Genomic DNA, 62,538 nt, shown 5'->3' with positions numbered 1-62,538 from the left:
CCTCTTCCCTTGAGGTCTACGTACGTCTATTGTCTTCCCCTTAGCCTCATGCACCCACCCCCAGAAGTGGCCAGAAATGGCACAAACAGGAACCATACTTTCTGGTGAGCAGGTTTGCCTTTTGCTGCTCTGCTCTGGGTTTCCCCAAGGCCCTGGTGGGGAGCCTTTTTGGAAAATAAAAATCAAAAAGACCTCTACATTTGTACTAAAGAAATGTCACCTTCTGCTTTGCAAAGGGTGTGCCCTTCGCGACCAGAGGCCCAAGTGGCACAGAACTTCCTCAGAACAGGAGTCCCTAGAGAGGCTTGTCATGTGCAGGTCAGATGTTCTGATTCTGCTTGGTCTGTGTTGAGCTGCACTGATGTGGCGGCTGAGGGAGAGGTGAGGCATGAGGAGGAGCATTGCTTGACTTGGTGGTGGCTTTCATCACTCCGAAAATGAGCTGCATCCCAGCCGTCTGCCTGCTATCACTACCTGTCTTCCTCAGGTGCCCATGGAGCAGGTGTGGGTAAGGGGCTGTGTTTAACAAGTAGGAGGCTGAAGTATTGAACCAGTGAGCTGAGCAGGCGGGCAAGGTGGTCACATGGCAGGCAGGCCTAGCTAAGTCCAGTTTGATCCCGGTTCTCTGGAATACCTTGGGGAAGTCCTGGAGGAGGCAACCCACACATGTGGGCAACTTCTTCTCAAGATTAACATGAAAGAAACTCCCTGGAAGGGGTGAGCAGTGCTAGACGGCACCCTGTTTGGTGGCACGGTGCTGCGTCAGAGCCAGTCTGCCTGCAGCCTTCCTGGATGCCAGTGTGTGTGTCCCGGAAGCCCCTCATCCCAGAGACCTTTCATCTTGATAGCAAAACACCCAGCCCCATTCAGGTCAGCCGTCACTGAGCACTGGTGTGTGGTGGGAGCTGGCATCCAGACTTGTGAGAGACATTTTAATGTTACCCCCATTTTTAGATGAAGAACCCAAATGCTAGAGAGCTTGAGCATTACCTAGTCACAGAGCTAAAAAGTGGCCAGATGAGGACTGACATCCAAGCTCTCCTTTCGAAATGCCAATACCACCAGGAAGGCTTGACTAACGAAATGCTGACAACCGTGGGCATTAGAGTCAGCGTTGTTTTCTGAAGATGGCTTCCCATTAGATTGGAGGCACTTTTGCTGCCACACACACCTCTGACCGGGCATTTCTGATTAGCCTGGAGGAGCAGGCAGAGAGTGGGTGAGCCGGGCCCAGGAGGCCCATTGCAGGAACCCAGAATGGCCCCTGTGTGGAGTGGTGGTATCAGTGCCTGGCCCCCCAAGCAGATGGTCTTCTGTCCTGCATGTGCCATCGTTCCTCAGGTTGAGGCCTCCAATGTCTGGTGTGGGTTTTACAGAAAGCTTGGGGATTGCTGTGATGAGTGTCTTCATTTGTGTTGAATAAGGACAGAGCAAAGGAGGCAAGAGTGGATACTGAAGCAACCCAAGACTGGCAGGATGCCTCCCAACCCTCAGGGCTGAGGGCCGGGGCCGGGGATTGGGTTTCCAGAACCCAGTAAGAACAGGCAAGTGCCAGGGTGCCCGCAGAGCAGGGTGGGTCTGTGAGCAGTGTCAGAAAGGCTGGGAGAGCAGGGTACACGGGTCCACCCCATGTTCTCCTGTCCTGCCTCTCCTACACAGACAGGACACTGGCCAGCAGGGCAGCCTGCACGCTGTGGGCCATGTGGGGTCCGAGCGGGGGAATTGCCTTACAGCAAGCGGCCCTAGCCCTCAGCTTGGGTGTGGCAGGTGGAGGAAGTGTCACTGGCTCCCAAGTATCTGTCAACAAGCTGATACTAAAAGTCCTCCTAATGCTTTGCCCCAGAAGGTGCTATCTGAAGTCACTGGCTTCACCTTTAGAAAGCCTTCTAGAAACATCCCTACCTGCCATGCACCCCCACTAACCGGTGCTTACCCATGGCCTGACTGGAGGAATGCCATCAGGGTCCAATGATATCTGGGCCTCTGCTAAGCACTGTGCCCCATGACAAGACCCTCGCCACGAAAAGTAGGGGAGGCCCGTGTCCAGTGCTGCAGTTGGCCACAGTGCTCACAGCTCACCAGGGAGCCACTTCACCAAGTGCTTCACAGCTGCTCCGCAGACTGCCAGGAGAGAAGGGAAGAGCTGTGCAGGCAGTCCTGTCTTCTGAGACTTTCTAATTGAGCTGGGGAGAGGAGGCAGCACTCCTGACTATTCCGCGGGGAATAAATGCATGCTCTGTGGAGAGTGCCCTGCTGAGTGGAGACCTTGGGAGCAGGGCAAAGGGCATCCTGACAGAGGGTAGCATGCAAGTGAAGGTGTAGATGGGAGGGAATGCAGTGGACTTGGAAGCTGCTCTCAGACCACCCGCCCCAGGGAAGGTGAGAGAAGCTAGAGGTGGAGAGTGGAGGGGCAGGATTTACTTACTGAGGTAAGTCCTTATCCTGTAAGCTGGGGGCAGCCATGGTGGGACTTGGATTTGATTTGCGCTCATGCTGGACAGGCTGGAGGCAGGAGAGCAGTTTGGAGGTAGAGGGTCAGGCATCATAGCCTGACTGGATGCCCTGTGGGACTTCTCTAAAGACAAATCTATCCAGTGAGGTGGCCAGCATGGTTAGACAGCCATGGAGGAGTGAGGAGGTGCTGTTCTGCATTCACCAGAAGCAGGAGCAGAGTTGGGGGCAAAAGGTTATTGGCAGGTAGCACCTGCCACAGACCAGAGTGGGCGGGTGGGGAGTGGGAGCGGGGGTGGTGTCCCTGGGCAGAGGGCCAGAGGCCACAGGGCAGCCCCCTCTCCTCTGCTTGAGGAGCCTGGGGGCAGGTGTGGCTGGTGGTTCAGGGGAGGGGCCTGGGGATTGTGACTTTGTTGCCTGGAGTGGCCAGAACCCAGTCAGGGCACTCACCAGACTCACAAGTTGGCACAGCCTGGCTGCTCCCCTGGGCACCGGGTGCTAACCTGCAACCTTGCAGACACTTCTCCACAGTCTCATACAGTAAGACTTCCCGAAATGCTTTACCCCCAACTCCAGTGCTGCTCTGTGTGCTTTCCACTGCTGCTTGGTCACTGGGGTGTCTGACTTGAAGCCCCCTTCTGTCCCCCACCTCTTCCCCCTCCCTGTTCCTGCTTCCCTCCCCCTCCTCCCCTCCTCCCTCCCCTTCTTTCACCCCTCCTTCTCCTTCACCTCTCCTCCATCTTGCTCCCCCCCCCCCTTCTCTCAGATTAGAGCTGAGTGTCTTGGGGAAGCAGGAAAGCAACCCCAGGAATTAGGGAATTTCATCTGCCCCTCCTCAGCAGCCACCAAGAGTGCAACAGAACCCCACCACTCCCAGTACAGATGTGGAACATTTATAAAACAATGTTTAATAAATAGCTAAAGATTGGCCTATTTTTTTATTACCACCACGAGCCAGCAGTCAATCCTAAAGAGCCAGTGATAAAATATGGCTCTCTGCAAAAATGCTTCTGTTGACCTAAGTTCTAAGTTTGAACAATGGTGGTGTCTACAGTGGAGTATTAATAGTATACTTCAAACGTTCCGCTACATCTCCTTTAATTAACAATGTATTCTTTACCGAACAGAATGTGCAGAACTCCCTCCCACTTAGCAGGCAGGACATGGGGGATTTTTTTTTCCCCAGTAAATTCCAGATGATGTGGAATCAGAGCTCCATGGGGCAGTTCCATCTCCAGCCCCTGTGATGTGCAGAGTAAACTGGAACCAGCTTGGTCAGCTACTTCAGTCTGTGGTTCTGTGGCCACTGCATGCTTGCCTGTCTTTACAATGTTTGGAAAGTGGAGGTATTTGAAAGCCACTAGAATTGATCCCAAAGAAGCATAAACATACTGTTTATGGAACTTGATGTAAAATGAGATTTTTATTAGTCTCTCAATCTCATCCTTTTGTTTAACACATTTCGTAACTATTTGTATATCTGTTGCTTAACATGAAAGAAATTTTTCAAAATTCAAATAAAACAAAAGTTTTATATCAGTGATGAATGAAGATAGAGTGACATAAAGAGAAGTTCAGTTTTGACAATACACTTACAAATTTGCAGAAGTTAAGACTGAAAAACAAACTGTAATTCATTAATATGATAAACCAACATACAAGTTTATGTTTTACCTCATTTCCCAAAATATTCATTATTGTAATTTAAAAGTATTAGTACATGAATTTTTCCTTCTTTTCACTGTTACTTTTTTGTTCTTATTTATGTATTGTCATGATAAATAGAAAATGCCGTACAAGAAGGTTTTCACAGCATGTATTTCTTTTCTATCTTCCTATCCTTTGTTTCGTTCCACAGCTGTTACTGGTTGCCACACAAGTGACCTGGTGTCAAATTCAGTAAGTATGCACCTGTGTTTATAAGGTCCTTCATGAAAACAAAACCAGTTTAATGTGCTTCACTGTCTTCTTTCTGTATCAGCACCCTTTTCTTAGGAAATGCTGGAGGCCCTGGGAGCCCATCTGATTTCGCTGTGGCCAGTGTCGGTGGGCCCTGTCCCCTATTCTCATTTGGTTTTCTCACATCTCCTGAGACTTGGCCAACTCATTTTTCCTATAGAGACAGAAGTGAAAGGATAATGAAAATTCTCTTTTCACATGTTCCTCTCATTTTTCTGGTTCTTCAAAGATAATTGAAGGTTTCTTTGTTTATTTTCGAGGACCCTGCTGAGACAGCTGCTTTGTTTTTCCTTTCCTGTGTTCTCCAGAAGTTCCCCTTCTATTGCGAGGTTCAGTATATGACAGTCTACACTTCACAACATGGTGATAGGGGCTGAAGCTTCCCCTTTCTTTTTGTCAAAGAATTCCCAATTTAAAGTGTGTCTTCAAACTACCAACTTCCCCCCGCCCCCCACCCTGTGCCTTCCAGAGAGAATTCTAATCTATGTACACATAATTTATTAAAACTACTTCCTCTATTTAGTGATGGGACCTATTTAAAATTGGTAAATTTTTGATAATTCCCAGCCATGAACCCGCCCTTCTTCTGTGCTGAAATCACTGTGCATTTCTCTGACATGAGCTACAAGTCCCTGCCAGTGAACCTTCGGCTTCAGGCAGGGCCGGAACACAGCTGGGTTTTGCACCCTCTCCTACCATGAACTCGTGTCAAGTCATTGGTCCTGCAGTGTGCTCTGCTCCTCCCTGCTTCACCTGCTGTCAGAGCCTCCCAGTGGCCTTGCTTTGTTCAGGCTGTCACTACACCCCTGAGACGAGCAAGCATGGAAGCAGGGACCCCTGAAGGCCCCTGGCCCCACCCTTATCCTCCAGATCTATAACCCAGAGCCTAGGGCACCAGGCCTGTGCTCTTCACCTCACACCTCTCTCCTCTGTCCTCCCACGTGTATGTTCTTGGAGCCACAGGCCTCCTTCTCTTTTATGTTCAATGAGATGGGCCGAGCCCTCTAATGGAGAACAAGCCTTCCCTACCCACCTACCCCATTTTTAGAACTATGCTCAGGACCCTCCTTGCTCCATACAGTTAGCACTCTGGGAACTGTAGAAATCTGAGCACACTGTGAAATGGGCAGGACCTGGTCTAACCCAAGGGAAGCCTCAGGGTTTTCCCTGTCTGCTTACCTACGTGCTTCTGATTCTTCTTTAAAAATAAATGGTCCAGCTGGTGTTGCTCAGTAATTAGTACTGGGAGGTCACCTTTTCGATTCCAGGCAGGGTGCATGCCTGAGCAGCAGGCTTGATCCCCACTGAGGATCATGCAGGAGGCAGCAAATTGATGTTCTCTCTCATCAATGTTTCTCTCTCCCTCTCCCTTCCTCTCTCTCAAGAATCAATAAAAACATACTTATAAATAAATAAGTCAAATTTTTTAGGACTGGAATGTTAGCCTCTTAAACTTTCTTTTATTAAGACCTTCCCATTAGCATCCTAATCTTGTTTTTTTGTGGTTTTGTTTTGTTTTGTTTTTTGCTTGTTTAGCAAAATCTATATATATAAAACCCTAATTTGCAAATAGACCGACGACGGAACAAACAAACAAGCGGTCTCTATGATGTGCGCTGACCACCAGGAGGCGTGCACAGAGCATGGTGGGCATCGGTAGCAGGTGGCAGAGCACAGAACATGGCAGGTGTTGGCCAAGGTGGGGCACTGGTCACTGTTATTGGGGCAAGTCTCTGGTAGTTACTGAAAATTCTTTGCTCCTGCATGCCGCAGTCCCACCCAGCGCTTGCACCCACTGCTAGTGCCGGAACCGCCACTCGCACCAGCCGGCCCCAATCGCCCCTCAGGGCTTCTCCACCTCCCCATGCTCCTGAGGGGCGATTGGGGCCAGCAGCTGCTTCTCGCACCCGCTTGCACCCACTGCTGGTGCCGGCCCCTTTCCCACCTGCTGCCAGCGCCCAGCGCTGGTCCCTATCGCTCGGTGCTGTTAGTGAGTGTGAGCTGTGGCTGCTGGCCTGATCACCCCTGAGGGCTTCTCCACCTTCCCCTGCTTCTGAGGGGCGAATTGGGGCAGCAGCCACCACTTGCACCCACTGCTGGCAACGGCCCCAATCACTCCACGCTGTCAGCGGGTGCGAGTGGGGCCTGAGCCATCAGCACATGGGAGCAGGGGTAGCGGGAGCAGGGCTGCCCGCAGACGTGGAACTGGGGACCGCGGTGGGAGGGGCCAGGTGGGAGCACAGATGGGTCAAGACCTGCCCCTGTGCCCACCACAACTTCGCGGTCCACAGTTTCTTTCAAGGTGCACAAATTCCTGCACTGGGCCCCTAGTAATAAATAAAAGTAAAAAAACACCTCATGCTGCCATGTTCCTTTCCTTTTTCTGTGTTTAAGTCGGTCAGTCAAAATTATTGGTGCCTCCAGTCTGCTCTCAGAAATGGGCCAGACCCCTGCCTAGCTGAGCCCACATGTCCACTCAAGAGTGTCGGGGGCCGCCTTTGGGTGCAGAGGAAAGGCCTTTTCCAGGGTCCTCTTCTGTGAATTGCTTCTGCAGCCCAACCAGAACCTATCCACCCTTTTCTGGCTTTACCAACCTCCTGTGGCTTGAATTTTTAAACTATTATATATTTCTTATAATGTCGATGGCCTTATTCTTGTCACCTTTCACTCAAATCCATGCACTTACTATCTGATAGCCTTGTTGTATTTCCTGGATTTCCTCATTCACTGCCTTTCTCACAATTTACACTCATTTCTGAGAAGAGTTTGATGCTGATTGTTGGCTGTGAAACTAGCTCTGAACAAAGTTCATGGTACCAGTTAAAATGGTTGCTCAAAGCAACTTTTCTCTCAGATGCAACTTCTGATGCTGAAATTGCTCTCAGGAAAAGATAGGCGCTCACACTGAGCTCCCTGGCGAGATGCCCATGCCTGAGCTGACGGCCCGGCTCCCGGGCACACCCTGGTTCCGAGCTGAGGTGCCCTGTCTTCCTGCCTTGAAAACAGTGGCCAATACATACATGCTTTACTTTATAGCATCTTTCTTTCAGGTTTCTTGGAGAAAAGGCCAGACTGGTTTTTCTGTCCATCAGCTTCTTTCTGAGATTATGAAAAGGTGCTCGCCGCCCCCCCCCCCCCCCAAATAAAAGAAGTCTACAATGGAATTAAGAAACTTACTTTTGCTTGGTCAGTTCTATATGGTTAATCAAGTGTTTTCTACTTATAGAGCACTTTCACGTGTATTTATTCATTTCTTAAACACAGGGACTTACTAGCACCCACGCTTAGCTGCTGGCCAGAGGAACCAGGTCTAGAACTCAGGTCTGGCTCTCGCCCCAGCGCTCTTTGCCCCGCACTGTGCTGGAACCAATGGAAAACGAGCTCTTCATGTGAGCAGGCTGCCAAAATAATTTAGAAACAAAGGTCAGGACAACTTAATCATTTGACATAGTTGGTTCTCAATGAATGAATTTATGAATTAATACAATGGAAATAAATAGTGAAGAGGCCACAGTTAACTACTCTGTGAGAGAAGTCTTCACATGATACATTTATGCAGGGAAAGTGCTTTCCTTGAGGACTTTGATCCTGAAATCATCTTTGAGGCACAGAGACTCGAGTCGGTTGTGTCTGGGACCCACTGGACAAGCCAGTGAGCAGTATCTAGATTCAGAGGGGCAGCAGGTAGAGGCGAGGTCTGTCTGGGAGGGACACCGCTGGAAGAGCTAAGAGAAGCCAAAAGAGAAGTACCCAGGAAGGCGCAGGTGCAGGAAGCAGCAGGAGGAGGCTGAGCTGCAAGTGAGGGAAGGTTGAGGTCGTCCAGGAACCCAGCAAAACCCGAGGAGGGGATCTGATTCAGGTCGGGTCAGACAGTACAGAAACAAGTGCTCAAACAGGAGTGGGATCTGCGGTGGTCAGGTTGAATGCTCGGTTATAGATTCTAAGAAACACAGTTCTGGATCAATGAAAGCTGTTCAGTCTTATCACCAAATTGTCAGATGTAAGTTAATACTTTAACACCATAGAGCTTATCTCCTCTTGCCCAGAGATAAGAATTATTTTGCTCCAAAACTTCAAAACAAAACAAAAAAACACACACAGAGAAAACTCACGTCTCTGAAAAGTAATTGACTTAAAAAAAAAAAAGTTTGATCTAGTATCCTGCTACTTTGTCAAATTTATTTATTAAATCTAGTAGTTTTTGATGGATAAAAAGATGTGGTATATTTTCACAATGGAATACTATGCAGCTGTCAAAAAGGAAGGATTTCTTACCTAACTGGTGTGGCTCAGTGGTGGAGCATTGACCCACACACCAAGAGGTCACCCATTAGATTTCTGCTCAGGGCACATGCCTGGGTTGTGGCTTCAATTCCCAGTAGGGGGCATGCAGGAGGCAGTGGACTGATGTTTCTCTCTTACCAATGTTTCTATCTTTCCCTCTCCCTTCCTCTCTAAAATCAATAAAAACATATATTTTTTTTTAAAAAGGATCTCTAGGGGCTAGGAGCAGTGGGTAAAGGGGGTGGATGGGAGATATCTAATACTGTCAACAATAAAAAATATATTTAAAAAAAGATCTCTTATCCTTTGAGATAGCATGGAGGAACCTATAGATTATTATGCTAAGTGAAATAAGCAAGTTAGAGAAAGACAAGTATCATATGATCTCACTTATATGTGGAACCTAATGAACAAAATACTGAAGAACAAAACAGGTCCAGAGACATGGAAACATGGCACAGACTAAGGAATCTCAGAGCAAAGGGAGGGAAAAGAGATTAGCCAAAGAACTTATATGCATAGCCTGGATACACACAATAGTTCAGTGAAGGCCTGGAGAGTGCAGGGTGAAGGAATCAAGGGGGGGGGAGGGGAGTGAACATCTGCAATACTCTCAACAATAAAGATAAACTTAAAAAAAATTAAAAGTTTGAGTAGGACATGGAGCAGTTGAAGACTAGTCACAGCCATTCTAAAGAGACAGTAGGACATATCTCAGAAGGGTGAAGGTGAAGATATCCATGGCTTTCTTACTGGAATAAACCTGGTCAAGATGTTGAATCAGCACTCTCCTCTGCTTTGTTTTCTGTACGTTTAAACTCAAAGATTAGAAAGCAGAAAATCATAATGTTCTTCAGAAATAAAAGACAGCTCGGTGTTTTGGAAAGTAGCCTAACCAGCACCTGCCGGGTAGCAAGGCTTGTGTTTTGTCCCAGCATGATCACAGAGCTCGACAGAACACATACCAAACTTCTTCTGAAGCTTATATGTATTTGTCTGCTAAAAAGAGGTAGGCAACACCTAAGGTAAATCAAACCACTTTGGATCTTCTCTAGTGAGGTCACCTTGTATTTATTCCCATATTCTCAGATAAGTTTGCATGTAAAACGTCTTTGTTCTCCGGATCCTGCTCAGCACATGTCACTGCAGAATTACGATGTGTGCATCTAACAGGACACGCGTGGGACAGATACTGTCCTGGCGGTCTCTCAGTGCTGTTGTCAGAGATGATCAGTGAACAGCAGACATTCTGCCTGCCGGATAGTTTCCAGGACACTGGTGGTGTAGTCAGGGAGAGCAGCGCCCTTCCTGCCCTCAGCCCATTTGCACATTGGGCCCCATCAGAATTATTTATCATTCCAGTGGGTTTTCCTGGAATGCTGCAGGCATTGTGGGGCCTGCTGCCTCCCTGGCTGCCTCCTGGCTCAGGTACAGAGTGATTTTTCAGTCCCCAGTTTACTAGGCCTTAAAACCTGAACAGAATTTCTCAGAATTTCAATGTTCTCTAATATATCAGATGTAGAGTCGTTAAAAAAAAGAAAGCATCTTTTTCGTGTGTGACCTTAAGGAGAAATTTAAATTATGAAGTCATCTCTTCCATGTCCCCACAGTTCCCAGCTAAAATTGGGGGGCGGGATAAATTTACCATCAACACATCCCTTTGCCTAAACCTTCACCCAAAAGCCCCAAAGTCTAACCAACTTCTCCCTTTTCTTAGCGCCTCCCGAGCTGAAGGTGAAGACTAGTCACAGACATTCTAAGTGCTGCCTCCCTTAAGGTTGTGGATTTGGCCAAGTTAATGTGCATAACTTAACCAGGGAAAGCTCCTTCACCCGACCTGCTAACAGGCCCAAGCAGGTCATGCGCTCCTCGAAGTAAAGAGTGAACACAGTAAGTATCTTTATAGTGAATCACAGCAGCTGAACATTTCCCAAGAAGCTATGCGCTCAGTAAGAGTCCCCAGAAGTTTTCTAAATGGTCACACCGCTTTATTTCATGCACAGCAAAGGAGAGTTTGGGTTTTTTATTTGTTCATGTTTTTACTGTGACAGAGGTTTGAGTGAGCAATGGGGAGTCCTGGGTGGTTTAAAACTCTTTTCTGCCACATATAATGTCACCCTAGGCATGTTTCATCGTGAATGTGAATTACTTTATATACTAACAGAAAGCCCAGAATGTCTTACACAGCAGTCCCCAGCAGATCACTCTGTCTCCTTCCTCGCCATGTCGAACATGAGTGACCATGCGTGCACGATATTTTCCATAGAAAGACATATTGGCAGTGACTGAACAGCCCGTTGAGTTGCATCAGGTGCTAACAGACGTGCAGCTGTCTGGCCAGCAAAATATTGTGGGCTTGCTCTAACGGTCGCCTGGGTGATAGAAGTGGGGATTTGATGTCTCTGTTTTCAGGAGGCTTCCTCCCATAGTTAAAGGAAATCCCTGTGATTGGTTTACCTCCAGTTATGATTCTCTTCTGCAATACATTTTACCCTCCTAGTTTGTTTTTCATGTGTTTTTTTAAAAACAACTTTATTAAGCTAAAACTTACATACCATAAAATTCACTCATCTAAAGTGTATAATTCGGTGATCTTTATGGCACCTACAAGTCGTGAAATCTGTCACCATAATCCGGATTCAGATGTCCTCATGCCCCAGCAAGATCCTCGTGCTCAGGTGCAGTCAGTCCCCACTCCTGCCTCGACACTGGCAGCCACTGATTTGCTCTCTGTCTCTGCAGACGTACCTTTGTGGGACATTTCATCTAAATGGAATCACACAGTATGTAGTCTCTTGTGTCTGGCTCCCTTCACCTAGCATAAAGTTTTTGTGATTCATCCATGGTGCAGCATGTATTGATGTTTCTTTCCTTTTTATTGAATGGCCTGGTTTGTTTTTTATTGGAGTTAGAGGCTGATTGAGAGTGGGTTGGACTGTGGTTCTCCTCTTGGGCCAATCTGTGGGATCACTGGAGCAATTTGGATTGTCACAACTGGGATGGCGAGGGTTATTGGCATCCCACAATGCTCAGGACAGCCCCACAGCACAATTTTATGTGGCCCAAATGTCAATGGTGCTGAAATTGAGAATCCCTGGGTTAGACTTTACTGAATTTCTACTTATCTTCAAAGTATTGTTTAAAACAAACTGTTGCATGATGGAAATCTTCCCTTTGATTGTAATACATGTCATTGGGGTCCTATCTGTCTAATTTTATGTATGTTTAAAATATGAACTCATTTGTGAAACTGATAATTTTCTTAACACTTGGGAAAATTCTAGAGTCTCCTAAAATATTATTCAGGAAGTTGCACTACCCACCAGAGAAAAAGGTGGGAGGGAAAGAGTATGCAATTCTTGTTTTCTAGTTCATATCTCAATACAACCTGGTTTTGAAAATTTAGCAACAGAAAAGCAGCCAACAATGTTGGATGTACAGCTTATGGTTCCAGAAGCCGCAGGAACCATTTGGGAGGCTTATAATAAAAGCATTTAATTAAGTCAATTTAGCAACAAGTTACACCATATTTTTTGTGGCTTGAGGACCAATATTATGCACTCCGGTTATATTTTGCCAGTTCAGCTTCATAATTTTGAACCTATTGTGTAACATTAGTGAATTAAGTTTATATGGGGACAAAGGTTGAAAGAAAACAGATCTAAAAACACAAAACTGAAGAGGTTCCTACTGCCTAGCATTTGCTGCAGCATAAAACCTCTCTTGAGTTGAATAAGAAGAAATCAGCCAGAATGAAAACATTTTGTTTCCTCTGGGACCAGGGACTGGGCTGTTGAGATGCCAGGAGGTGAAAGTCTGTTCCCCTCCCTCCCCATTCTGTGTGCTGTGTGTGGTGATGAACTGGAAGCGAAGTGCTCTATGTGGAGCTGAGTAACTGGGAGATGGACGTGATGTGAGTCACTCTACCAGGCTTGGAAACCTGACAGACAGTGGGGTTTCAGCTGACCCCGCAACTTCTCCTTGATCTGACCCCTCTGTTGTTCCGGGGGCAGCTCGGCCTCAGCTCATCAGGACTCAGGCAATGACGGAGAAAGACTGGAATATGGGGAGCCTGGGGTAAATGTGCTGATGGGACAGCATGGGGCCTTCTGGCAGCTCTCCTACCTTTGAATGTCCTTTATCACTCCTGAGTCTCATTAGCGTATCACTTTCTGTCTATACTAAGAGGAAAGCATTTCAGAAATGTGGTGGAAGCAAACTGAGGGCAAAATAAACACACACACATGTGTGCATATATAACACATATACACACCTAAACATTCAATGTGTGCATGTACAGACACACATGCACACATAACATGAATATATGCACACCTGGATACATACACTAACTCTACATAATACATTAAATATGTGCACACACATATATGTCTGCAGACTCTCATGCACACACATATTCCTCAGGATTATCATAGGCACTTTTTTCCCATTCATTCATCACCCACACAGAGATATTATGTTTCTGTGTTATAGTTAAGGACTCACGCTCAATGCTCAGAGCAATTGCTCAGAGCCACACAGCTGGTATGTCATAGAGCCTGGACTGAAACCAAGTTTTCTCTAAATCCAAATCTCAGAGAAAAGCAGTACAAAAGAAAATCTTGCCTTTTAAACAGCTGTAATTTCAACAATAGAAAGGTCAGTGCCCGTAGGGGTGGGGGATAAGGAGAGATGAATGGGCAGAGCACAGAAGCAGTGAAATACTCTGTATGTTATAATGATGGATATATGTCATTACACACTTTTCCAAACCCAGAGAATATACAACACCAAGAGTGAACACTACTGTAAACTATGGCTTTGGGGTGATGGTGCGTCAGTGTAGGTTCTGGTATAACAAATGTTACACCTCTCTGTGGAGGGTGTTGATGCTGGGGAAGGCTGTGTGTGAGCATGGGGGGAAGGGAAAAGGGACGGGAAGTATATGGGAAAACTCTGTATCTTTCTCTCAATTTTCATTGTGAACCTAAAACTTCTCTGAAAAAACTAAAGTCTGTAAAAAAAGATATAGTAACTCCACACATAAGTGTTCCAACTTAGTCATTCTGACACCATTCAGAAAAGAGTCAGCTTGGCCGGTCAAATGCCCTACCTGAACTTGAAGTTCAGAAATATGACAAATTTTAGTCTGTTTCTCTCTCTCTCTCTCTCTCTCTCTCTCTCTCTCTGTCTCTCTCTCTCTTAAAATGAAAGTAACTTTTTTCCCTGAAGATAAAAATGACATTTGCTAATTAATTAAATAGTATATATATGTATATGAAATATTTTTTTAAAGTAAAAATGACCTCTACCTCTTCACTTAGAGATAAGCAATGTTAACATCTGAATATTGCTCCTGCTATCTAGGCAGATTAGATGGGTGATATAGATGATGGATGGATAGATAGATACATAGATACATAGATACATAGATACATAGATGGATGGTAGATGATAGACAATTGACAAGAGTCATATAAAGGATACTGTGTTATGGAGACTGTCATATAGCAGAGGCTACTTTTACTCAACAATTTAGGTTGATATTCCTTGTCAATATGTCTAATTCTATATCATCATTATACGAGCCACACTATTCATAACTATGATCTATTTAACCTATATTCTCTCTCTCCTTTTTCTCTAACGCCCTCTTGGGAGAGTGGGGCAAGAGAAGTAGACCTCAAAAGCTTAACATTTGATAAAGGAATCAACCAACAAGCTTCAGCAAGCTTGTTCGGTCTACACAGAACAAGCTTCAGCAAGCCAAGACCCCTTGGCTTGGCTGAGCCTGATAGAGACTGGATTTGGACTAATGCCAAAGTTTGGCACCAAAACTAATACAGTGGATGCATATGACTTTGAGTCCACCCTGTCCCAAGAACATGCCTTCCATTCTACAGAGAAATTCAGTCATGCTCTTGCCTCACCTGGAGGTTCAGTCACCTCTCTGAGCTTCTCCCCTCCATTAAGAAACACTGTAGGGTCTCATGCATGACTCTGCTTCCATCATGGTGTTTCTGCTCTGTTCTCAGTGCTGGGAAGATATGTTGTTGTTGTTTTGGGACATTGAGATTGGAGCCAATTTTTTTCAGTGTTATTCATTCACTGGACAAGTATTAACTGACCGCCTACTCTGTGTCATTCAGTCTTCCAGGTCCAGGCATACATCACCAAGACAGACATGAATGCTAGTGGGAAGGGAGAGAAAGTCAACTTGCATGTAAGGAAGTTAGGGATTGCAGGGCATACAGCCTCCAATGAACATCTCGTGAACACATTTCTGCAAGCCTAAGTGATTTTCTGAGATAATCATCCAGAGTTCATCCTGGGTCAAGGGATCTGCACATTTAAATGCTTTTGAGAATACCAGACCAAACTATGCCTCATACGACAGAGAAGAACAGTGGAATGTGGTTTCTCTCTCTTTCTCTCTCTCTCCTCTCTCTCTTCTCTCTCTCTCTCTCTCTCTCTCTCTCTCTCTCTCTCTCTCTCTCTCTCTCCTCCTCCCTCTCCATTTTTTTCTCTCTCTCCCTCTTTGTCACACACACACACACACACACACACACACACACACACCATAATGAAAAGAAGGAGATGTAAATGAAGGCCTTACTCTCACTTTTAAAAAGCTATTCTAGAGATAATTATTTTGATTTTCAGTGGTGGGAGGTGTTAGAGAGAAGGAAAGTGTTTTGAGAATTGTCTTCCTGTTCATCTTCTCCCTCCAGAGCTGACTAATGGATGGCACTCCCAGAACCTCCGAGAGGAGTGGCACGTTGTATGTTGTCCTTACTTTTCCCCTTAAGCCTGTGTCTGTTCCTCCATCAGGGTGACATTCTGTCCCCCTAGGAAATGTTTGCCACCGATGGAGACCTGTAAAATATCTGGGATAGGAGACTCTTAGTTCAGGAAGAAATAGCTACCTTTTAGAATGTCACCCCCAAACCCCGATTCTCTGGACAGTCTGGCAATATCTGGACAGTCCCAGGCCCCAGGCCTCCCTCTGCCTTCCAAGCCTGCCTTCTCTGATCCCCTTCTCATTCTTAGGTCTTTTGGGGAGATATTTTATTTTGTAAATAAGAGGATTACAATTAATATTATTTTTAAAGTGGAACTCAGGAAATATGTATCCTGGAATCTTTAGGGACACGCAGTGGCCTAAAGTGCACATTGGTTCCACATGGTGAGATTTGTCCAACTGCCCGGCTGGGTCGCTCTGCCACCGCACACTGAGAGCACGCGCTCTTTGTGTCTTTATACTGTGTCTTCCATAGACCACGGAGCATTTGGACAAGAGTTTCTGTTAACCCCATAATATTGTCAGAAGAAGGTACTTTTCATAGTCCTGAGAGGAAAGGAGGCTTATTTCATGCTTGCTCCATCACAAAGGGCGGGGCGATCACTAGGGAGGATGGCGCCACCATCTCCTCCTTCTGGCCGTTGCCTCGGGTGTTAACAAACCTGTGTCATTCAGCAGCAGGTGACTGCTGACTTCTCCTCCTTCAGACTGTGGGAAGCTTGCACAGGGTCACAGAATTACAAATGGTGCAGCCAGGCCTCAATTTGCACGTGGCCAGGCCTCTCAGGCATGCTCTTGACCTCCCTCCACACGGGGAAAGCTCAAGTGCTGCAGGCCTAGGCAGAAATGCTCCACAGATTTCTGCTCTGTCCTTGGGGCCATAGGGATCCAGAGAGCACAGGTCCTGGGCCTCCAGGACATGGATGTGCATTGGCAGGACCACATGCGGCTCAAGAGAAGCTCCTGGCCCACCCGCCCTTGGTGAGCTCTCATGTAGGCCTCCCGCTCCCCACTCACCGCCCCACCCCCTGTCCCCTCCAGAGGAGATGAGGAGAGAGAGTTCTGGATTCTATTCTGTTCTTGATTCCAGAGAGGGCCAAGGAGTGGGGCTGGCAGCCACCCAGAATGTTAAGCTTTTCCAGACTTTTAAAAAATGAAATAAAAGTTTACAAAGCACAATATAGCAAACAGCTAGGGTACCACTGTGAGAACCGATAGTGTACTTTTTCTATTGAAGATAAAACATGACAAATATCATTTTTGTAGCCTTTGAAAAACAAGCAAAAATCTCACATATTGTTCCGAGATGCACATATAAAGGAGAGAGACAGGCAGGAGGATCACGGACCCAGGTCTCAGCCCCAGTGGCCTCTGGGGACAGTTTGGGAAAAGGTAAGAGACTGCAGTGCACTTGGCTCCCCACGAAGCCAGCCACATTCACACAGAATGTGTGGCCCTCTCCTGCTGCCCAGAACCATGGACTCCCTGAGAAACCACAGGTCTGTGAGGAATGTCCTGGAAGGTTTGTGTGGTATTTGTTAACAGTCCTTCAGCTCCCGGAGGGCCAGAGGGTCTGTGTGACCCATGGGCAACAGGGCTGTGTGCAACAATTTGGAGGCCTTAAACACTAAACACGTGCCCTTCTCAGATGCTTCCAGGGTGCTAGCTTCCCTCCTGGGACATTTGCTGTCCCTTCAGCATGTTGTGCACCCTGGGGCTTCCTTGCTTCTGTATAAAGCTGACCCTCAGTTGTCCTGCTCTGCTCTCACAGGAGGAACCTGGCTCATAAGAGGGCTGCTGAGCTCCCTCTCCATCAGGACAAAGCTCCTTGTCCCTGAACACTCCCTGCTTCCCCAGGCACGCTCCTTGTTGCACCCACAGAACAGCATCTGCAAAGCTCTTCTAGTACATAACTTATCACAGTGTATCCTGCATTGTGTGTGCATGTGTGTGTGAGTGTGTGTGTGTGAGCGTCTGAGTGTTAAGGGTGTGTGAGTGCCTGTATGTGAGTGCATGAGAGTGAGAGTGTATTTGAGAGTGTATGTATGCAAGTGTGTGAGAGTATGTGAATGTGTAAGAGTGTGTGTTTCTGAAAGTGAGTTTGAGAGTGTATGTGAGTGTGTGAGCGTATGTGAGTGTTTAAGAGTGTGTGTTTGTGAGAGTGCCTGAGTTCTCTGAAGTCAGGGATGGTGTCTTGCTCATCTCAGCACCCCCATCTCTCAACACACTGCCTGGCAGAAGTGTTATTAAATGAACTACTCATTCAGTGACTGTGGGGTTTGGGTGGTTCTTAGCCTGTGTATTTTTATACAGTGCATCTCCATTTGACAGGGGAAGACTTAAGTTCACATCTCCCATCCCCTGGGATAGGGTGAAACACATACCTGTATGAGGTTTACTATCAATGACAGAGGGTGGAGATCCACTGTAGCCATTTGCTTGGGCTGCTGTAACAAACTACCACAGTCACAGTATCTTAAACATCAAACATTGATTTCTCACAGTTCTGGAGGCTGAAAGTCCCAGATCCAGACCTGGCAGATTTTATCCCGTGAGAACTCTTCCTGAGTCAGAGACACTGGCTTCTCGCTAGGTCCTCACGTGGTGGAAGCGGCCAGGGCACTCTCTGCGGCGTCTTTATGAGAACAGGAATCCTGTTCACGAGGGCTCCGCCCTATGACCTGCTCTCCTTACTAAGGCCCCACTTCCTAATGCCATCATTTTGGGTTTAGGAGTTTAACATATGGATTTGGTGGGGACACAAACATTCAGTCTACAGCACCAATATCTCAAGTGGCCACTCTGAGAACCTCAAGGGTAGGGGCTGGTTTCTTCCCCAATCTCATCAGGGGGTCCTGCAGGTGTTCATTCTAGACAGGTGGCCTACCAAGTGCCTGTGCTCAGAGGAAAGGGGCTCTGCTCTTTCATTCTGCTTTCTTTGCTAATAGTTCTTTTTGGGGTTATCTAGTTAACAGCAAATCCACTTGAGGCCCTTCCAGTGAACATGGCAGCGCCATTAGAACCCTCCCCATGGATCATGGAGCATGAAGGCCCCCTGAAAGGCCAAAATGAGCCCTATCACTCCCTAGGTGAAGGAGGAGTATTTTTTAAATTTTAGATAAAAGCAAATAAAAACAGATGTCCTATTACATATTTTTGGAGACCCCTTTCATGCTCTGCTTACTGAAAATGTAAGCACCATGTACCTGCTGTACCCCAGCCCCTAGAACAGTGCTTGGCAGATGATGGGTATTCAACACAGGCCAGTGAGGGAGCAAAGGTATTTGGATTGAAATCACCTTTACATGGACCAAAGACTGATATGGTGGCAGGTAATCCACATTCAGGAGGAGTTCAGGGATTTATGGCCAGCTGTAGATCTAGGCTGGTCTCCTCCAGACTTGAGCTTTCTTGTCTAGGATGAGGATGTTCTGAGACTAAGTCTTCAACTCCACACAGTGCACATAAAGTCTGAACAACTTCCCTGTAAGTTAAGAAGGAGTTGTGGCCCTAGCTGGTTTGGGTCAGTGGATGGAGGGAGCATCAGCCTGCGGAAGGGTCTTTGATTCCTGTCAAGGACACGTACCTTGATTGCAGCTTGTGGCCCCAGTGGGACACATGCAGGAGGCAACATGCAGTGTGTCTCTCTCACATTGATGTTTTTCTCTGTCTCTCCCCCTCCCTTCCACTCTCTCTAAAAATCAAAGGAAAAATACCCTCGGGTGAAGATTAACAAAAAAACAACCAGAGTTGTGTAGTGGTGGTGTCCAATTTGGGAGCCTTCAGATATGCAAAGTGTTTGCTAAAATGAGAACTTTGGTTGCACCTTCCCAAATAGGAATAACAATATAGAAGTAATAGTCATGGTGGCAGTGGGAACAGAAGTGACAGCAGAAGCCACCCTTCACTGAATACCTCCTGTGTGCTGACACTGTCCTAGAGAGAGTGTCATAGAGCCCTAAAAAGAGCCCTTAACAGCTTCAGTTACCTTAAAATAATGTCTGAGCTCCTTGACTTGACTTACCACACCTCGTCTGGGCCCACTCTGCCTCCAGCCACACGCCCACCAGCACTCAGCCTGTATGCTTCTTTCCCTTTCTTGATGAACCCTGCCCTCTCCCCTAAGCACTTTCTATAAGAACCAGCATCCGTTCTCGCCTTCTCTGGGTCCTCCTAGCCCACCCCACACCCTCTTGGTCATTAGGTGGGAGCATGACCATCTAAGGCAGTGGTTCTCAACCTTCCTAAGGCCGCGACCCTTTAATACAGTTCCTCATGTTGTAGTGACCCCCAACCATAAAATTATTTTCGTTGCTACTTCATAACTGTAATTTTGCTACTGTTATGAATCGTAATGTAAATATCTGATATGCAGGATGTATTTAAGGCGACCCCTGTGAAAGGCTTGTTTGACCCCCAAAGGGGTCGCGACCTACAGGTTGAGAACCGCTGCTCTAAGGCGTGCTATTTTTCTGTTATTGTGATTGCTTAATCTTTTACCTCCTCTGTGGAGCTGGAAAAGAAGGTGCTCAAACAAGTATGGGGACCTATCAAAAAGGCCAGGAGCAAACCAATGGAACTTCCAATGGCGAAAACTGAGATAGATTGAGCAAAAGCATAAATGGAGACACAAGCGTCTTTGCTGAGGGTCCCACTGAGCTGTGAGTAGCTTCACAGGTGTCTTTAGGAGTCAGCAGCATGGCAGTGGACATCAGGGCCAAAGTCAAGAACTACCGGGGGCTCCTTTGACAGCCGCTCCCCAACCAGAACCAGACCAGAACTGCTGGCGGGATTGCCTGGACTAGCACCCTGTGAGAAGGCAGTGACGAGTTGACGTCTCCATGTCCCAGCAGTACGGCACATATACAATCCCTCTGCCCATAACCTGGGTGTCAGCCTGGGATGACTACCAGGCAGAAGAACGTTTCCCAGGAAGACTAAACTGCCTCCCCTTCACCTCCATGTCCTCCATCTCCCAGGGAGGTGAGGTGGGACCTGGGTACACCCCATCCTGGGATCCTGAACAATGGCTTAACTCATAATAAATACTTGTTGGAAAAGTGAAAAAATAAATAAATGATTGTGTTGGATTCTAATCCATAAAATGAAATCCATATCCATGGGTCTATATTGATATAAAAAATGCAAACCCAATGAAAGGAGAGAATTCATCTGTCTTGCTCACTATTTACTACTGTGTCTCTCTGGGGCCTAGCTTAGAACATGGCACATAACACATGCTTAATAAATAAAAGTTGAAGGAAGGAATTATATTATTATCACTGCTTAACAGATGGGGAATGAAGGCTGAAAGGTCAAGCTATTGCTTAAGCAAGTACAGTTAGTAATGGGTGGAGTTGGGGTGTCTCTTTTAAACTAAGAGTTTTTGTACTATCACCTCCTAAAGGTGAGGCCAAAAACTCCATCAGCTTCCCAATTGTTATCTCTCAAAGTGAGCTGAGAGTCAGGGCTGACACTTAATGGCTGGGTTAGCTCCTGACACTTTGGCTCTCCATTGTCAGGTAAAAAAAACAAACCATTATTTTATTAGGCCACATTCATTTCAAGAATCACTGGGAATCTAAACAGTGAGTCTCTTGGTTTAACGATTCGATAATGGCAAATTGAGAGTTGATTTTGGCCTATTTCGTCATTCAGACTTCATTTTTGAAATTTTAAGTTAGAATGTTTTCCCAGTAGTAAAAACAATGATGGCCAGTTATTTTTACTATTGGGAAAACATTCTAACTAATTGAAGTTTTCAAAAATAAAGTCTGATAGTCCAAAACCATCTCTCCGTTTGTAATGGATAAATAGTGATGGAAAAAGACTTGACTTGGGGTGGTGAACACACGATACAGTGTATAGATGATGTGTTGATGGAATTGTGCACCTGAAACCCATATAATTTTGTTAACCAGTTTCACCTCAATAAATATAATAAAAAGGAAAAAAATAATAAAAATAACTGAATAAATGTTTAGAGTGTTTCATTTAGATGAATTTAACAACAGCATTTAGCAGCAGTTCTAATGCATCATACCTTGTTATTCAGTCATCCTTACTCCAAATGTTCACCTTCCACCGTCTAGCTGAGTAGCCCACTGTCTGGCTCACAATTGTTGGTTTATAACTTGGTGTGTGTGCAGTGAATTTTCCAGAATTCATGTCAGTTTTGCACGTGGAATACCAAACTTAATGATGAAACAGTTCCTGAGATATTCTATCACACATCCCTGTTTCCTGGGTGTTTGAAGTACATTCAGTTCTGTGCAGTGGATTCTGTGTCTTTAAGAACTATTGTTAGAAAAATGAAGACAGAGATCAGATTCCTAGTTTCAGGCTCCCCAGGCTTGCAGAAGCTGGAATTGCTTCAAAGCCACCAATTCCTTCTGTGACCACTCACCAGACTCTCTGCTAAGTGATGAGAAGTCATCAGGGAGCAAGGTGTGAGCCCATCTGTGCTTGCTCCTCTAACCCTGGTGAGCTCCTAAGCTGTGGCAGGTGTGCTTTGGTGGAAATAGCCATGACCAGACAAGCATGGCCTCCCCTCTCCTGGGGTCAATGTCTCCACCAGAAGGTGGGGGTTAAAATGCAGTCATGATTTTGAAACAGATTCAAAAATGTGAGGGTGGATTTCATGGAGAAGCAGTTGATTTCAGGGTTGAAGCAGGGAAAATACCAGATGAGCCTGATACTTGTAGGTCCAGAAAATAGGGAAGTGTTTGAAAAGGAAAGAAACTTGCCAAGAGGACAGAGCCGACATAAAGGAGCTCCCAATGGTCAGAACTGGAATAACTTGATCCACAAAATTAATGGATTCTAATCCATAAATGAGAAGTGTTAGAGTCTAATCCACAGAATAAAGTAAATATTCACAAGTGCCCAGTGATGTAAATAAACAACTAAATAAATAAATGGCAGAGATATGGCAGCTCTCCCTTACAGAAGAATTTAAGTTAAATGTGGAAGGAGTGAGGAACATACAAGACCACCCACAGGCAAATAGCACAGTGTCAGTCACTGCAGATGAGACCAATTGACGGACATATAAACCGCTGGCTGAGCCTGGAGAAGGAACGGGACAGCTTCAGTCTCACCTCCCTCAGGAATTGATCAGTTAGAATGAGAAAAACAGTAACTTCACAGTAAGAAACTCTGCAGCTACCTTAACCAAGTGATAGGGCACCTCACCTGGAAGAAGACCTATCAGAGGAGGATGCAATCTCATTGCTATGGGATTCCTGCCAAAAATCCGTCACCTCAATGTAATTGGTAATGAGACAACATCAGACAAGTCCAAATTTTGAGACATTGTGCAAAGTAACTATCAAAAAGTGTCAAGGGCATGAAAGACAAGGAAGAAAAGACTGAGAAACCATCGGAGAGATTCTAGTGATCTGCTCTGCTAAAGGGCAAAGAAATGAGGGTTGGGGCAGAGATGCTCTTCCTCCCTGACAGGTGTTATCTGTCATCCGGAGACTTGAGAGTGGGGTGGGATGTGCCTCTGAGGTCTGTAGGGATACAATGAAGTATGTAAGGGGCAGGGGAAGGTAAGGGGGTAGGAGAGGAGCATCTGAATTTGGCCAATGTAGATGGACAGTTAGGATAGTGCAAACTCAAAGTTTGTATTTTTCTCAATAGCAGGTATAAAAAAGTAACCTTATTTGAAAAAAATTGCCTGAGTTCTATACTTCATTTTGCCTGTCTTTGTGCAGAATGTTATTTTAAACCCCGTGAAAAATAATAAAGAAATAGAAAAAGTGACCCTTAGAATTTATTGGGGGAATAGGATACAAGAGAAATACCCAAATTAAAGATTAAAAACATGCCTATAATAAATAGATGAAGAAAATGTGGTATATACCTGAAATGCAATACTATTCTGCTTTTAAAAAGAAGGAAATCCTGTTATTTTTAACAGCATGGCTGGACCTGGAGGCATTATGCAAAGTGAGATAAGCCAGATACAGAAAGATCAATCTTACTTACATGTAGAATCTAAAATAGTCAACCTCATAAAAGCAGAGGTAGAATGGTGATAGCCAGGGACTGGCGTGTGTGTGTGTGTGTGTGTGTGTGTGTGTGTGTGTGTGGTGGTGGTGGTGGTTGGGGGGGGGGGGTGGTGGGAGTGCTATATATTGGAGGAGTGCACAGGATTTTGGTTATATGATGAATGAGTCCTGGAGACACTCTACTGGAGGGCCTGCAGCTAGCAATGCTGCACTATGTGACTTAAATTTTACTAAGAGGATAGTTCTTTTTATTATTATTATTATTAGTTAAGGTATTACAAATGTGTCCTCATCCCCCCCATTAACCCCCAACCTCCCCCACACACACAAACTCATGCTCCCATCCCCCTGTTGTCCATGTCCATTGGTTTGGCTTATATACATGTATACAAGTCCTTCGGTTGATCTCTTCCCCTTACCCCCGCCCTCCCCTACTTTCCTTCTGGGGATTGATAGCCTGATCGCTGTTTCTCAGTCTTTGGGTCTGTCCCTTTTCAGCAGTCTATGTTGTTCTCTATAATCCACAAATGAGTGAGATCATGTGGTATTTATCTTTCTCTGACTGGCTTATTTCACTTAGCATAATGCTCTCCAGTTCCATCCATGCTGTTGCAAAAGGCAAGAGTTCCTTTTTTTTTTTTTTTTTTTTTTTACCGCAGCATAGTATTCCATTGTGTAGATGTACCACAGTTTTCTAATCCACTCATCTGCTGATGGGCACTTAGGCTGTTTCCAAATCTTAGCTATGGTGAATTGTGCTGCTATGAACATAGGGTTGCATATATCCTTTCTGATTGGCGTTTCTGGTTTCTTGGGATATATTCCTAGTAGTGGGATCACTGGGTCAAATGGGAGTTCCATTTTTAGTCTTCTGAGGTAGCTCCATACTGTTCTCCACAGTGGCTGCACCAGTCTGCATTCCCACCAGCAGTGCAGAATTTTTCTCCACATCCTCTCCAACACTTGTCGTTTGTTGATTTGTTGATGATAGCCATTCTGACAGGTGTGAGATGATAACGCATTGTCGTTTTGATTTGCATCTCTCGTATAATTAGTGACTTTGAGCAGGTTTTCATATGTCTTTCGGCCTTCTGTATGTCTAAGAGGATAGTTCTTATGGTAAGTGTTTTTACCACAAAACAACAGCAAGGAAAGGGATAGAAGGAAATTTGGGAGGTGATGGATATATTTATAGCCCTAAGAGTGGTAATGGTTTCACAGATGTATACTAATTCCCAAACCTGAGTTGTGTATTTTAAACATATGCACTGCTTTTACATGTCAACCATACCTCAACCAAGTGGCTTAAATAATAAATCAATAATTAATTTTTAAAACCATGCCCATAGATATTACTTGTATTCTGGGATAGAACCCTGTGCTAAGAAAAAGGATAGCCCATTAAAGGTGAGTTGGATCAGTTCAGAAAGAGGAAGCTGAAAGGTGTGGTTGAGTGGTTGAATTAGGGCTGCAAAGAGTCTTCTGGGGGAAGAGAGACCTGCCTTTTTCTGCTAGAGACAAAGCACTTGAATTATTAGATGAAGTTGTGTATGATGGGGGTGAGAGAGAGGCAGCAACATAGGCCTCTGGGCCCAAGGTTAGGAGGGCAATTGACATCATGAAGATAAATATCTTTGAAGTATTTGGTCAGATAATCAGGGTTGATTCAAGAGCATTGTGAGGCCTAAAGATTCTGAGTACGAGAAAAGGAGTTCAGTTGGATGCCCAATGTACGGTGAAAGCTCCAGTTAAGGGTGCAGCATGTCCCTGAAGACTGGGCAGGGAAGGATGCCACGGAGCAGAGAGCTGGTCAGCTTCAGCAGAGGAGCTGAGAGGCCCAGAGGCTCTGAAAGGAATGAGGACTTTGGTTTTTTGCCAGAAGAATGTCATTGTGGTTTTAATAAAAGTGGTTCCTCTGAGGTAAAGACCAGAAAACTTGAGCTGCTCAACTGAAAATTTATTGAAGACAGGAACCATGCTCTAATATATCTCAGTATTTTCCTGAAATATCTAGCCCAGGGTATCAGCTTTGAATTGTGACAATGGAGTTCTATGTTTCCCTGTCAAGAGTTTTAACCCAATCCAGAAAAAGTCACCAATGTGAAAATAAGAGCAACTTGTATTAAAGACATGTTAAAGGAATACATTTTAAAGCAAGAAGGAAGTGGACGGAGAGGCTGAGTAAAAGTGAAGGTCGAGAGATATTGTCCTAGTATTTAACATAAATCAACATGAGTTGATCATAATGAATGCCAATCTTCTTAACAAAAAACTTTAATGGTTTGATTATAATATATTTAAGCCTTAAAAAAGTATAAACTTCAGAAAGAAAATGGAAATAAGAACAATTGATATAAATAACGTGTGACCTCACCAGACATGTTGGGGTTTTCCCTGACTCTTGTGTGTTTTTCTTAGATAAAATTGTATCATGCATGCAATTTTGCATCCTGCTCTTTTCCCTTAACTTCATAAGTACTTTTCCCCAATTAACAAAAGTTTTCACAAATTATAATTTCCCAGCCGTGTGAATATACTAAGGTGTATTTAATTGTTTCTCGAAGATTAGGTATTTAAATTAATTCCAAGTTTTATAGTAAAAAAAAAAAAAATGCCGAGATGAACATTTTTGTTTACTTATTTATTTTTTAATTTTGTTTTATTGCTTAAAGTATTACAAAGGGTATTACATATGTCTTTTTTTTTCCCCCCTTGACATTCCCCTGGCCTCCCCTACCCCCAGTGTCTTGTGTCCATTGTTTATGCTTATATGCATGCATACAAGTCCTTCTGTTGATCTCTTACCCACCCACCCCCAACCCTCCCTGGGCTTCCCGCTGTAGTTTGACAGTCTGTTCGATGCTGCTCTGCCTCTGTATCTATTTTTGTTCATCAGTGAGATGAACATTTTTGAAGAAGGGTGTCCAATTGCTTTCTAGAACAGCGGTTCTCAACCTGTGGGTTGCGACCCCTTTGGCGGTCCAACGACCCTTTCACAGGGGTCACCTAAGACCATCCTGCATATCAGATATTTACATTATGATTCATAACAGTAGCAACATTACAGTTATGAAGTAGCAACGAAAATAATTTTATGGTGGGTCACAACATGAGGAACTGTATTTAAAGGGCCAGAAGGTTGAGAACCACTGTTCTAGAAGGAGTGAGTTCATTTCAGGCACATGGTTGTTGTCTCATGTGCTCTCATGTCCATGGATGTGAGTTTGCTTTCTCTTGTAATGGTTATTCACTCATTTATTAATTTATTTGAAAAACATTTATCAAGCATCTAACATGTGTAGATACAGTTGTAGGTGTGGGTGGTTCAGTGAGCAAGGGCATCAAAGCCCCTGCCTCATGGGCTCACACTCTAGTGAGCAGAGATGCAGCATTAGCAATGCAGTAAGGAACAGAAGTGGGCTGTGAGGGGTCAGTGCTTTATGGAAGATTGAGGCAAGTGTGAGTGTTTGAATGTCTGGGGAAGGGGTCCCCTGCATTGTGGTCTTCAGTAAAGGCCTGACGGAGGGCAGAGAACAAGCATGAAGGCAGAGAGCCTTCCAGACAGAGGGGTTGTTCATGAGGTTCAGTATGTTTCTCAGTAGTGATTATACTGGCTCATTTCATAATGAAGTATGTGGCCAAGGGCTGTCCTCACTGCCCAGCTCATTCTGTTGACATCAGGCACCTCTGATAACCCCCTCACTCTCAACATGTTCATCTCTGAAATGAAAGCATACTGCCTGCTTTACTGTTCCGCCTGGTTATAGCAAAAAAGGACTGAGGAGTCAGTGAAGAAAGCCCACTTAGTGACGGCAGGTCAGATGGCAGGGGGCCCCTCTGAACTCTGATCCAAAGTGACACTTTTGTGGAGACCTCTGTCCTTCCCACAGTGCGCCCGGCTGGAGGAACAGGCTCCTGGCTGAATGTGTGGCCCCAGGTTCCCTCCTCCAGTGGGGAGCAGATCAGCTTTATGTGTCAAAAGCAGTTTGGGAGAATAAGCCTCCAAAAAGTCGCCATATTGCTAGGAAGCTTCCCAATATCTGTTCCCTCCTTTGCATGCAGCACCGCATGCTGGCTGCTCCAGTACCAGCCCACTCTGCCGGGCTTCACGAGCAAGCATGAAGGCAGAGAGCCTTCCCAGGCACAGGACCTCCAGCAGGCCTTACAGGAAGTCACCTTGAGTTGTTCCCACTTAGGGCCACTCCAAAGCCCTGCTGAATGAAACCTCTTGGAGGGAAGTGATCAGTGTCCATGGTCAGAGGAAACCTAGTTCCTCCTGACCTGCACCTGCCCCCAGTGCTACAAGTTTGGGTCAGGCAAATAGAGAAGCCTTCTGTTAACCACAATATCCACTGTGTTTAGGACAGTTAACAAATCCTCTGCTACCTCCGTGTCTGCTAGTGCATCCTATATGTGCACACCCACCTATGCTGCTTCCACGTGAATTCAAGTGCTTTTTACAGGACAATCAGACCAGATCGTCCTCTGGTAACTTAAGCCCAAGTTTCCAAGTCAGGTGTATTGCCCTCCATCCTGTCTTCATTTCCTACCAAGGCTCTCTAAATGCCTGCTGTCCCTGCCTTGTCCTTCCGCCTGCACCTCCAACCCACAGTGCACCTATGGCAAAGTTCACCTTTTTGGAGCTCCAGTTGGATTGTCACTTCCTACTCCCAAACTGGTAAATTGGGAGTACCTCCCAACTGCCCCCCTTTATTCCATCTGTGTTGTTCAACATGTGTGGTCCTCAACCCCTGAATCAAAACCCTCCACTGTCTGATGGAAATGCAGATTTCTGGGCCCACCCACTGAGTCTGAGTCTCTGGGATCACAGTGTTGTTGAAGAACCAATGTCCGGCCAATAAAGTGCAAGCCCCTTAGTTGGTTTTGAAACCCTCCATGGTCTTTCCTGATGGGCTTCAATCCTCCTTTCTGGCCCCTTTACCCTGAGTCCCCACCTCCATCCCAGACTATGCTTTTCTACCAATAGCCCACTGCCACGTCTCAGGACTTTGGCCACCCTGGTCTCAGCCTAGGTGTTAAAACTTTGTGACTTCAAGGTTCAGGTCAAATGCTGTCTTCATGGAAGCTGTAGCTCCCACAATCACACCTCACTCTTCCACTGGTCGGAATTATGCTTCATTTCACTTTGTGCTCCTCCCATGGGTGGGTGGCAGGTACACAGCCCAGGCCCATGACTGTGGTATCCCCTTGGTGGTGGGTTTCATGTCGTGCTCATCCTGTGTCTCCTGTGGTGTCTTGTGCTGTATCTCACAGAAGAAAATCATGCTTTGCTGAGATCCAGGATGTAATTCCAGTTTGAAACTGATGCAAGAGAAATGTCGTGTGCTTGCTGCCAAGTTAAAACCTTGCTTTAGCAAGTTCTGCCCCCCCAAAGGAGAGGGACCTGCAGCAGAATGTCCTACTACCCTGGGCCATTCACAGAGCCACTCTGGGGAGGGCCTCCAAAACCACAGTGAAGTGTCCATTGCCACGTGAACCTTAAAGAGAAAAGGACAGTGTGTGTGTGTGTGGAGGGGGGGGGGTGCGAAGTGCATTGTGCCCTCAAATCACAAGATAGGCCAACAGGTCCCATATGTGCTTATATCTGAGAGACCTGGTCACACAGTAGGGTTCACAGCCCCTGGAAAAGTCGGTGCCTCCTGTGGTTATAGTATTGCACATCGAGACATCTTCCTCAACCAGACAAATGGAAAACTGAACAGAAATCTCTCAGACAGGAGAGCTGTGAGGGTGGGGGAAGGGTGGGGCAGGGGCCCATAGAGTTCCTCACAAAAGACCAGGGAGCATGTATCTGCAAAGGCCAGGAGCGTGCCCAGATAGCTGAGGTCTGTGCCAGATAATCCAGTACTTCAAAAATAGACTTTTTCAGAAAATTATTCACTTGCTTAATGCAAAAAAACCCAGTGAATATACACTCATCAACTGGAAGTTTTAACATGGGAATCAAAATAAACAACCCCTTAGAACTTAACTTTGCTGATAAACCATGAACTTGATTTTTAAAAGGAAGAAAACTTGAAGGAATTAAGAAAATTCTATGGGGAGAAAAAGGAATATTGATTTCTAATTTATAAAGATGGAGGCACTGAAGAATGTGTTAGAGGACCTTTCATTTCAATCAATACACAAAGAAGCCAAAAAATAGTAAAATTTACCCAAAAGAGGGATGACATATTAATTCCTAAGACAAAAAGTTCATATAAATCACAAATTGGAAAAATGCAACATTTTTAGCCTCCCCAAGTTCCATGTAAGTCATCGGGATGAGCATGTGCAGGTGCAACCTTCGAGAATTCATTTATGACTGTGACTCCATTGTTGGGGACTGTAGAGTGACACACTGATGGTTCAAGACAAGAGCAAAATAGTCTGCCCAAGATGCTCAATCAACATCGTCACACTGCCGGCCTCTGCGACCCCACTCTGTGTGAGCTGGTTCCTTCTACACCTGACAGACACCGGCTGAAGAGGACCCCATCCAGAAGGCATACGAGCAGGCCAGTCCACAGGCTGACTCACTGCCTACTGGCTCCAAACGATGACTTTGCAAAATTGAAAGAAGAGGCACACTTTAGAAGAGAAGGAGATTTCTGAGGGGAGTTTCAAAACAGACATTTCTGTATAAACTGGATAAAGGACATGGGTTATTAAAAAATTGCTGAAGGCCTCCTGTGAGCTGGGTTCCCAGGAGATGACTCAGGAGTCCAACAGCCTTGACGGCCCTTCCCAGAAGAAGCCCTGGTAATGGGAGCTGCCCACACACGTGCCCAGAGAGTGGGGAGCACTCACATCTCGCTGGAGGCCTCAGACATTTCCAAGCAGAACTGTCCTCTTACAATCCCCTGCTGTTCACCTGAAATCTCTGTTCTGCTGCTGTCCAAGGCCTTATGAAAAACAGCTTGGATACATACGCCTTTCCAGAGTGCCCACACATCTTGTGTGATACCAGGACTGTCCCTCTTAAATGAATGCCACCAGCACAACCTGCCCACTCCCACAGCCATGAGTGCCTTCGCTGTTCTTATTACCCTGCTCATATGCCCTTTCAGAACTTGGAAGGGCTAGGATGAAATGGCCAGGCAAAGCCCAAAACATAAATCGTACCAACCACACAGGTCTGAGTGCAATGGGTGCCTGGAAGGAGACAGGACAAGCATCATTATTCCCCTTTCATTCATTCTGCCACATCCACAAGTTGCAAGCCCAGACAGAAACCTCCTCCAAGGCAGGACAGTCATGTCTCATGCCTTATCTTCTCAGTAAGGGAGGGCGGTGGAGTGAGAGGCAGGTGAGGCAAAGCCCTGGGACGTTGTGGACTGTGAAGAATGTGTTAGGGAGCAAACACGGCGAGGGCATAAGCTGGATGTGCAAAAGCCAGACCAAGTCTGTGTGGCTCTGCTTTCTTGAGACCACCTGAGTGAGGGGATAATCCTGGATGGGGACTGGCAAAAAGGCTGGGTGAAGTCAGAGGCTCAGGGGCTGCAGGCATCAGCAAGGCCAGCGGCTGAGGGCTGTCCTCACTGTCCCGCCCGTTCTGTTGACACTGGCACTCTAAGAACTCCCTCAGGATCAAGTTCGTCTCTAAAGCGGGGTCACAATGGCTGCTTCACTTCCCGATTGGGTGGTAGTGGAAAATGACTGAGGAAACTAGCGTAAACTGGTCACAAAACCTCTCGGAAGCATCAGAAACAAGGCCCGCGCCGCCAGCTGGCTGCTGTCGGTGGACAAGCTCAGGAAGGGCGACATTCTGAGCAGCAGTCAAAACGTGTGTGAGCAGCAGGCCTGGCTTCCGAACCAGACGGTGCAGGCTGAACCCCTGGACAGAATCAGAAGGCTCTTGGAAGACCAGCTTTTTTTCCAGTTCAGAGATCCAAAGCGGAAATTAATTGCACATCAAACTCTTGGAGATGTCCATTTCCATGGCCTGGTGCTTTGCGGGGCAGGTGGCAAACATGTATCTGAGCCCCTGCCCAAGCCCACATCAGGAGCCACCCCTGGTCCCATCCCGACCTGTCTGCCTGTCTGCCATTGCCCAAGGTTTCCCAACCCAGAACGCTCTCTCCCTGTCCCACCTGGGAAAGCCCTGCTCTCCCATCAAAGTCCTACTCAAAATACACTTTTCCTATTAAACCCACTTGCAAATGCCCAGCAGCCTTGCCACAGTGCTTGGTTCTGTGAGAAATGCCTGCAGCCTTTATCCTTTATCTCGCTGACAGGGGCAATGGCCTTGAGTGTGTCCATCCTGTCCACCAGTCTGAGGGGAGCTGGCCTGACACATCACACTAAAAGGAACAAAATGGTGAATTGATTGGATCAAAACCTGAGACCCAGAGGAGGGTGCGCCACACTGGGTCCCTGGGGCCCATGTTGGGGGGCACCACCCAGATCACACTGAGGCAAGGACTGATTTCCTGGCTGCTCAAGTGCTGCAGGAAGGCCTGAGACTTTGGGTCCCCTGGACTCAGAGCTGGCAGAAGGGGCCCTGTGGAGGGTCAGCACTTTCCCCACTCAGAAACCCACAGAGGCTTCTCTTTTGCAGGATAGCAGGTACCCCTCAGGCTCTGCCCATCGCATTTCTGGCTGGCCACAAAGCAGGGCCAAGTTACCATGTAGCCTGGCCACAGGTATGCAGAGCTCTATAAGGCAACAAAGAAACAGGGCCCAGGAGGACCCACGGCACCTACCCACACTTGGGGGCTTGGCTTCTAAAAGTGCTGGGTTAGAGAGAAACAAGATGGCAATGTAGGTAAATGCTGGTACTTGCCGATTCCCACAACCACATCAAAATTACAGCTAAAATGCAGAACAACCATCATTCAGAACTGCCTGAAAGCTGGCTAAATGGAAGTCCTAAAACTAGAGAAGTAAAGAAGAAAGTACATTGAGACTAGTAGGAGGGGCAGAGGGGCAAAGGAGAGGAACAGGTTGGTTCGACACCCACATGTGCCATTTTTTTAATCAGGAGAGATATCTCCAAGACCTCCCATGAGAAGCAAGGGAGTCCCAGCTCCATACCAGACCCCTAGCCCAGGGTACCAGAGCTTGGAAGAGAAGTCCCTGTAACTTCAGGTTGTAAAAACCAGCGGGGATTATGGCTGAATGGCATGGAGGCTGTTGGAATCCCAGGTGTTCCTCTTAAAGGGCCCACACACAAACATACAAGGTTCCACTTCCTCTGAGCTCCAGCACCGGGTGGTAGCTTTGGGGGAATCCAAGAATATATGGGAAGGAACTGGACTCTCTGGCATCAGGGCAAAAATTCAGGGGCAGCTTTCTCTAAGACAGGGGTGCTCACAGGGGTCATTGTTCCTGTGCTGGGACCTCCACTACCACAGAGCTAACTGGAAGCCATATCTGAGTTTCCATCAGCATGGCCCACACTATTTGCTCCACCCTGATGATTCCCTGAGACTCTGTCCCATTCAACTTGTAGCCCTACCCAAGCTCTTTGCAACTGCTATTCCATATGAATGGCCTGTCCTGGTTCAGGTTTCAGACTTTGCTAAAAGTCTCTTAAACAAGCAGCAGCTGGAGTCAGTGTGCCCCAAACCTATCAATAAAAGGCCCAAGACCCAGCACTAGCACCAGCCTGCCTTACTCACAGCTGGTCTTCACCTGGGCACTTCCTAGTCATATACAAGTAGCAGCCATCTACAGATCTCTCTGTAGCTCCTGCCAGGTGGCCCCAGGCACTGGCAGACTTTGCACCTCCTGGGACACACCAGAGCCAGTGCACCTGGTGGACAGCTTCAGACCACACCATATTACAAATCTACACATCCACAAGTGACACATCCAGGGGCAGACTCAGTGAGCACCAAAGCCCCACTGAAGCAAATCCTGCTGCATAAGGATGTCTCCTGTATATCAGCTCTTCCATTATAGTTGCAGCTGGTCCTCTCAGCCAGTTGGCCTGGAGGTCAAGTCCTCCCAGTGACACCAACAGCAATCAAGACTCAACTACAACAAAACTGTGCACACAGCCCACAAAGGGGTGCACCTAGAGTGCCCAGCTAAGATGACTGGAGAGGCTGAGCCACTGGGCCCTACAGGACACCTACTACACAAGGCCACTCTACCAATTCCAGGAGACATAGCAGCTCTACGTAATATATAGAACAAATACAGGGAAACAGACAAAATGTGGAGACAAAGAAACATGTCACAAATGAAAGAACAGAAGAAATCTCCAGAAAAATAATTAAATGAACTGGAAGCAAACAAACTACTAGATACAGAGTTCAAAATAATGGTTATAAGAATGCTCAAAGATGTTAATGATAACTTCAAAGGACTTAGTGAGAATTTCAATGATCTTAGTGAGAATTTCAAGAAAATTAGTGAGAACATAGAAGATGTGAAAAGGGACCAGTCAGAAATAAAGGAAACGCTAACAGAAATGAAGAATAATTTGCAAGGAATCAACAGTAGAGTAGAGGATGCCAAGAACCAAATCAATGATTTGGAATATGAGGAAACAAAAACCACTCAACCAGAAGAGAAAAAATCCAAAAATATGCAGATAGTGTATGGAGCCTCTGGGACAACTTCAAATGTACCAGCACTCACATTATGGGGAAGGAGAGAGCAAGATATTGAAAACCTATTTGAAGAAATAATGACAGAAAACTTCCCTTACCTGGTGAAAGAAATAGACTTAGAAGTCCAGGAAGTGCAGAGAGTCTCAAACAAAATGAACCCAAAGAGGCCCACACCAAATACATCATAATTAAAATGCCAAGGGTTAAAGACAAAGAGAGAATCTTAAAAGCAGTAAGAGAAAAGCAGTTAGTTACCTATAAGGGAGTGCCCATATATCTATCAGCTGATTTCTCATTAGAAATTTTTCAGGCCAGAATGGAATGACAATAAATACTCAAAGTGATGAATATCAAGGACCTACAACCAAAATTACTCTACCCAACAAAGCTATCATTTACAACTGAAGGTCAGATAAAGAGCTTCACAGATAAGAAAAAGCTAAAGGAGTTCGGCACCACCAAACTAGTATTACATGAAATGTTGAAGAGTATTCTTTAAGAAGAGGAGGAAGAAGAAAAAGAGATAAATAATATGAACAATAAAATGGCAATAAATACATATCTATCAACAATTGAATTTAAAAATCAAAATAAACGAACAAGAACTCTAATGAGTAAAATAAACTGATGAATAAAATAGAATCAGAGGCATGGAAACATGGAACACACTGATGAATCTCAGAGGGAAGCGGCGGGGGGGGGGGCGGGGAAGGAGATTAACCAAAGGTCTTATATGCATAACCTATGGACATAGACAATAGGGTGGTGAAGGCCTGGGGTGGGGCAGGAACTGGGTGGAGGGGGGCAAAGGGGGGGATAAAGGAGGGCCACCTGAAATACTCTCAACAATAAAGATTTTAAAAAACAAAAATAAAAGTGCTGGGTTAAGGGGCTGTGGGTGACCTGCTGATAAAAGAGTCAGGATTGAACATCCAGCAAGATCCCACGACAAGCTAGAAACATACAGGACAGGGAGCCACAGGGTAGAATTAAAAGCAGCCCCATCATCCTCCCAGAGACCTCTGGTGAGCATGGGCTTCTCACTTCTGCAAAGCTGGGCTCTGCAAGGTAAGGGGTCCTGGTTCCAAAGGGACACAGTGAGAGTGCCCCTGAGGTCCAAGCCATGGCAGCCATCTGAGGGGATCCTGGGGCAGGGTCAGCAGGTGAGAAGTCACCATCTTGACCTGCTCACCAGGAGATGTGGGGTAGGGTGGAGTGACTCAGTGGGCCCCTCTAATGGTTGCTTGTGCAGTTTTGATGGCAAATAGCAATTAAGGGTGCAGCATCCTGGGCCAGTAAGGGCATGGTGACCAGGAGTTTGAAGCTCTCGAGGATGAAGGTTTAGGTCTGGCCACCAAGTCAGCCACTGGCCCAGCAGAGCTGCTGGCCAAACATGAAGGGTCTGGAGAGGAAAGAGAAGGAAGCACATTAATCCATTTCAGTTGGGGCCCTGAGACCAGCAACAGTGGTGGGGCTGTAATTTGCCCACTCACCTTCCTCTTCTAAGTTTCCTGCAGGACAGGGTTGCCAGGTAAAATATAGGATGCCCAGTAAAAATTGATTTCAAATAAGCAATTATTAGTTTCTTTAGTGTAAGCATGTCTGTAATATTACATGGAACATAACCACACTAAAAGAAATGTACTCATTGTTTATCTGTAATTCAAACCTAACTGAGAACTCTATATTTTTATTTTCTGAACCTGACAACCTTACTTCAGGAAGAGAAACCACTGGCAGCCTGGAGTGATCCCAAGACCTAAAAGAGGAAGTGGATCAAAATAGAGGAGTGGACTTGGATGATGCTGTCATGCACTGTGTGCGAGAGCACCCTCCCCCGCCCCCCAGCTCTGGGGCTGTCCTGGGAGATGGTGCTCAGCAGGCAGCCCTGTTGGGAGGTGGCTCCAGCTGAAGAAAACCACCTTGCCAATCCATGCCGCCTTCCGAGGGCTGCCTGCACCTGTGAGGTGTGGCCCCATCTTTTCACCCCAGTGCGGAGCAGCTTCTTCCCACTCCAGAGCTCTATGCAGGCTGACTGCGGCCTTTCTGGTAGGACATTGCATCTCAGCTTCTCTTCCTGCCCAATCCTGCTTCCTTCCCCTGACTCCAGTATTTGGCCTGAGAGTACTCCCTAACAAACACCCCGCTTAGAGGCTGGGGGAGGAGAACATCACATCATAGCCCTGTACCCAAAAGCATGTCCTCAGAGGCAAGACGCATTTGTTTTCAGAGCTCATTGCTTTGAGGCACTCAGCATTTTTAGATGCTATGGTTCAAAAATGATCAAGAAACAGTTTTGTGTTTCTGCATGTAAGGAAGCAAAGGAACAGTATCTCAAAGGAACCACATCACCTACTTACCATCAACCTGGATGTTGGAATGTCATCCCAAACATCCCTGTTTACTTCCCTATAAACCTGTCCTCCTCCAGATTTCACCATTTAGAGTCTTGGTTATACCATTTCCCTAACCTCTGAGCTTAGAAACTCTCCAGTGATCTTCGACTCCCACTCAATGCACCCTATCCACCCCTGCCCTTTGTACACTCTTCCTTCCATCCTCCAATTATTCCTCCATCCACCCCTTTCCCTGCCTTTTACCTGAGTCCTCCTAGGACTCTTGGCCTTTCTTTTCTATTTTTTTTTTAAATTTTTAGTTTTTAATTGATTTTTAGGGGGGGGGGAAGAACGCATCAATGTGGAAGCGAAACATGAATTGGCCGCCTCCTACACGCCCCCTACTGGGGATCAAGCACTCAACCTGGGCATGTGCCCTGACCAGGAATCAAATCAGCAACCTTTCTGTGCACAGGATGACGCCTAAGCACCTGAGCCACAGCAGTCAGGACTCTTGGCCTTTCTTTTCTCTCCTACTTCCATACACTACAGCCAGGCAACTCATCCTTTGGTACAATTCTTACCTTGTAACAGGGGAATATGAGTCACGGTGATAGAAAGCTTAAAAAACCAGCACATGATTTGCCCTGTATCCTTTCTCTGTGCCCTGGGACCAGGAACATTCTAGATAGATGCTGCTTTGCCAGCCTGCATGCTCAGAGTGGTGATGACCAGCAGTGAATGACTCATGCAAACAAGAAGGAGCTCTGTGTGACTGGAAGCCCCTGAGGTTTGGAGCACTGTGAAAGTTCGCTGCTAGTAACTGTCCTGCTGGTAGCCTTTCCTGAAGGTACACTGGACCACCCAGAGTGCCCCGAGTCTCAGAAGTAATGTTCACATGTGACAAGTGATGCTGTGCTGTTTTACAGTGTTCAACTGGAAGGACAGTTCATGAACTTTGGAATAACCCAGCACTGTGCACTGCTACCCAGGGGAGGAGTCAGACAAAGCTATCTGCTTTTCACCTACTGCTTCAATTTTCAGAAAATTGCCCAAAGTTATTGCAAACTGTTTGCATTTTTGTTGGCTTGGCAAAGGGAGTTGGCAGTATCCAATAATCCCTTGTTTAAAGCCACGTCACTATTTATGCAGAGAACACAAATGTTACAAGGAGACTTCTTAGAATGCTGGCAAGAAGAGGAGGCCAAACGGGAACAGTTGTTTGTAAACAAAGGGATAGGAGACCACATTGCCTCAGTGTCTGACTTTGGGACTTTTTATTACATAATTGATTAAAATGACAAGTCCCATGTCCTGTAAGCTTGGAGTGGGTTTTACTCTCTGCCTTTCAGGAAGAAGCCATGCATTTAGCTCTGCACCCCAGACAGAGTTCTTGAACTAGTCCTGAGCAGTCTCGCTGGGAGCGCCTCCTGCTGCAGCTCTGCAAAGTCTTTCACTGAAGAAACTCAGAACATGATGAAAGTTAAGTCAGAAAAGTGTGTGCAGCTCTGCAAACAAAAAGGAAAAATCCAGGTTTATGTGCCCTGTTGCTAATACCAAAGAATTTGTCACTTTACAAAGAAAGTTGAACTCAATTCCTTTAAAGTTGGGGTGTAGTGTGAGCATTCAACATGCAATTTCATTCCCAGAGTATTCCATCTTAACTCCTCACCCGTATAAGCAGCTTACAAGGTTAGATTTTTTAAATAGGGTTAAATATTCAAGTGCAGTGGTGGGGAAGCAGCACCCATTTCCTCCAATTTCTTTATGACCACAGCTTCATGAGTTCAGTGGCTTTTTAAAAAATGCAACTTTTCTTACTCTGAATTTACCATAACCAAAAAGGCCACTGGGCAGCCACTGATGGTTCTAAGTCAGAGCAGAAAGAAGGAAACAATTACTTAGGGTCAGAAGAACGTTCAGTGGTTACCTGGGCCAACCTCACTTTGCAGACAAGATGACGGAGGCCATCTCAGCAGAGTGAGGGGAATGAAATGCCACTTCCAGACCACAGGCCTGCACTCAGATGCTGATTCTGAAATACGAAAGAAACAGGCGGCCAAATGCCTGTGGACTGAGAGAAACACAGGTGGGCAGAATGTGTCCTTGGACAAGATATTGGGACCCCAGTAGATCTCTTTGATCTCTTTCCTTATCTGCATGGTCAGCTGAATATTGCCTGCCCTGTCCACCAACAGTTTTGGTTGGGAGATCGGATGAGAAATGCCTATGAAGCTTCCCTAAATGTTGAATCACGTCATAATGATAATAAGCCTGGATTATTGAACACTTAGCACATTCCAGGCATGTGCTAAGCATCATTTCATTATCACAGCACATTAGGAGGCAAAAAAGACATGACCTTCATTGTAAGGGGAAGGTAAGACTTTGGTTAAGTGGTCCATCCATGATCTTACAGCTGTGAACCAGGTCTAGCTGACCCTCATACTTGAGCATTTAATTTTCAATAATACTATACCAATATTATCAATAATACTATATAACTAATCCTATCTAATAAAAGAGAAAGATGGTAATTAGCATACGACCGCTACCCTTTCCATTGGCTAATCAGGGAGATATGCAAATTAACTGCCAGCAAAGATGGCGGCCGGAAGCCAGGCAGCTGATTCGAACAGGAGGTTTGCTTGCTTCAGTGACAGAGGACTCCAACGTTCCCCGCCTGACTTGCCAGCCTCTCAGCTATAACTTTAAGCAACTATGTTGCAAATATAGAAGCTAAAAAAACCCCAGAAACCTGCTTTACTCAGCTGGGCTTCAGCCAGCCGGACCGCAACATTGTATCAAATACAGACAGTAAACAAAGGCCAGAAATCTGTTTTCAGCAGCCGAGGCCTCAGAGCTAAAGCTGGCCCAGAATTAAAAACAAAAAAAACAAAACAAAAAAAAAAGGAGCGGTTGGGAGCTTCAGTCACCCGTCAGCCTGAAAACGGCCCTCAGCCCCTCAGCCAGACTGGCCAGGCACCCCAGTGGGGACTCCCACCCTGATCCAGGACACCCTTCAGGGCAAACCAGCCAGTCCCCACCCATGCACCAGGCCTCTATCCTATATAGTAAAAGAGTAATATGCCTCCCAGCACCGGGATCAGCAGAGCCGAGAGGCCTCCCGGCACCAGGATCAGCGTGACAGGGGCAGCTCCCAAACCCCCTGGTCGCCCTGCGGCTCTGTGTGTGACAGGGGGCGGGGCCACAACCTCCCTATCGGCCCTGCTCTGTTCCTGACAGGGGAAGGCACCCCAACCCCCTGATCATCCCTGCTCTGTGCCTGATAGGGGTGAGCTCCCCAACCCCTTGATCACCCTGCAGCTGTGTGACAGGGGCGGTGACCCAACTCCCCTATCAGCCCTACTCTGTGAGTGACAGGGGGGAGATCCCCAAACCCCTGATGGGCCCTGCTCTGTGCGTGACAGGGGGCAGCGCCCCAACCCCCTGATTGGCCCTGCTCTGTGCATGACGGGGTGGTGCCGCAACCTCCCCATCGACCCTGCCTTGAGTGTGACAGGGGGCGGTGCCCCAACCCCCAAATCGGCCCTACCCTGAGCATGACTGAGGGTGGCATTGCAACCTCCCAATCCGCCCTGCTCTGTGCATGACAGGGGGTGGCGCCCCATCTCCCCAATCGGCCCTGCTCTGAGCCTGATCAGGGACTGCACCTAGGGATTGGGCCTGCCCTCTGCCACCCAGAAGCAGGCCTAAGCCAGCAGGTCATTATCTCCCGAGGGGTCCCAGACTGCGAGAGGGTACAGGCCAGGCTGAGGGACCCCCCCCTCCCCCTCAAGTGGACAAATTTTTGTGCACCAGGCCTCTAGTTATATAATAATATAATACCATATAGTTTGTACTACTATAGCACACTAGTACTTATTATACAGGTACTATGTTACTATAGTATAGTAATATGTTGTATAATACATAGTACATGTTACAATTCACATAATAATATCCTATATAATAAAAGGCTAATATGCAAATCAACCAATCACTATGACACGCACTGACCACCAGAGGGCAGACACTCAACGCAAGATCTGCCCCCTGGTGGTAGTGCACTCCCACAGGGGGAGTGCGGCTCAGCCAGAAGTCCAGAAGCCAGGCTCACAGCTGGCAAGTGCATCAGCAATGGCAGGGGGCCTCTCCCGCCTCTGCAGCAGTGCTTAGGGTGTCTGATTGACTGCAGATGGACATCCCCCGAGGGCTCCTGGACTGCAAGAGGGCACAGGCCAGGCTGAGGGCCCTCCCCGCCCCCATGCCACCCCCCAAGTGCAAGAATCTCGTGCACCAGGCTTCTAGTAATAATATAAGAATGGTATAGTAATTCCACCACAGGAGATGCCAGGGTCAGTGGTAATAATTGACATTGCATAGATATATAGCCAAAGAGCACTATGTTATGATCAGAATTTCCTTTGAACAAACCCTGTTGTTTATTTAAAGAGATATTTATATTATATGAACTACATCATAACAACAAAACATTTTTAGCATTTTCCTAATTTTTTTTTACAAGTACTTGAAACAAGGATTAGCCTGTAATCTTTTTCAAGGATATAGTCACATTGATTTTTAACAAATTGTAGTCTCCCTGTCCTTTTAAAGAATGAATTAGTGAGAAAATAGTTTACCCCAAGTAAAGTTTTATAATTTATTTTTTGTATCTAGTATGGGTTTTTCTAAAATATTTTTCTTGCATGCTAATGTATAATTTTAAAAGATTAACTCTTAAAATATGAATTAAGTAAATTCAGCTTACAGTCTCTATGGTAAACATGATTTGAAATGCAAATACTCCATAAATATTGGGCCCCATCTGCAACAGCAGTTCAACATCTGGATAATTCACTGAAATAAGCAATCTCCTCACAGAATACGATCAGTCTGTTTCAGGTAGATATTCAGTTAACTGCCTTCCTATTTGTTTTCACTTTTTAACTAGTTGTGATATTTGAAGATAAATGTCTAGTCTTTTACTGAAGAAAACTTTGATTTTCTCAAGTGTATAGAGACGGGGTCAACTTTTACTGGTAAAAATGTTTGTCACTTTTGTTTTAATTATGAGTAGATAGAGAAGTCTTTGGTGAGCACGGGCAGTGAGTCCCTATTCGCTCCATCCAGGTCCCCAGTGATAAGGAGGACATCAGAAGCTTTAGTGATTGAAATATAATATTGTTTGTACTCACATCACCATTAAAAAAATCACCTATAGTAGGTCAATATGACAAAGAAGGAAACCAGAAGATGGCGTTGAAGATTAGCAATCACAAGAGGTAGACTGGTAAGGTCTCAGAAAGTTTTATACAGTGTCTGTTGTTTTGAACTTGTAAAAGTGGATGGATGGAAAAGTGCTGAAACTAACTAAACCCAAGCAGAGTGCACATGCATGAAAGTGTGAAAGCTCTAGTTTACCATTTTTGTTCTCAGCCATCTCCTTCTGTCTGTTGCTTGTGAGCACTTTGGGGTGGAAAAAAAACAGTTCACTGACTACAGTGTAAGGCAGCATGATGGCAGCCTTCTTCGCCTTGTTTACTAAAATATCCCAAGTTCCTGGAATAGTTCCTCACAAGTAGTAGGTGCTCAAAACATATTTGTTGAATGAATGAATCTGTGGCAGGATGAGAAGGAAGAGCATGTTATGACCAGAATTTCCTTTGAGCAAACCCTGTTGTTTATTACAGAGACTCTGATCATGGAAAATTTACTTGGGTGAATAAAATATGTCATCCTGTTAATTTCTGAGAAAGTTCATTAGTGTTAGGAAAAGTGTGCCTAATCTATGTCTGACTGCCTATTTTATTCTAGACTAGACTTAGTGTTTTCTTTGGGTAGGAGACATTGACCCATCTTAGGAGATTAAAAGAAAAACTGAGAAGTAAGTGAAATCAAAAGCTTTCAAAAGTTGCCAGTTGACCTGGGGTGATGGTGGTCTAAAATCATATAGAAACTGGTGATCTGACGGTTTACCTGAAATTGTTAAGTAAATAAACATGATCAGAGTATCAAAAATGCTGTGGTGAAAGTTTAGTGGACAGGTGTTCAGGCAATTAATTTTGATATTAAGAACATCTTGGAAAATTAAGTAAAATTATTCCTATTCTGGACATTTATACTCCACTACTAAGTTGCTTTCTACCAGGTTGAGGTTAAAACTATGTCATTTTTCAAATTTATTTATTTATTTGAGAGAGAGATTTGTTGTTCCACCTATTTATGCATTCATTGTAGATTCTTGTATGTGCCAGGATGGGGGATGGAACCTGCAACCTTAGGGATGACACTCGAACCAACTGAGCAAAGACCTGAAGTCCAGAAGCAAATAAACACTTGGATACTTCAAGATCCCTCTCTCAACTCTCATGCAGCCATAATTAAAACTTTGGGGGCTATGCATTGTCTATCATTTCAAACATGCAGACTGTATTTGAACCACAGTTTATAGCTCAGGGGATCTGGGCCGGTTCCCTTTTTTCTTTTTAATGAGTACGCCTGTCTCTAAACACCGCAGAGGGGCAGAGTTCTCAAATACAGTGCCAGGGCCAAGGATGCCCCCACCCACCCACAGTTCTTCATCGCGGACAATTCCTCCGTCTTTGGTTACTCTGCAAGTGAAGTCCCCTTCGCACCAAATTCCCGCTACTACACGCCCCCCCCCCCCCCCCCCCACTTCCCGCCCTAACCGCACTGCTGTTGTTTAGCTGTTATTAGTTATCAACTAGCCTCCTGCAGGTCCTGGAGTGAGGCGAGGTCCCATTTCGCGTCTTGCCCTTCGCAGGAAACCACCGCCAGTGAGGGTCCTCAAGGCGCGCGCTCCGACTTGGCCTGCGCGGCGCGGGGCGGGATCCGAGGGCGCTGGAGTCCCCAGCAGGGTCGCCGCCGTCCCTCGCTCGCGGGCTCCCGGATCCCTCCAAGCCCTGCTCTCGGCTCGCAGCGCCCCCTCCCCGCCCCGGCGGGAGCAGTCGGCCTCGCCCCGCCCAGGCTCCGCCCCCAGCGCGGCTTTTAAGCTCTTAAAGTTCCTCTTTCGCACCTCGGAGTCTTAGTTTCACCACTTGAACTTGGAACCCACTGCTGCCCTCGGCTCCGAATCCAGGGCAAGGTAAGACCTGGGGTCGGGCAGGAGCACTAATGTGAGGCTGGCGGGACAGAGAACCTGGAGGGAGAGGCCAGAGCTCCCGGGGACCGTCCCGAGGACAGCGCCGGGGACCCCAGCTTCTGAGCCGGGAGAAAGCACGCTCCCCTTGAGGGAGTCCGATGCCCACCCGTGTGTTCCGTGTGTTCCGGTTTTGTGCGGGCTCTGAGGAGGGACCCCGGCCACTGCCCGAGCATCTCTGCTGGCTCTCCCTGCTCCCGTGTCCCCACTATTCTGTGGGTCCGCCCAGCGCGGGCCGGGGCGAGGTGCTGGCACGCGCTGGACCAGATGGGAGAGACTCTCAGGGCCTCAGGGGCGGTCGAGACGGGGCCGTCGAAGGCACTCGCACAGGGCAGCAGGCTTTCCTGCGGGGGACAGCCCCATCCTTCTGAGGCTCGTTCTGCTCGTTTGTTCGTAAGGGACCCTAACTCACCGCGACCTCCGGCGCGTGTTTCCCTGGCTGGTGGTGAAGGAGGAGGAGCTCCAAATTTGGGCACCGGGGCCTGCGCTGGGTTGCCTCAACCCGGCCCTCCTCGGCCTCTCGCCCTCCCTTGCACCCTCCCCACCTCCACCTCCGCCAGCCTCCAGGGCCGGGCTGACACTTCCCGCGCGCCCAGGGTGTCTCCCGCTACTTGGCTGCGCTCCTCGCCAAGGGCCCATTTGATCCTTACTCTCCAGCGAGGGCTCAGGGGCATTTGGGACAAAGAGCATGGGCGCGGGAGAAGGAAGGCCAGGGGACGCTGCTTGGTGCTGAGCATCTGGGACGCCCGGCAGCAGGCTGGCCTTGGTGCGCCACCCAGGGAGTGTGAAACCGGGAATGGGCAGGAGTGGAAACTGACAGTGAGGGGGAATGGGCTGATACTAGCTTCGGGATGGGCAAAGAGGAGCGGGAACCGTCAGTGAGCGTGCCAACGGAGCGCCAAGAAGCGTGGCGGCTGGGTCTGGGAGTGTGAGCAAAGGCTGGAGTGTGTGTATGGGCTGTGGGGTGCGAAACAAGAATGGAGAGTCTAAGGTGGAGTAGGAAGACAGACTCCGCGGAGGGTGCGCTCGGGAGGAGGCAGGCTTGTGCTGGCCAAGGGGACCAGCCCCGGCAGCTGAGAAGGTGTCTTCTCTCTGGGACCTGTGATGACACCGACCTCATAGCGCGCATCTTGCTGCCCCGGAGCCCCTGGGCCTCGTGGTCACTGCCATGGTGGTTTGGGATCTGTGCTCTGAGCGCTGTGCCGCGGTGCTTCAGGGAGGCTCTCCTCTCACCTGCAGCGCGGAGAGTGCAGGAGGCAGATCCTGGGCGCAAGAGCAGGACCGTCGGCGCGCTGGGCTCAATGAACCTGGAGGGCGGTGGCAGCCGAGGCGGAGAGTTCGGCATGAGCTCTGTGAGCTGTGGCAACGGGAAACTCCGCCAGTGGCTGATCGACCAGATCGACAGCGGCAAGTACCCGGGGCTGGTGTGGGAGAACGAGGAGAAGAGCATCTTCCGCATCCCCTGGAAGCACGCGGGCAAGCAGGACTACAACCGCGAGGAGGACGCCGCCCTCTTCAAGGTTACACGCACGTGGGGAGCCCGCGGTCGGGATGGGGGGAGGGCCCCAGAGAGCCGACGGGTCCCGAGCCCGGGCTCCTCGGTGAGCCCAGCCCCTGCGGGGTGCGCCCTGGCCCGCGGTTCAAAGAGGGAAGGGTAACCCACCGGGACCCACGAGATGGGGTGGTCGCAGCAGGGCGGGCGGCCCGGGAGCAACAGGTGTGGATGGGCCGAAGCCTCGGGAGAAGAGAAGTTTCAACTTCTCTAGTGTTTTCACACACGGGAGGGCCGGTTTGATTCTGAGCGTGTGGCTTGAGCAGCAAGCACTCAGGGAGTCAGAAGGCTCCAGCGGCAGGGAAGTACCGGAGGCTCAGTCAGGGGACGCCTGCCTTCCCAGGACAGTAGCTGGAGTGTTCTTGGCTGAATTTTTGTGGGTTTCTCTGTTTCCATCGGAGACGCTTCTCTACTCCTGGGTCTTTCCTTGCCTCCTCTAATCAACTTGTGCTTCTCTCTGTCTCTCTGTCTTTGTGAGCGCCCGTGGGTGTGCTGGTCACTGCCCCCCCCCCCCCCCCGCCCCAACCCCCCAGGAACTGTTTACATGTTTCACTATGTTTTGGCTATTTGTCTCTCTCCGATTTTTTTTTTTCTTTGATTCAATCCCTCTCTGGCACCGACACTCTCTGGTTCCGTCTCTCTTTGGGCCCCTCCATCCCTATTTCTCCCTCTCTATTTCTCTGCCTGTTTGCCAGACTCCCTCTTTCCAAGTCTCAGTCTCTCTCTCTCTCTCTCTCTCTCTCTCTCTCTCTCTCTCTCTCTCTCTCTCTCTCTCCTCAATTGTTCTCTAGGTTTCTGTCTTTCTGTCTCTGCCTCTTCTCTCCCCACCCTCTTGGGTTCTCTCTTTCTCTTTCTCCTCCTCTAAATATTTCTCTTCTTCCAGGATCTTTGTTTTGGGCCCCTCTCTGGGTCTCCCTCTTGCTGCTATGTGCATGTGGGCCCCTGTCAGGATTGTTTTCTCCTGGAGCAGTTACCCAGTGAGCTTTGCCTTAGGGCCCAGCCCCACCACCTGTGGGCTGCACAGGTAAAGGGGACTTCCTCAGGGAATTTGCTCTCAGAATACCTCAAACTGGCTGACAGCTCACCACACAGCTCTGTCCCTAGTTCCAATCAAACCCACTTCGGAAACTGGGTGAGCAGGTCCTTTTCCAGGGATCCTCCACATCTTACCCACCTGTCACAAATACTTAGAGAATGTTCCCACCACTTGTCTTCAAATTCCTTTGGAATTGCAATTTCCATTCTTTTTAAAAAGACCTTGTATTTTAACTTTTCCCCTCTTCTTTCCCACCAGGCTTGGGCGCTATTTAAAGGAAAATTCCGAGAAGGCATTGACAAGCCAGACCCTCCCACGTGGAAGACACGTTTACGGTGTGCTTTGAACAAGAGCAATGACTTTGAGGAACTGGTTGAGAGGAGCCAGCTGGACATCTCAGACCCCTACAAAGTATACAGGATTGTTCCTGAGGGAGCCAAAAAAGGTGGGACTTCCTCGATCTGCATCACAGGATATTGGCAGTCTGACACTTGTAGCATCTTAAGTTCATTCTGAAGCTCACTTTTCTATTTTTGTTTTCAATAGCTTGCCGGCCATCTGCCCCATGGTCAAGCCCAGCAGGTTCATTGTCTGAGTTCTCTGGGTCACTAATTGCAAGTCCTGCGGTTTTAGTGCAGGATACTCTCTCACACTCCACGCCTACAACTGCGTGTGTGCATGTGTGTATTTTCCAGTTAGGTCTATTAAGTTATGGGCTAAATTTCCAAACAAGAAAATGGAGAACTTGTTCAAAGCTGTACTTATTAATTTTTCATGATTAACCTTTCACAGAAGGAAGCATTCATACATTCATATATTGCTACTATTTATATCAATAAAAATGTCAACTTTTAGGATACACTATGGTCAGCTGGGCTGCTTATTCAAATTCAGACTCCCTCTTTCCAACCTTCTGACAGTGTGTCAGAGTAGAGCCCAGGAGTCTGCATTGTAACACACCATACAGGTGACCTTTTTGCAGCACATTTTCCTGGTGGGGCCCTTTCTGTCACCAGTTGCCTTCACACACAGCAGGACCTTGTAGAAATCAGTTTAATGGAATGGTCAAACAATGGCCCAAGGGAATTGCTGGAAAATGTCTAATTTGTCAACAGTCTAATTAGTCAAATGTCTAATTTGTGCATTCTAGGAATTAAATCCTCAGATATCTTTTCTAAGATTTGATGTTTAGTTATGTCAGTTCCCTTTTTTTTTTTACGTTGTGCCATTTCCCCTTTGCAAAAACATACAGGAGCAAAGCAGCTCACCCTAGAGGACCCACAGATGACCATGAGCCACCCCTATACCATGCCGACTCCTTATACCTCACTCCCAGCGCAGGTACCGTGGAGGTGCAGGGCTCTGGAAGGGAAGGCTGGGGAGAACACACAGAAAAAACATCATAAGCTTGTTTCTGTTATCAGTCAAACAGCTAAACAAAATCCCTGGACATTGAATGAATGCCTCACTTTCTACAGTGAGCTCTCGGGGTTGGTTGGAAGGAGGGGAGGGCTGCATGTGTCTGCCTATTGGTGTAGACTTCCACTACCGATTCTGAAACCTTCTTGGAAACAGACCTATTGTGGAAGTTGATGGTTTTGGAAGTAGTACTTTATATCATGTGAAACCGCGGGGCAGCTGATCTCTTTAGACATTTCTGATGTGAATTACAGCTTTGTGGTCTTCACTTTGGTGGGGAAGAGAAGGCAAATTTCCTTACGGGACTTTTGGCACCAGGTTTAACCATATTATAGAGCTTTACATATGTCATTACTTAACATCACTGTCTCCATTATGCTTTCTTGATTCTTTATGGATAGTTTTCGCCTAGTGCAGTGATTCTCAACCTGTGGGTCGCGACCCCTTTGGTGGTCGAACCACCCTTTCACAGGGGTTGCCTAAGACCATCCTGCATATCAGATATTTACATTACGATTCATAACAGTAGCAACATTACAGTTATGAAGTAGCAACAAAAATAATTTTATGGTTGGGTCACAACATGAGGAACTGTATTTAAAGGGCCAGAAGGTTGAGAACCACTGACCTAGTGTGATGAGCCATTTACTCTAAGGTCTTTCAGATGATAAAACGATTTGGCTGCCCACCAAATAAAAGATTGCCTGAGGAGTTGGGGAGGATATGAACGAATCTGCTTCCCTTTCCAATGCCCACGAACTGTTCTTTGCTGATCTGATTGCTTTCATCTCTTTAGCAGGTCCATAACTACATGATGCCACCTCACGACCGAAGCTGGAGGGAGTACGTCCCTGACCAGCCCCACCCTGACATCCCTTATCAATGTCCTGTGACCTTTGGACCTCGAAGCCACCACTGGCAAGGCCCAGCTTGTGAAAATGGTGAGGACAATGCTGGGGCAGGTTGCTGTGGCTGCCACTGACCCAGCAGAGTGCACCTGGCGAACGGGCCCTGGTCTCTCCTGCTCTGTCCTTCTGGGTGGACCACAACTCTCTCCCCTTATCAGAACTGCTGGGGAAGACATCACACATTGAATGAGGGTGTTCCCTCTCCTGTGGGATGGTAAGGTCCTAGGAGGAAGGATGCCAAAGGTTATAGATGCCTGGCCTACTGTGTGCCAGGACCTATGCTTACAACTACCTTATGAGAGATCTTATTTAAACATCATGGAGATGATGTCAGATAGCTAAAAACTGCTCCATTTTTTATAGAGGCAAGCTCACAGAATGTACTCTATGAAAGTGAAGGGCTGGGATTCAGTTTCAGATGTCAAACTGATTAGCTATGTTTTTTAAATTACCTGTTCAAAAGGTTAATATTTTTTATCCTTGCCAAATAATCTTAGGCTTTACTTTTAACCCTCGGGGGGGGGGGGGGGGAGAGTAGATTTTAGCAGCCTTTCCTCCTGGATTGTCCCTTAATATTGACTGAAGGCCACAAAATTTTGCTAGTCTGTTTCTGTCTACACATCTGTAAAATGGGTTTATTCCAGCTCTGCGCAGGCCCTCTCTCCACAGGGGCACCAGGAGATTATTGAGCTAGTATATTTCACTTAAACAATGTTGTACCATTGTAGTTGCTCTTGGGATTAGAGGTGATAATAAGGGAATAAAGAAATAAGTAACATAACAGTCTCCACAGGGTGTGTAGTGCTGGTTTTGGATCCCAAAAGACTTTGCTCATTCTAGATGAGCTGTAATTCCATGCCCGTAAGGTCCCCAGACATCAAGATGAGCTCTCTCAGCAGAAGCACTAGTTAAGTGAAGAGAAAATTTCATGTGATGTATTCAATACAGCAAACACAAACTTTTAGAACTTTAAAAAAATTATTGGTTGATTTGAGAGATAGAGGAAGTGGGGGAGACAAAGAGAGAGTGAGAGAGAGAAACATTGATTTTGTTGATCTATTTACATATGCATTCATTGCCTGATTCTTGTATGTGCTCTGACCAGAAATGGAACCCACAACCTTGGTGTATTGGGATGACACTCTAACCAACTGAGCTATCTGGCCAGGACCAGGCTTTTAGAATTTTGAGTTAGCTATTTAAATAGAAATCTTGAAATGGATCAGCACACAGATTCTTTTGTATGTTCTGGAACTACTTGGTCAGTCCCTGTTTTTCTAGTCTGTTCAGACCTCTAGGCGAATGGCATTGAAGAAGTTTAAGATCTGTATTGAGTAGCATATTTACAGAAGAACTCAGAATTCCGTTTTATTAGCTTTCAAGAATGACTTCGGCAAGGGTTGGTTTTCTAGATCACAGTGGAAGATTAGCTAACATTAAACGGTCTCTGGAATTCAGACCTATGTCCAGTGTATCAGGCTCTGTTGAATTAATAACTTCAGTAAGGAGACAATGCCCAGAGCTACGCAGAAAGGCAGGTAGGCAAGCATAGCTTGAAGCATTCATTGACATTAAATAAAGTGCAGCTTCTAACTGGGCTCTTTGACGTGAGAACTTGTGTAGACCTGAGCTCACAGTTCTGCTGTGAACGTGCTGTGTGAACAGGGCTAAATCAGTTCATCTCTCTGAGTCTCAGTTTCCCTGTTTATCAGTTATGGAGGGATGTGGTCAAAGGGTACAAACTCCCAATTATAAGATGAGTAAGTTCTGGGGATCTAATGTATAGCGTGGTGACTATTTAGCAATGCTGTATGATACTGAAAGTTGCTAAAAGAGCAGATCTTAAGTGTTCTCACCACACACACACACACACACACACACACACACAATGATAATTATGTGTGGTGATGAAGGTGATAACTAACAGAAAGAAAGAAAGGAAGAAGGAAAGAAGGAATGAAGAAAAAGGGAAGGGAAGGGAAGGAAGGGAAGGGAAGGAAGGGAAGGGAAGGAAGGGAAGGGAAGGGAAGGGAAGGAAGGAAGGAAAGGAAAGGAAGGAAAGGAAAGGAAAGGAAAGGAAAGGAAAGGAAAGGAAAGGAAAGGAAAGGAAAGGAAAGGAAAGGAAAGGAAAGGAAAGGGACAGAAGAAAATTACTGCAGGAGAGTTCCGAGTTTCCTTCCAAAGCTGTGAAAGGCTCCTTCCTCCTTCACTTTAGTTTTTCCCATTGGACTTGAGCTTGTCTTGGCCTTTTGGGAGAGCCAGAGGTCAGCTCCAAAGGTCCCTGAAGCCCTTCCCTCCCAGGATTGGTGCACCCCCACCAGGGGCTAATAGTCACACCTCAGGAGAGGAGGCCTCCCTGTTTGTGTACAAACTCTGACTTTTATTTACAAATACAGGTTGCCAGGTGACAGGAACCTTTTATGCTTGTGCCCCGCCTGAGTCCCAGGCCCCTGGAATCCCCATTGAGCCAAGCATAAGGTCTGCCGAAGCCTTGGCCCTCTCAGGTGAGTGTGGCTGACGGTCTGGAGGCACCCAAGGGAAGTTGGTGCCTACGGTGCTCACCTCACTTTTGGGTAGATTTGATGGGGAGGTTGGTGAGCACAGCCCATGGGCCCTCGTTTTCCTCCAGCTGGTGCCCGTATGTGTGTGGACACTCCTGACTCCCCACCTTGTGGGTGAGGAACATTAGAAAAGTTAGCACCAAAAAGCCAGTGTAGGATTCTGATGCAATTCTACACGCTGGATGAGTCATTTTATGTTCTTCATTGGCATCTATCTGAATTTCCTAGAATATGCAAACACCCTGGTTTCATTTACCTGGCCCCTCTTCAGCTAACAGCCTCACAATGTAGTATACCTTCTTAGAAAAAAGCATCAGGGCTTCTCATCTTGAAAAGCTGATCATCCTTCCAGGTTTAGCCACAAACAGTGTTCTCATCAGCTTCCCGGGGATGCTAGTTCTGGCTGCTTGCCTTCATCACAGTTGCATGCATATTGAGGCCTTCCTCTGAACTGAGATATGTTTTGCAGAAAATATGGCTTAGATTTGATTTTCAAGGTTTCATTTCTAAAAGAGTCCTGGCACCTTGGAGATGCCACCTGTTTAAGGGGGGGACCTCAAAGTGTACTAACTATGTGGTGTGTGCATATTTATTTTTTAGGTAATGTGTTGCATTGTTTTAAAATGAGATTTGTTTTTACATTAAAAAATGTAAAGCTTAAGTTTCCAGGTTCTCCTCTGCTCCCCCTCGAGCTTTAAAAATCAGTGACAGAATCAGTTAAATTCTCAAGGTTTCAGGGAAACGAGTTATGGGCACCTTTCTCTCTGCAAGGGTAGCTGGAGTTTTTGTGATTTCACCCTTTTTGGTTCCAAAGTTCTGAATGAGGCTGCTGCCTTCTTCCTAGGTGTTCCTGAATGATGGAGGAAGGAGATTTTCCAAGTAGAAGGGCTTGTGTTTGTTTTTAGAAACTTTGAAATGCTTTCTTAAGCGCCTACAACTTGTGTAGGTGCCTGAAGAGTAGGAAATAACAGCTATTTGTATCACTGTGACCTTGTGATTTTTGATGACATATAATGAAATGAAACCTACCCTGCAAGTCACCTCTAATGGCCAACGCCCACTCTCCTCAGGGTATGCTCTCCCAGCTCACTCTCCGCCAACGTTTACAACAGCAGAAATTGAAGTGGAGAATTGAGACATTACGTGGGTTAAGTCTCAAAACCTGACACTGAGGAATAGGAGGGTTTTGTGGGTTTCTGTTTTTGGAATGCATAAGACAGATTTATTACTTGAATGCATTTATTAGACAACTGCAATTATCATTCCTTTTAAACCCATACATTTGCACAAGGGTAGCTGATGCCTATCCACAAAGTCCTTGTGCTTCATTAAGGGGCCCTTTGCCATCCTAGGTTGGTCCTTTCAGTCTGTGGGTCATAAGTCAAAGAAAGTTCTGGAATCAGCAAAATTTTATAACTGAGTTCATCTTGTTTAATGTTTTAGAAAGCACCATTTTAGAATTATTTTCAAACTTAAATATGTAGCCTAATGGGATTTCAGCAGACTTTACTCTGAGAACATTTGTCTTATTGAGCCCTTTCTTTCCACATCAATTAATTGTTTTACGAGTAGTACATATGCTGTGAAAAAAACTAATTTAAAAATCAGAAAAGCAAAAATGAAAAATAAACATAACATTCTCAGTACCCAGAGATCAACATTGTTAACTTAGTGTTTAGCCTTCCTGAAACTTCAGAGTGTGTGTGTGTGTGTGTGTGTGTGTGTGTGTGTGTGTGTTAACCTAATGGCATCATATTGATATTTTAGGGTAGTTTCAGATGGGTGGATATATTTGCCCTCTCCCCCCACCGCCCCAAAATGTCATTATACTCTCTTTGCCAGTAGAAATTAAACTTGGATTTTATTTTCTCCAAAATCAAAACTGATTGTTATGCCTAAAGATTAATTTTTGTTCAGTGGTACATGACTTAGTGTTTTAGACATCACCATTACCTCATCAGAGAGAGAGAGAGAGAGAGAGAGAGAGAGAGAGAGAGAGAGAGAGAGAGAGAGAAAGAGAGAGAGAGAGGAAGCTCTTTACTGTGGTGCTCTCTAAAAATAGTCAAACCTACTTTTTTGAAAATTAATGAAAGTTATGCTCCCTCAATCCCCAAAAAATCCCCCCTCACATAAATGGGGGAAATGCAGAGTTAGACAACATCCAATTGACTTGTGGGCCTTTTCTATCATCTCACTGTCTGTGAATCTCCAGGAGTGAGAGAAAGGCACGCAGATCTCAGACTTCCTAGACACTGGAACTTTTTACTTTCTATGGAGTATCTTGGGCAGCAGTGTCCCACCAAATACTGTACTTTGGATGGTAGTTTGGCATCATGAGGGGTGTGCACTGCTCTTGGTCCCTTAGCACTGACCCCAAATGCTCTGTGTTTGCAGACTGCCGACTCCACATCTGCTTGTATTACCGGGAAGTCCTGGTTAAAGAGTTGACCACGGCCAGCCCCGAAGGTTGTCGGATCTCCCACGGGCACACCTATGATGCCAGTAACCTGGACCAAGTCCTCTTCCCCTACCCAGAGGACAATGGTCAGAGGAAAAACATCGAGAAACTGCTGAGTCACTTGGAAAGGGGTGTGGTCCTCTGGATGGCCCCTGATGGGCTCTATGCCAAAAGACTGTGCCAGAGCAGGATCTACTGGGATGGGCCCTTGGCATTGTGCAGTGACCGGCCCAACAAGCTGGAGAGAGATCAGACCTGCAAGCTGTTTGACACACAGCAGTTCTTATCAGGTAATGCACCTCATTATCGGTTAGAATGCAGCGCCTCAGCCCCATGAGCCTACAGAGGGAGAATAAGGTGGTGCTGGCCTGTCTGCTGCAGTGGTCAAAAACAGCAGGCCACTCGCCCAGACAGAGGTCTCCTTCTGTTAATCCTGATCCCAGAAGAGGTTTCTTGTTTAGTTCACATCTCACCTCTCCTTTTACCACCAGCTCCTTTCCATCAGCAGAAGGGTATGAAGAGGAGGGTGATTGCTCAGGGGGATGTGGTTCAGGCTCATGGTTTGAAATTCTGGAATTCAACAGTAGTCACCTAGTAACAAGGTTCTTGGTTTATTGGCAGTATGATCTGAGCAGGCACATCTGTGGATATTTCAGCTCTTTGAAAGTTCGTAGGAAAAATGTAACTGTGAGAAGTATATTGGTGACATTCTTGGTTATGAGATGTGCAGATGGGACCAAGGATAGTGTGTTGAACTGATTTTGAAGGGAAATTATAAGAAGGCTTTGAGCTTCTTCTATATATGTATGTCTCAAATCATATTTTCCAGAACCAGGAAGTTTTGTTTTCCTAGTTTTGATTTCATGACAATTAAGTTAGCTCTGGGCTGGCTTTTGTGAAACTGCTGGCCAAGTTATTACCAAAGTTTCAACTGAAGTGTTCATGTGGCCATCTATATGGACGCTGCCTCTTTGGGAGGGTGAAAGCTATTGTAACTTGCACTAATTACCAATTCTTTCTCTACCTTGCCCTAACCAATTTTTTTTAAAAGTGCCTCCTTTTGGAAACACCTGTGTCTTCGGGTTTTCTTGTGCCCCTCCTTTCCCTGAACGTTCCTCTTAAGTCAGTCCATTTGCAATAAAAACGTTCTGGCACATTAACCGTTGCTCAACTTTTTAGGTTTAACTTGCCCAAATTCGCTTAGGCTCATTCAAATTCTCTTTTGGTGCTGAAACAAGTATTTCCCTAGATGACTAACCCTGCCACAGAGGTGTGACAGGAAGAGGGAGCACTGTGTTAGGTTCCCTAAGGCAGCACCTTGGGTGACAAACCACCTGCGTCTGAACAACCCTTCCTAACCGAGCTGCAGAACTGTGAGGATTCTCTCTGTCCAGAGCCCAGCATGGTGATCATGGTGGAGTCCTGAGAGTAGGGTCTGAATGCACCCACTGGGTTTGGATCTCCTCCAAGACTGTGGGTCCTGGTCTCTTTGGATCCAAAAGCTACCATAGGGCTAGGCTTTCATTAAGGCACCCAGGGAAATGGCTCTTGTCTGAGTTTCTCTCACGAGGCACCTTGTAGGAAGGTAGAGGCCTCTCATTCTAACGAGGCAGTAAGTTCCTCTTTGAGTCACAGTGAACTGAGAGGTGGATGCAGGCAACAAGTGGCAGGTATGACGTTCCAGCTGTCTGCATCCTCGGCTGCAAATTCACTTGCCTAGAATTTAGTGTTTATCTGTGAGCAAGGATTAACCTGTTTTGTTTTGTTTTTCCCTTTTTCCAGAGCTGTGCTTTCTGTCCACAGCAAGCTCTTATCTGGAAGTGTTCACTGAGGTGCAGGGAGGAGCCTATAGTCACAAGCCAAGTAGACCAGCTTCTGCACAATCACAGGGCACCTTCAGGCCAAGGAGGCAGGACTATACCAATGTGCCATCCTAATGAGCTTGTGGAGGCGTAATCTTAGGCCTCTGTGGTGTAAATGCCTTTTATACATCCTAAGTTGGTGAGGTTTCATTTGAATTCTGGAAGAAAAAAACAAGCAGGAAGTCAGTCCAGTGAGTTAGCTAGAATCTGCTCTTCCGTTGAAGAGAGCAGTGGAAATCTTTGCTATCTACCCATTCAGGATTTGCAGGCTGCCAGGGACAGCCCCAGAGGCACTGCCAGGGTGTGGATCTGATAAAGATGCAAAGGTGCTGTTCTACAGAAGTCACGGCAGAGACTGTCAGCGCCCTTCTTTGACAGAAGTGACATTTGAGTCTAGTGGAAAGAACAGGAGCAACTAGAGGCATGCGAGTTACCTTGAATGTGGGTGACATGCTCAACGCCAGAGGCTGAACACATCTTTCCAACAGTGTTCTGTTCTCCATTTTGCATCCTTAGGGTAGGGGGAAGCCCCTAGTCTTCATGGCTACCCTTCCCATCTCAGACCATCGTCTGTCCCAGAAAGCAGGCAAAAAATCTTCTGTAGTCACACAGTTTGGGCCTTGTGCCACGTGGGATGCCACTGCCCAGAACTGGGCTCAGTCTCCAGGATGGTGACAGACCTTGTCTGTGGTACCCAAGTCACACAGAGTCCTGGGTGACAGACAATGGATTGTATCAGCAGCTTTGAGAGGAGGTTTTTAAGTAATCCTGAAAGTAGTCAGAAAATTCTGATTGTTTTAAAAGAAAACTTATTCTTTGTATAAATTATTCTTTTGGCTCCACATGGCTATATTTCTCTTCCTTTTTCTTCTCCTTCACTCCTTTCTGCTACCTTTTGCATCCTCATGGGTTCAGTACTACAAAGCAAGGTTCTTAACCTCCAAGCCTTATTCCCATGAAGAATCAAGTGAGACCTGCACCCTCTCAGGAAAGCACAAATAGAAACAGGTACATGCAATTTTGCATCTGGGCTAAAAGCCCCTCTTAGAGAAGTGAAGAGTACTCATTCCTGTTTTAGTCTTAAGAATCAACATGGAGCTTTTGCTGCCTGTTTTAACCTGGTGTGCTCAATGATGAGGGTTTCTGAGCATTCTTTTTTTCTTATGGGGTTTCTTCAGAACTGCAAGCATTTGCTCACCATGGCCGTCCGCTGCCAAGATTCCAGGTAACTCTGTGCTTTGGGGAAGAGTTTCCGGATCCCCAAAGACAAAGGAAACTCATTACTGCTCACGTGAGTATTTAGTCACATTTAAATGATTGTTTCCCTACTTTTCACCAAAGACAGGGGTCTATTTAGAGAAGTCTCAAATGAAAAGTAAACAGGGAGGGAGGGCTGTAACTCAGTGAATGTGCAGGAGAGCAGCCTCGAGACTGCGTCCTGTTTCCAGTCTTGGAATTCCACTCCTCAAAAAGGAAGCTAACTTCCAACCAGTTCATTTGTCTCCTCTTTTTTATTTTTCAAGGAAATTGTCATAGTTCCATTTTATAAGGATTTAAAAGGATTGATGCTAAAAGTTGTCCTTTAAAATTCTTCAGTTTAATATTGCAATCAAAATGCTGTCTGATATTTATTTGATGGAGTTTTCCCCAAATATGTATTTTGTAGCTCCTTCAAATATTTCCCAAATCCTTTTATTTCTGGATTTTTGTTTTTTAAAAATTATAATTATTGGAAACAAGAGCCAAATGATATTTGGAGGAATACAGGGAGATCAGACCATTGCAATATCCTGAGGCGGAATTTAAGATGGGTTCAACTGTGGCAAGTAAACACCTGTTTCATAAAAAACAAAGAAAAAGAGGTTTATATTGATAACATTTAGCATTAATTTGCCACAGAAAAGAGTTTTGAATACCTAGGACTTTTGAATTTGAAAATTTTGCATTGCATCTCTATATACCTTCAAGAGTTATTAATGGGCCCAAATAATAAACAGCGAAGGTAAAAAATGATACCAAATAATATAAAAATTCAGGTCATATTTTAGTTCTGATAATGTTTCTCATTAAAAACTGAAATAAAACACTCTCCTAATCTTAAACATGCAGTCCCCCTTCTTGATTGTTAAATGAAAATCAAAACAACCAATAAACAAAATATAATCCTATGGACTTCAGATGTTTCTCAAGAATCCTCACCAATGATTGATATAATTACTGATATAATCTTGTAAACAACTGGAATTGTTAAATGACGAGCTAAACTGGGATTGATAAATAACATTTAAGAAGTTGGTGACGAACTCCCACATCAACCTGACTCTAAGGGTTTTGGATGCACTAGCTTTCCTATAATTAGGCAAGGAAGGGCTCTCCATGCGAAGACCCCTGAAGTCACCTTGTACCCCGTGGTGCCACCAAGGACTGAGCGGTGTTGGTGGGGGGGGGGGGCGTGCCCAGGAGATCCTATTCCTTTTATTATGGATTTAATTTATTTTTGGTTCTTCATATGAGTATGCTTAATTTCTGTATATCAAATAACATAAAGGCTCAATTTAATAGCACCATTGACTAAAAGCACTTGGTGTTTTTAGATGCTGTAAATTTAGGAAAAGCTGAAAATTAAATTTTAATATTGATTGCAATCACACTAATAGACAAATTAGATTAATTTGGGAACAAGTAAATGTTCCCACAATAGCAATTTTGTTGATGATGTTGCTTCTTTTTCTTTTCTCTTTAGTTAAGAAACACAGATGGTCTAGGTCAGTGGTCGGCAAACTGCAGCTCGCGAGCCACATGCGGTTCTTTGGTCCCTTGAGTGTGGCTCTTCCACAAAATACCACGTGCAGGCGCGCATGTGCAGTGCGATTGAAACATCGTGACCCATACGCAGAAGTCTGTATTTTGTGGAAGAGCCACACTTAAGGGGCCAAAGAGCCGCATATGGCTCAAGAGCCGCAGTTTGCCAACCACTGGTCTAGGTCATCCTGGAATTGTAAGACTGTTCAGGATGATCCCCTTCATCCTTGTCATAGTGGCCTAAATTCACTAAATATGACCTCAAATTTCCTTTTAATTTGGTCATTTTACCTGATTTGTTGCAGTCTCAGTTAAATGTAAATTTCTAATGACAGGTTATTTAAAAGTATCATCTTTACCTTCAATTGAAACCCATAATTAAGTAGATTCTGTTTGGAGCTTGATGTATGAAAGATGAACAAAAATTGGTTCTTCAGAAGGCCCCAAGTACAAAATTTTTTATGTTATAACACCTAATTTAGACTTAACTTTATTACACTCTTACATATATTGAGTTATTTAATGGTGAGCCAATTACAGGATGTTAAAAAGAATATCTTAGTAATGTCTTCTTCAAACCTTTTTAAAGGTTGAACCTCTACTGGCCAGACAGCTCTATTATTTCGCTCAGCAAAACAGTGGACACTTCCTAAGGGGCTATGATTTACCTGAACACATGAGCAGTCCAGAGGATTATCACAGATCCATTCGCCACTCCTCCATTCAAGAATGAGAAACGTCCAGTGATTCTGCTTCATTATAAATATCTGACTTTGACCGCACAGCTGATTGAACCCCCCTCGTTTTGTTTTGTTTTTGTTTTTTGACGACACTTGAGAAGAATCTCAGCAGGAATATGTGTAGAAAATCAGCTCCATCTGATTGACAGACAAGCTTATTCCAAAATAACGGATGGTGGTCTTGAGGGTCTCCCGTAGATTGCCAACATTGGTGATAACTGTGAAATTAACCAAAGGGTGTGTTTACATTCACTGAAATGCTATATTTTATTTGATGGGGATTATTTCTTGAAGACTGAGAAAACCTGTGTTTCAGTGTTGACCACTAATAGAGTGATGAAAGCACTTAAGTGTTGTATTATTTCTCAGGGAAGTAAAATCTAAATTTGAGGCTACTCTGCTCACAAAAGAAAAATTAATACATGTAGGAGATATTCCTGCTGTATAGAATATGCTTGCTTATAGAAAGAAAGGAGTCTTTGACTGAGGTTGGGCCACAGTGCCTCCAGCTTTTGGTTGGCCCATCTCCCCAGTTGGCCTGGGTCTCACCCCTGCCATTCTTTCTGCCCTGTTTGCTTCCCTCTCAGGTGCCCCTGGAAGCCAGTTGGTAGACTCGGTTACTAACTTCTTGAGCCAAAAAGCATTAGGACTACCCTGAGTAGTACTTTTTTTTATCCTTATAAAACTGCTACATAACATTATATATGTTTTAGGTGTACAGCATTGTAATTTGACATCTGTATGCACTACAAAGTGAGTGATCACCCCGAAAATTTAGTTATCATGTTTCACCACACAATTGAAACCCTTCATCCAACTCAAGCCCCCTCAACACCTTTCCTCTCTGGTAACCACCAATCTGTTCTCTGAATCTGTGAGTTTGTTTTTGTTTGGTTTTGTTTATTTGGTTGTTTTTGTTTTTAGATTCCACATATGAATGAAACGATATGGTATTTGTTAATCCCCCTCTGACTTATTTCACTTAGCATAATACCCTCAAGGTCCATTCATGTTATAGTGCATGGCAAAATTTTAGCTTTTATCTTTTTATGGCTAAACAATATACCACATCTTCTTTTTCCATTTGTCCACTGATGGATACTTAGGCTGTTTCCATTTCTTGGCTGTTGTAAATGCTGCAGTGAACATAGGGACCACGTGTTTTTCAAATTAGTGTTTTTTGTATTTTTCAGATAAATACCCAGAAGTGGAATTGCTGGGTTATATGGTAGTTCTATTCTTAATTTTTTGAGGAATCTCCATAGTACTTTCCATAGTGGCAGCACCAACTTACATTCCCACCAAAAGTGTACAAGGCTTCCCTTTTCTCTAAATTCTCTGCGGCATTTTTTATGGTCTTCTTGATAATAGCCATTCTAACAGAAGTGAGGTGATATCTCATTGTGATTTTGTTTTGTATTTCCCTAATAATTAACGATGAACATCTTTTCATGTGCCTGTTGGTCATCTGTATGCCTCCTTTGGAAAAAATGTCTATTCAGATTATCTGCCCATTTTTAAAATCTGGTTGCTTGTTTTTATGTTTTTGTAGTGTATGAGTTCTTTATATATTTTGGCTATTAACCCCTTGTCAGATATATGATTTGCAAACATCTTCTCCCATTTAGTAAGTTGCCTTTTCGTTTTAATGGTGGTTTCCTTTCACTGTGCAGAAGCTTTGTAGTTAGATGTAATCAATTTGTTTATTTTTCCTTTTGTTTCCCTTGCCTTTAGATTCAGATCCACTTGGGTACTACATTTTTATCTGTCCTACAATCTAGTAGTGATTGATTATGATTCTTTTGTCCTTAGTCGTATTCTGTAGAAATTATTGCTTAAATTGTTTTTTCCTAAAGAAGAAAAAAAATCCACAATCCAAGTACGAAAGCTATATTTTGGAAACTCAGTGACATTTCCCCTCTTATCCTCTTTGTTTTGTTTGGCTATCAGCGAGTTATCCATGACAACACTAAGAGAAGGAGCCAGTGCTTTTTGATTTGGTGAACTCTGTTAGGAAAGATGATGACGGAATTTCACGGGTTGCATAACTGCAGACTCAGTGGGCTGTTTTTGCTTATTTTGTATATTATATGCTTCCTCATGCCAATAATGGTTTGACATGTTCATCATTAATTATTAGGGAAATACAAAACTGGGCTTTTCCAAAATACATCTTTTTATAGAATCACTAAGATATCCACTTGCTTACATAAGCCTGACTACTTGTTTGTTTTTGAAAAAGTACAGATATTTAAACATCCAATATTTTGATCAAACTATAAAACAATTGCTGTTACTTTCAGGCTCAACAAAAGAGTTGGTAGTTTTCAAATACATGCCACTCTTACTCTAATCTATACTTTTTTTCATTCAACAAACAATGCACCTACTTTGCGCACCCACTGTGTGCTCCTTTAATGCAGCCATACAGGTTTACCTCATTCCCTGCAAAAGCTCTGCTTGTAGACTCCACTGCAACACAGTTAGTAAGCCCCAGGTATTTTGCAAGCCAGTCCTGATGAATACCTGTGGGCAGCAGATTGCGTTTCTCGTGAACTGCGGTGATTTATACATCTTATAGATGCTAAGTGTTTGGGGTATATTATCCTCTGCGGTAAATGAAGATTTTACAAACACCACTGTGACCCAGGCCTGAGTGGGGCCCTCCTCCCCGTGAGCAGTGAACCCCACACTTTGAGAGGCTCTGTGGGATCTGCCCGGGGGCTGTAGCTTCTTAATTTTCCAAGTAGATCCTTAGTTTCAATCACTTGTGAGAATTATTTTCTTCTTCTTTTTCTCTCCTTTAAAAAATACTCATCTGCTTTAACACAGGAGTTACGTTTTCTGGAAAATGCTGTTGGTTTAGGCCATTTCTCTCCTCTCCCATTAATAAACTCAACTACACTGAGTATATTTTCAAGGGATCCAGAGTATGGCTAGTGAATGAACCAGTTACAAAATATTCAGGGTGAAGACTCCTAACAGCTGGCTGAGGACTTTGGAAAGGAATGCCTCCTTCCCTGACTTGATAAAATGGGATTAGCAAACCAGAACAAACTAGTTTGTTGTCAATGAAAGATGCTGTAAAAGAGTTTAGGCACTTGGACTGCATCCCTGGCTAGTGTTGCGCAGTGATTAGAGCATTGGTCTGTATACCTAAGGATCTCAGGTTTGATTCCTGATCAAGGGCACTTACCTGGGTTGCAGGTACATCCCTGGCCTGGTCAGGACATGTATAGGAGGAAACCAATCAATGTTCCTCTCTCACATAGATGTTTCTCTCCCCCCTCTCTTTCTTTCTCTTTCCCCCACTCCTCCTCCCTTCCACTCTCTAAAAATTAATGGAAAAATATCCTCAGGTGAGGATTAACAAAACAACAACAACAAAATTTTAGCTTGCAGCAAAAAATATTTGTTTCACAGGTGTATTTTCTTGGCCTACTTCTTGTTCTTAGAATTTAGTTAAACTGTAGGCAGTAGTTGATGTTTTCTGGAAAGCTTTAGAGAACAGGGTGACCAACTCATTTCAAATGAAAAACTTGAGTCTGAGACAAAACAGGACAGTTAGTCACCCTCTGGAGAACCCAGCAAGACCATTGTGTTTGAGCCAGGAAGAGACTGCTCCACTG

The 62,538-nt window shown here is 45.6% G+C and overlaps 1 protein-coding gene and 1 long non-coding RNA gene across 4 annotated transcripts; both read left to right on the top strand.

The window, feature by feature from the left end:
- Positions 1-9,251: 9,251 nt before the first annotated feature.
- LOC118675089 lies at positions 9,252-43,051 on the top strand. The gene is made up of 3 exons (XR_004973813.1): positions 9,252-10,584; positions 35,795-38,498; positions 42,650-43,051. It is a non-coding gene; the product is annotated as an uncharacterized LOC118675089 (long non-coding RNA).
- Positions 43,052-43,363: 312 nt separating this feature from the next.
- IRF4 (interferon regulatory factor 4) lies at positions 43,364-60,394 on the top strand. Of its 3 annotated transcripts, none has more exons than XM_036351631.1 (9): positions 43,364-43,517; positions 44,811-45,091; positions 46,418-46,604; positions 47,412-47,500; positions 48,378-48,519; positions 50,883-50,990; positions 53,442-53,795; positions 56,546-56,658; positions 58,759-60,394. In XM_036351631.1, the coding sequence occupies exons 2-9, from the start codon at positions 44,873-44,875 to the stop codon at positions 58,900-58,902; spliced, it is 1,356 nt and encodes a 451-aa protein (XP_036207524.1). In that variant the 5' UTR covers positions 43,364-43,517; positions 44,811-44,872; the 3' UTR covers positions 58,903-60,394. The 3 variants fall into 3 exon arrangements, with proteins under 3 accessions (XP_036207524.1, XP_036207523.1, XP_036207525.1); XM_036351630.1 differs by having other exon boundaries at positions 48,375-48,519; XM_036351632.1 differs by lacking the exon at positions 50,883-50,990 and having other exon boundaries at positions 48,375-48,519.
- The last annotated feature ends 2,144 nt before the right edge of the window (positions 60,395-62,538 follow it).

Source organism: Myotis myotis, unplaced genomic scaffold (assembly GCF_014108235.1).
Source record: "Myotis myotis isolate mMyoMyo1 unplaced genomic scaffold, mMyoMyo1.p scaffold_m19_p_2, whole genome shotgun sequence".
Taxonomy (NCBI): domain Eukaryota; kingdom Metazoa; phylum Chordata; class Mammalia; order Chiroptera; family Vespertilionidae; genus Myotis; species Myotis myotis.
The sequence above is the reverse complement of the archived record's forward strand: the minus strand, read 5'-3'. Positions and strand labels throughout refer to the sequence as shown.

Coding starts and splice junctions, on each gene's coding strand:
- IRF4 (XM_036351630.1), top strand. CDS start 44,873: ATGAACCTGGAGGGCGGTGGCAGCCGAGGCGGAGAGTTCGGCATGAGC. Junction 46,605..47,411: donor TCCTGAGGGAGCCAAAAAAG/GTGGGACTTCCT, acceptor AAAAACATACAG/GAGCAAAGCAGCTCACCCTA. Junction 47,501..48,374: donor ATACCTCACTCCCAGCGCAG/GTACCGTGGAGG, acceptor TCATCTCTTTAG/CAGGTCCATAACTACATGAT.